This window comes from Cherax quadricarinatus, unplaced genomic scaffold, assembly GCF_038502225.1.
Source record: "Cherax quadricarinatus isolate ZL_2023a unplaced genomic scaffold, ASM3850222v1 Contig775, whole genome shotgun sequence".
Lineage (NCBI taxonomy): Eukaryota > Metazoa > Arthropoda > Malacostraca > Decapoda > Parastacidae > Cherax > Cherax quadricarinatus.
Genome location: NW_027195801.1, coordinates 7226 through 79314, shown reverse-complemented (window position 1 = coordinate 79314; position 72089 = coordinate 7226). Strand labels below are relative to the sequence as shown.

General features: G+C 43.4%; 1 protein-coding gene across 1 annotated transcript; it reads left to right on the top strand.

The window, feature by feature from the left end:
* Positions 1 to 32615: 32615 nt before the first annotated feature.
* Positions 32616 to 49411, top strand: LOC138851491 (probable basic-leucine zipper transcription factor Q). The gene is made up of 4 exons (XM_070080685.1): positions 32616 to 32816; positions 34769 to 34898; positions 35137 to 35304; positions 42905 to 49411. Exons 1-4 carry the CDS (start codon positions 32736 to 32738, stop codon positions 43870 to 43872), a joined length of 1347 nt encoding a protein of 448 aa, XP_069936786.1. The 5' UTR covers positions 32616 to 32735; the 3' UTR covers positions 43873 to 49411.
* Positions 49412 to 72089: the final 22678 nt, after the last annotated feature.

The following is a 72089-nucleotide window of genomic DNA, read 5'->3' as shown; positions in this document are numbered from 1 at the left end:
TGGCAAAATTTGGGAGACCTTTTTTTTCCTCCACTCCTCTTCTCTCGCGGGTGGCTGGGGGGGGGGGCTGGGGAGGGCGGCGAGGAAGGAAGGGGGCAGCGCTCCCTCTGGTAATTTGCCCTCCGCCATATTTTGACAGATAAAATTAAATTACAAGGCAGAGCGAATGGTGCGCATTAACTGGGCTCTGAGTTGTGGGTGTTGCTGTTGTGTTGTGGTGGTGTTGCTGTTGTGTTGTGGTGGTGTTGTGGTTTTTCTGGCGTTTTGTGGTGGTGTTGCTGGTGTGTTGTGTTGCTGGTGGTGTGTTGTGGTGTTGTGGTGCTGCTGGTGTGTTATGGTGTGGTATGGTGTTGTGGTGTTGCTGGTGTGTTGTGGTGATGCTGGTGTGTTGTGGTGGTGGTGTGGTGGTGTGGTGATGTGGTGCTGCTGGTGTGTTGTAGTGTTATGGGTGCTGCCAGTGTTGTGAGTGCTGCCAGTATTGTGGATGTTACCAGTGTTGTGGGTGCTGCCAGTGTTGTGAGTGCTGCCAGTGTTGTGGGTGTTACCAGTGTTGTGGGTGTTATCAGTATTGTGTGTGTTACCAGTGTTGTAGATGTTACCAGTGTTGTGGGTGCTGCCAGTGTTGTGAGTGCTGCCAGTGTTGTGGGTGTTACCAGTGTTGTGGGCGTTATCAGTATTGTGTGTGTTACCAGTGTTGTAGATGTTACCAGTGTTGTGGGTGCTGCCAATGTTGTGGGTGTTACCAGTGTTGTGGGTGTTGCCAATGTTTTGGGTGTTACCAGTGTTGTGGGTGTTACCAGTGTTGTGAGTGTTACCAGTGTTGTGGGTGCTAGCAGTGTTGTGGGTGTTACCAGTGTTCAGGGTGCTAGCAGTGTTGTGGGTGTTACCAGTGTTGTGGGTGTTACCAGTGTTGTGAGTGTTATCAGTGTTGTGGGTGTTACCAGTGTTGTGGGTGTTACCAGTGTTGTGGGTGTTACCAGTGTTGTGGGTGTTACCAGTGTTGTGAGCGTTACCAGTGTTATGGGTGTTACCAGTGTTGTGGGTGTTGCCAGTGTTGAGGGTGTTACCAGTGTTGTGGGTGTTACCAGTGTTGTGAGTGTTACCAGTGTTGTGGGTGTTACCAGTGTTGTGGGTGTTACCAGTGTTGTGGGTGTTACCAGTGTTGTGAGCGTTACCAGTGTTGTGGGTGTTACCAGTGTTGTGAGTGTTACCAGTGTTGTGGGTGTTACCAGTGTTGTGGGTGTTACCAGTGTTGTGAGCGTTACCAGTGTTGTGAGTGTTACCAGTGTTGTGGGTGTTACCAGTGTTGTGGGTGTTACCAGTGTTGTGAGTGTTAGTGTTACCAGTGTTGTGGGTGTTACCAGTGTTGTGGGTGTTACCAGTGTTGTGAGCGTTACCAGTGTTGTGAGTGTTACCAGTGTTGTGGGTGTTACCAGTGTTGTGGGTGTTACCAGTGTTGTGAGTGTTACCAGTGTTGTGGGTGTTACCAGTGTTGTGAGTGTTACCAGTGTTGTGGGTGTTACCAGTGTTGTGAGTGTTACCAGTGTTGTGGGTGTTACCAGTGTTGTGGGTGTTACCAGTGTTGTGAGCGTTACCAGTGTTGTGAGTGTTACCAGTGTTGTGGGTGTTACCAGTGTTGTGGGTGTTACCAGTGTTGTGGGTGTTACCAGTGTTGTGGGTGTTACCAGTGTTGTGAGTGTTACCAGTGTTGTGAGTGTTACCAGTGTTGTGGGTGTTACCAGTGTTGTGAGTGTTACCAGTGTTGTGGGTGTTACCAGTGTTGTGGGCGTTACCAGTGTTGTGGGTGTTACCAGTGTTGTGGGTGTTACCAGTGTTGTGAGTGTTACCAGTGTTGTGAGTGTTACCAGTGTTGTGGGTGTTACCAGTGTTGTGAGTGTTACCAGTGTTGTGGGTGTTACCAGTGTTGTGGGTGTTACCAGTGTTGTGGGTGTTACCAGTGTTGTGGGTGTTACCAGTGTTGTGAGTGTTACCAGTGTTGTGAGTGTTACCAGTGTTGTGGGTGTTACCAGTGTTGTGGGTGTTACCAGTGTTGTGGGTGTTACCAGTGTTGTGGGTGTTACCAGTGTTGTGAGTGTTACCAGTGTTGTGGGTGTTACCAGTGTTGTGGGTGTTACCAGTGTTGTGGGTGTTACCAGTGTTGTGGGTGTTACCAGTGTTGTGAGTGTTACCAGTGTTGTGAGTGTTACCAGTGTTGTGGGTGTTACCAGTGTTGTGAGTGTTACCAGTGTTGTGGGTGTTACCAGTGTTGTGGGTGTTACCAGTGTTGTGGGTGTTACCAGTGTTGTGGGTGTTACCAGTGTTGTGAGTGTTACCAGTGTTGTGAGTGTTACCAGTGTTGTGGGTGTTACCAGTGTTGTGGGTGTTACCAGTGTTGTGGGTGTTACCAGTGTTGTGGGTGTTACCAGTGTTGTGGGTGTTACCAGTGTTGTGGGTGTTACCAGTGTTGTGGGTGTTACCAGTGTTGTGGGTGCTAACATTGTGGTAGTTATATCATGAGTAACACAGGTGTTGAAGACAGCTTCTCCGTCTCAATTCTCCGAGGTGTGGATCACGAAATCAATATAGACAATAACTATAAACAATCAATATAAATGATCAACATAAATATAAGCAATCTAACACTATGACTACATAAATATAAACAATCTAACACTATAACTACATGAATATAAACAGTCTAACAATATAAATACACGAGTATAAACAGTCTAACACTATAAGTAAATTAATATAAACACTCTCAAACTATAAGTACATGAATATAAACAATCTAACTCTATAAGTACACGAACCGAGGAACGAAGGCAAAACAAAAGCTACAACAAAGTAGCAGTATTCACCTGGTCAGTACGTAGCATCTGGATCCTTCTGAAAGAGGGTTGGATGAGATGTTAAATGTGCCAGATTCCTCTACTAATACTCTCCGGTGCACTTTTCCCGCCCTTGATACCCTTCCCGGGGAAAATAAAGTTTGTGAGAGAGATTTGACATTTATCTTAAGTAATGTTGCAGACTCTGGTCGTCCATTTCCAGAGAGATGCTTTTTCTTCCATTTTCTGATATTCTTTTTTTTCTTTTCACTTCGGTTCGATTCTGGATGATTCTAGCTTTCCCATCAACAGAAATCATCTGACAAAATCATCTGACTAGTCAAAATCATCTGACTAGTCAAAATCATCTGACCAGTCAAAATCATCTGACCAGTCAAAATCATCTGACCAGTCAAAATCATCCGACTAGTCAAAATCATCCGACCAGTCAAAATCATCCGACCAGTCAAAATCATCTGACCAGTCAAAATCATCCGACCAGTCAAAATCATCTGACCAGTCAAAATCATCCGACCAGTCAAAATCATCTGACCAGTCAAAATCATCTGACCAGTCAAAATCATCCGACCAGTCAAAATCATCTGACCAGTCAAAATCATCCGACCAGTCAAAATCATCCGACCAGTCAATATCATCTGACCAGTCAAAATCATCCGACCAGTCAAAATCATCTGACCAGTCAAAATCATCCGACCAGTCAAAATCATCCGACCAGTCAATATCATCTGACCAGTGAAAATCATCCGACCAGTCAAAATCATCTGACCAATCAAAATCATCCGACCAGTCAAAATCATCCGACCAGTCAAAATCATCCGACCAGTCAAAATCATCCGACCAGTCAAAATCATCCGACCAGTCAAAATCATCCGACCAGTCAAAATCATCTGACCAGTCAAAATCATCTGGCCAGTCAAAATCATTTGGCCAGTCAAAATCATCCAACCAGTCAAAATCATCCAACCAGTCAAAATCATCCAACCAGTCAAAATCATCTGACCATTCAAAATCATCTGACCAGTCAAAATCATCTGACCAGTCAAAATCATCTGACCAGTCAAAATCAACTACATACAGAGGGAGGGAAGTAATGTTTTCTAAACGGAATGCCTATTTCCCAAAATATTTCGAAGGAAGTGGAGTTTAATCATTTTTTTTATAACGCTTGGAAGTGTCAGGTAGTGAACTTTTAAGGACCTTTCCGCAGAGCTTTACTCAGCTTCACCCGCCCATGGCCAGCTTAAGAAAATGTTATATTTTGGTGGTGGAGATTGCTGGCGTGGCAGGGAAGGGGGGTTGAAGGGGGTGGGGGAGAGGGAGGTGAGAGGGGAAGGGGGTTGAAGGGGGTGGGGGAGAGGGAGGTGAGAGGGGAAGGGGGTTGAAGGGGGTGGGGGAGGGGGAGGTGAGAGGGGAAGGGGGTTGAAGGGGGTGGGGGAGAGGGAGGTGAGAGGGGAAGGGGTTTGAGGGGTGGGGAAGAGGGAGGTGAGAGGAGAAAGGGGTTGAGGGGTGGGGAAGAGGGAAGTGAGAGGGGAAGGGGGGTTGAAGGGGGTGGGGGAGAGGGAGGTGAGAGGGGAAGGGGGTTGAAGGGGGTGGGGGAGAGGGAGGTGAGAGGGGAAGGGGGTTAAAGGGTGGGGGAAAAGGGAGGTAAGAGGGGTAAGGAAACAGAGGATGGATAGGGGAGAGAGATAGGAGAGAGGAAAGAGATAAGAGGGAGATAGAAGACAAGAAAGAGAGAGAGAGAAGGGAAAGAAACAGTGGAAGGAGAAGGAAGGGGATAAGATAGAGCAAAGAGAGTAGGTAAGGAAATAGATAAAATAAAGAGAATGGAATGTTACATTTCTCACAATTCCTCCAACAATTCTTCCAACAATTCCTCCAACAATTCCTCCAACAATTCCTCCAACAATTTTGGTGAAGAAATATTTATTGTTACTTTGCTTCAGTAAGTTACCTCGACTCGCTCATTCTCTCTGAAATGTGATGTTTGTAAATTTCTGGCAAATTAGCTACTGAATGAATGATGGTGAGAGTGCTTCCTTATCTGTCACTTTACCATAAACTGGACCCAGCTTAGGTGCTGTGTGTGTGTGTGTGTGTGTGTGTGTGTGTGTGTGTGTGTGTGTGTGTGTGTGTGTGTGTGTGTGTGTGTGTGTGTGTGTGTCAATAGGGCTCTTTAAGAACATTCATAATCAGGTTGATGAGGCTGTCACCAGGAGAATCAGGCCTTAGGCCGGCTACACAGACCAAAATCTTTGGAAAAGGACGGAACGATGGGTGGTGGGCGGTGGGGGGGTGGGCGGTGGGTGGGGTTGACTGGTGGGCGGGGGTGGTGACTAACCTACTCTGACATTCAAGTGATTTTTTTTTTCTCCTCCCAAAAAATTATGCCTGATGCTATTATTCCTATTACGGAAATCTTATAAATACTGATGGTCTTATTAATGCTAGTGGTCTTAACGCAAGTTTCCTCGTTGCAGGTGTTATAAGAGGTGGTCTTAACTAGTGCTATAAAGTGTGGTCTTAATATAACTAATATTATGACTATAAATTAAACATACTAGTCTGTCCTACGTTTTTTTTTCAACACTAACAACCCAGGAAACATCTAAAATCTTCCACACACACAAAAAAAAACTTAAATGGGACCACTGGACCTATATAATTTTCTGAAAAGCAAACCATAAATCTGTAAAAACATTTCGATCTGGTCGTTGTCTGAAGATATTAGAAACGCGAAAAAACTAAGAGGGCGTTTATTCAGGTCTGTATTATCTAATTTACATAAGAGGCCTTGTCAAGAGAGAGGGAAATTAAGTATTAATGTGTGTTTGAAGATGATTTACGGATCTTCTTTTTTCTAGAGAGAGAGAGAGAGAGAGACGGAGAGGGAATAAAAGAAGATAACTCTTTAGTTACATTCTCCTGGATTCATAAAAAAAGCACGAGTAGCGGAGAAAGCAACGTGGTGCGTTATCACGACTCAATAAATCTCTACAGAGAGCGAAACGTTGCCCCAGTAAAAGTTTTTTCTGCAACCTGTCTTTTCTTCTTTATTATCGACAATAAAACCATTCGGAGCCTGTTTATAAGGGCTGCTTACCATTCTCTGCATTAACATTCCTTATCCAGGCCTGGTCTCAGACCGAGCCGCGAGGGCGTTGGCCCCCGAAACCCTCTCCAGGTATCTCCAGGTATCCAGTGCACAGGAAGAACACTCCAGACGCAACACTAACCTTTTTAACCCGCAAGAATCCTCACGGAGACGATGAGGTAGGAGAGTAATAGCTCGTATTTCGTCCTCATACTGAGGCCATCTTCTGTAAAATCATTTTGAGGTCGAAATGTACAGCACTTCTCCTCGCTGTGTTGTCCGTTGATGAGATCGTGTGTAGCACTGAGCAGTGTTTCCTGACGCGGGTCTTAGTCATATGATGACCCACAGCTGCAGCTTTTGGTCATCTGACCAAGGCCTTCTGCTGGCTTACCCCTTCCCCCTCCTTTAAAAATTAAGGTTATAATTATAACCATTGAAGATTGCATAATTTACGACAACACCTGGTTATCTTTGAGAGGTTTCGCCCACACAACAGTTTGATGAAGTCCTGATCTGCAGACGAAACGTCTTTCAAATGAAGATACACAGTTGTTGCACTATGTATCGCACGTTAACAAAGGTCGCAATACCGTGGCTGCAGAAATTCATAAAGTGCCCACAATTTCCAGAGGAAATTTTAGGAGATGGACGGACCGAAACGTCGTATGAACGTTTTATCTCTTAACTTGCGTCAGCTTCCTTAGCATCCCAGATGATCGTTCGAATTTCACAACGCTGCGTTAGATATAAGTTATTTTAATCTCAGTTTTAAGACCTCGACTTCCTTTTATTTCGGTAAATCAAGTCCCCCTGGATAATAAAATCTTCTAGAGAGGGTGTAATTTCCTCGGTTCATCTGTAATAAAAGAACGATCTAAGGAGAAATGTAAGTAAGAACGAGAGCGTCCTCGCCACCACCACTGTTCATATATTTACATAAACTGCACATACAACATGGCTGTGTAACGCTATGATAGGGGAAAAAAATCACCGAAGAAATATAGGTGGCGGCGTGGACAGAGTCGAGGTGGAGCCACTTTTATCACTCCAAATGGCTAAAGTTGGAAAAAGTCGCGTCATAATTCAGGCCAAAGTCCAGAGTTTGGCCCCCTCCAATGCTGCCACCCTGAGACTCGCTTAAGTTGCCTGCCTGGCTCTCTCTCTCTCTCTCTCTCTCTCTCTCTCTCTCTCTCTCTCTCTCTCTCTCTCTCTCTCTCTCTCTCTCTCTCTCTCTCTCTCTCTCTCTCTCTCGCTATATATATATATATATATATATGTAATTCTTCAAGGCTAAGGGACTGATTACCTTATGCAGTCTTTACCAGTGAAGTGTAAAAAACGATACTAGTTACTGGAATCTTCAGTATAAAGATACCCGGATATTGCACATATGTCTAAATCATTCTCTCTCTCTCTCTCTCTCTCTCTCTCTCTCTCTCTCTCTCTCTCTCTCTCTCTCTCTCTCTCTCTCTCTCTCTCTCTCTCTCTCTCTCTCTCTCTCTCTCTCGTAGAGTTCAGCAGTAGTAGTATCAGATATTAAGTGCAATTTTGACCAGGTAACCATGTGAATGACTCTCACAAATTGCCGTTAATCACCCCAGGAAATGACTGACACGATGGACTGTGTCTGTCGGGGGTAAAAATGCTTTACTGCTAATCTCTGTGACATTCCTGACTCAGCATCAATTATTACCGTCTTGTGCCGCCCTCCTGTGAGATGGGGAGCCAAGGAGAGGGGAGAGGAGGGTAGGTAGGAAGGAAGGAATGAAAGAAGGAAGGAAGAGGGGAAGCGGGATGGCAGTGATGAATGAAGGAAGAATCATGCTATTACAAAAATTACTTGTAGTTGTTGTTGTTGATGATGTTGTTGTTGTTATTATTGTTGTTGTTACCGTTGTTGTTGTTGTTGTTACTTTTGTTGTTGTTGTTGTTTTTACCTTCGTTGTTATTTTCGTTTTGTTGGTTTTCTTTTATTTTTTTATGTTCTCATTTCTCTTTGTTTAATTTGGTTGATATTTTTTTATTAAAAGTATTATTGTTGTTGCCTATATTTATCTTCTTTATCTGGTTGTTTTCTTGTGTACATCTGTTTCTCGTATTTAGTCTCGTCTGTTATAATTACCGTACATCTGTTCTAACTACATCTGTTCTAGCTGCACCTGTCCTAACTACATCTGTTCTAACTACATCTGTTCTAGCTGCACCTGTCCTAACTACATCTGTTCTAACTACATCTGTTCTAGCTGCACCTGTCCTAACTACATCTGTTCTAACTACATCTATTCTGCTTACACCTGTCCTAACTACACCTGTTCTGCTTACACCTGTTTTGATTACACCTGTTCTAACTGCATCTGTTCTTCTTACACCTGTCCTAACTACACCTGTTCTAGCTACATCTGTTCTGCTTACACCTGTCCTAACTACACCTGTTCTAACTACACCTGTTCTGCTTACACCTGTTCTAACTACACCTGTTCTAGCTACATCTGTTTTGCTTACACCTGTCCTAACTACACCTGTCCTAACTACACCTGTCCTAACTACACCTGGCCTAACTACACCTGACCAAACTACGCCTGTCCTAACTACACTTGCTCTGACTACACCTGTTCTTACTACACCTGTCCTAACTACATCAGTCCTAACTACACCTGTCCTGACTACACCTATTCTGACTACACTTGTCCTAACTACACCTGTCCTAACTACACCTGTCCTAACTACACCTCTTCTGACTACACCTGCCCTTACTACCCGTCCTAACTACACCTGTTCTGACTACTCCTGTCCTAACTACACCTGTCTTAACTACACCTTCGACGATAAACTCCCTGTGTTATTGATAAGAAAGGTAGACAAGAGAACAGGAAGAGAGGGTGAAGGAATCACAAGGATAACAATTGGAGGCAGGAGAGAGGCGAGGAAAGGAGGGGAGAGCAAAGAGGTAAAGGGAAAGAGGGAGGAGGAAGGAAAGAGGTAGACGGAAGGGTAAATTACTATTATTATCATTATTATTATTATTATGATTATTGTTAGTAGTATTATATAATTATTATTATAATTATTATTATGTTATATAATTATTAAAATTAATATAATAATAATAATAATAATAATAATAATTATTATTATTATTATTATTATTATTATTATTATTATTATTATTATATAAAAAGAAGGGGTAAACCTGTGTAAACAGTGATAACTAATTTAATTTAGGGGGAGTAAGCTGAAGCTCTTGGGCCCGACTCTAGACCGAAGGTTGTCTGGTATGGTTTTGCTCTATGGTATCTACCTCTTAATTCCTGCACGGAGTCAGTCAAAATGAATGAAAGGAAGAGGAGGAGGAGAAGGAGGAGGAGGAGGAAGAAGAGGAGATAGAGGGGTGAGGGAAGGAGTGACGTCACCAGTCACAGCTACACACCTGCATATTTCAGCAGGTGTATATTGACTGTGAATGTCACTCTCGTTTATCCGACCCGGCCTTTTTGCCACACACACCTGTTTTTTAAAGAATAATTAAAAAGATCACGATATAACCCCCCCCACCACCACCACCACCACCACCACCCCTTCCTAAATCGAACATCTCCATCCCCTCCACCCCCTCCATCCCCCGCCACCCCCTCCACCCCCTCCATCCCCCGCCACCCCCTCCACCCCCTCCATCCCCCGCCACCCCCTCCACCCCCCTCCACCTCCATCTTTCAATCCTCTCCTCCTCCTCCTCCAAATTCATTGCTGTCTTATAGATCAATACAATATTTACATTATTCACCTCCATTTTTTTTCTTACCATCAATATACGGTGATTTTTTTTTTTTTCATCGTCCGGATATTGTGTTATTTTATCCACCTAATTATATATATCACGAAAAAAAAAACTTTGTTTTTCTAATCATTTTTTTTCCAATTTTTTTTTCTGTGTTGGTTTTCTCTTATTTTGTGTTTTTTTTCCGCTGTTTTTTTGCTGTTTTTTGCCAATTTGTTAGTTTTTTTTGGCTCTGGTAAATTGTTAAAAAATTTCTCCAGGCTGTGATTATTGTCTTCAAAATGCACGATTATTTTCGTAATTCGTGTGTGTGTGTGTGTGTGTGTGTGTGTGTGTGTGTGTGTGTGTGTGTGTGTGTGTGTGTGTATGTGTGTGTGTGTGTGTGTGTGTTTTCATATTTCGTGTGTTCGTATGCATGTGTTTTCGTACTTCGTGTGTGCTTGTATTTCGTGTGTGTTCGTACTTCGTGTGTGTTCGTATGCCTGTGTATTCGTATTTCGTGTATGTTCGTACTTCGTGTGTGTTTGTACTTCGTATGTATTCGTATTTCGTGTGTGTTCGTACTTCGTGTATGCTCCTGCTTCATGTATGTTCGTACTTCATGTATGTTCGTACTTCATGTATGTTCGTACTTCGTGTATGTTCGTACTTCATGTATGTTCGTACTTCATGTATGTTCGTACTTCGTGTATGTTCGTACTTCGTGTATGTTCGTACTTCATGTATGTTCGTACTTCGTGTATGTTCGTACTTCGTGTATGTTCGTACTTCATGTATGTTCGTACTTCGTGTATGTTCGTACTTCATGTATGTTCGTACTTTGTGTATGCTCCTACTTCATGTATGTTCGTACTTCGTGTATGTTCGTACTTCATGTATGTTCGTACTTCGTGTATGTTCGTACTTCGTGTATGTTCGTACTTCGTGTATGTTCGTACTTCGTGTATGTTCGTACTTTCTTTGAGTTCGTATTTCGTGCTGGAAGAACCAGAATTTGACTGCTTTCTCGCCTCCTCTTTTCTTGTGACAACATTTCGCTCATCATCAAATCATGCTGACTAGATAAAGCTCTACAGGGAGCGAAACGTTGTCCTAATAAAAATGTGTGCTCCAACTTGTGTCTTCGTTTCGCTCATGCCACCTTTGGCCCATCTTGCTAAAGAGATAGAAAAAGCAGTTATATATGGAATTTTTTATTGATGTTTCGCCTTCGCAGTGGGCGAAACGTCAATAAAATATTCCATGTGATTTTTATTTGTTACTTTACTATGGTCTGTGCTATCTCATACACTGTCATAACCCGTTTACCTGGAGTTTACCTAGAGAGGGTTTCGTGGGTCACCGCCCCCGCGGTTCGGTCTGAGACCAGGCCTCGTGGTGGATCAGGGTCTGATCAACCAGGCTGTTACTGCTGGCCGCACGCAAATTGACGTACGAACCACAGCCCGGCTGGTCAGGTACTGACTTTAGGTGCCTGTTCAGTGCCTTCTTGAAGACAACCAGGGGTCTATCGGTAATCCCCCTTATGTATGCTGGGAGGCAGTTGAACAGTCTTGGGGCCCTGACACTTATTGTGTTGTCTCTCGTGTGCTCGTGCCGCCCCTGCTTTTCATTGGGGGAATGTTGCATCTCCTGCCGAGTCTTTTGCTTTCATAGGGAGTGATTTTCATGTGCAAGTTTGGTACTAATCTTTTTAGGATTTTTCAAGTGTAAGTTATCATGTATCTCTCTCGCCTGCGTTCCAGGGAATACAAATAAATGACCTTCAACCGTTCCAAGTAATTTAGGTGCCTTATCGTACTTATGTGTGCCGTGAAAGTTCTTTGTACACTCTCCAGGTCAGCAATTTCGCCTGCCTTGAAGGGGGCAGTTAGTGAACAGCAGTATTTCAGCCTAGAGAGAACAAGCGATTTGAAGAGACTCATCATAGGCTTGGCGTCCCTAGTTTTGAAGGTTCTCATTATCCATCCTGCCATTTTCCTAGCAGATGCGGTAGAATCGTTGTTGTGGTCTTTCAAGGCGATATCCTCTGACATTATCACTCCCGGGTCCTTCACATTACTTTTTTGATCTATTGTATGTTAAAATTTGTCGTATACCCTGCCATAGTTTAAATTTCTCCAAGGTTTACATATCTGAGTAGTTTAAATTTATTTTCATTGAACTTCATATTGTTTTATGTGGCCCATTTGAAGATTTGATTCATGTCCGTTTGGAGTCTTGCGGTGTCTTCGATGGACGACACTAACTTGGCAATTCGAGTGTCATCCGCAAAGAAAGACACGGAGCTATGGCATACATCTCTGTCAGATATGAGGATGAGGAATAGAATGGGAATGAGTACTGTGCCTTGTGGAACAGAGCTTTTCGCCGTAGCTGCCTCAGACTTTATTCTATTTACTATTACTTTTTGTCAGGAAGCTATAGATCCATCTACGAACTTTTCCTGTTATTCCTTTATAACGCATTTTGTGTGCTATTACTCTATGGTCACACTTGTCGAAAGCTTTTGCAAAGTCTGTGTATACATCTGTATTTTGTTTATCCTCTACAGCATCCAGGACCTTGTCATAGTGGTCCAGTAGCTGGGACAGGCAGGAGTGACTGCTCTAAACCCGTGTTGTCCTGGGTTGTGTAAATGATGGGTATCTAGGTGGCTGGCGATTTTTATGATTTGGAATGTTAGTGCTATAGGTCTGTAGTTCTTTGCAATTGCTTTACTGCCACCTTTGTTGAGTTGGGGTATGTCTGTTGCTTCTAGTGAGCGTAGTATAACCCATGTGTCCATGCTCACTCTCCATAGAATGCTGAAGGCTCGCTACTGGGACTTCTTGCAGGTCTTGATGAACACGGAGTTCCATGAGTCTGGGCCTGTTTTTTCAAAGTCTTGTGGTGTTAGGATAATATCCGAAATTTTTGAGATGACCAAATTTTGAGTCTCGTTCATAAAGAATTCATTTGGATTGTCAACCCTTAGTCTGGGTAACGACTCGCTGAACACTGAGTCGTATTGGGACTTTAGTATCTCACTCATTTCTTGGCTGTCATCTGTGTATGTCCCATCCCGCCTAAGGAGGGGCCCAATACTGGATGTTTTTCCTTTAGATTTTGCCATAAGAGAAGTATTTTTTTTTTAATTTCCTTTATACCTTTTAGTTCTTCCTGCTATTCTTGTCTCCTGTAAGATTCATTTAGCTTAAGTTCGATATTTGCAATTACATTGACCAGTGCCTCCTTTCGTATTTCAGATATATTGGCCCCTCTCAGCAGCTCTGTGATTTTTCGCCTTCGTCTGTATAGGGAGCATCTCTCTCTTTCTAGTTTACATATTCTCTTTCTTAATGGAATGTGCCTTGAGCAGACCTCAAGAACCACAGAGTTTATTTTTTCTAGGCAAAGGTTCGGATCCATGTTGTTAAGGATATATTTCCAGCTTGTTTCATTTAGGACATGGTTGACTTATTCCCATTGTATATTTTTGTTATTGAAATTGAATTTTGTGAAAACACCTTCATGACTTATCACATTTTGCTGGTCAGGAGCCCTGTACATGCATGTCTGTACCTCTGTTATGTTGTGATCTGAGTGTATGGTCTTTGATACGGTTATATTACGTATCAGATCGTCGTTGTTGGTGAAGATCAGGTCCAGCGTATTTTCTAGTCTTGTAGGCTCTACTATTTTCTGGTTTATAAATGTTTCCCACATTTACAAATTATTTAGGTTAGGTTAGATAATGTTTGTCAGGAAACAGGACATGAGTTTCCTGACGCGGGTCTTAATCATGTGATGACCCACAGCTGGAGCTTTTTGGTCATCTGACCGAGGCCTTCCGCTGGTTTATCCCTCCACCCTTCTAAAAATTATGGTTATGATTATAGGATTATATAAATTAACTAAATTCTGACAGTGCTTTTTGTCTTAGTTCTCATTATTACAAGAAAATAGAACACAAACTGGTTGAACTGCTATTATAAATAGGGAAAAAATAGCTCTGCTCTCCCTGTCATAATTCAGCGAAGTTAAATGTGAAAGTCTGAGTATAATTCATATGTTTTAATAAAAGACTTGCTTAAGTAAGACTTTCCGCCAGCTTGTACGTTCTCCAACAGCTAACATCATTACGGATTCCAGAATTATTTACCGAAGACAAAGCGAAAATTGGAGCCCCATCTGTTTACCATAACTGAGTTACCTCATTTTCTCATTTGTCTTTCAAATTACTTCTGTTTCTGCTCTTTTCTTTTTTTTTCACGGTTCTTGGTTGAGACGACTCGTCTTTAACGCTGACAGCTCGTCGTGGTGGCCTTCACCGCCTCCCTCTTCCCGCCCCACTCTTTTGTATCTCTTGCTGGTCCACTTTACGCCTCCCAGGTCCACTTTACGCCTCTCAGATTCACTTTAACATCTTCACCATCTATTTTGCGCCTCTCATGTCCACTTTAATGCGTTCAGTATCTATTTCACGCCTCCCAGGTCCACTTTACCGCCTTCAGTATCTATTTCACGCCGCCGAGGTCCACTTTACCGCCTTCGGTATCTATTTTATACCTCCCAGGTCCACTTTACCGCCTTCAATATCTGTTTCACACCTCCCAGGTCCACTTTACCGCCTACTGCTTAACAGCTCCCAGGTCCGCTATATTTCCCTTGCTCAAGCTTGTGGCCTCTACGTTCCTCCCACTACCATGTTTAAGCTAGTGGTCGATTTCGTTATATTCTAAGCTGGGCGCAAGACACGTCATAGAGAATAAAGTACCGAACCTGTGTTACCAGGGCACATACTAGCAAAAAAAAAAAATCTCAAAAACACTAATAAATTTAATAAATCGAGACATATTTCTCGATGTATTCTATGGGTAAAGTTGTTATTTTTTTTTACTAAAAGCGTAAAGAAGATAGTAACATCAATCGAGAGCTTAGATCTCTCTCTCTCTCTCACTCTCTCTCTCTCTCTCTCTCTCTCTCTCTCTCTCTCTCTCACACACACACAAGGTTTGACAAGGTTAGGTTAAGGATCCCTCTGTCTCTCTCTCTCTCTCTCTCTCTCTCTCTCTCTCATACAAGGTTTGACAAGGTTAGGCTAAGAATCTCTTTCTCTCTCTCTCTGTCTCTCTCTCTCTAGGTAATTTACACTATGTATAATAATTGTATCTATGTGTACCTCCCCCTACATTACGTCTCTCCACCTCCCCTCCTTCCCCTCCGTCAGTGCCACGCCGCCGTGGCACCAACCAGCCAGTGATCAGGGGGCTTGTCCTGACCGTGCCTGATCGATCACGTGTAATTAGTAACATTAATTAGGAGCGGCGCATTTGCATATTGTTACTGCTGAGATGGGCCCGCCTCCTGGCCCTCCCGAAATTTATGTGGGTTCTCTGCACTGAGATTATTATTATTTTATTATTAGAATTATTATTAATGTAATTATTATTATTATTATCTTTTCCAACTCCGTTATAATAATTAAATTTTTATTATTAGCAGCAATGTTATATTTTTTCTTAATTTTTCATTTCAATTATTTACATTTTATTATTAATTTTATTATTAAAATTAATATTATCATTATGCTGATGATAATACTAGTATTATTATTATTTTTTTAATCTAAAATTATCCCATTATAAAACCAAAATAAAAATCCGCGACTATTTTGCTCTCAAAGATTTTTTTTTTTTTCGTCCAAACTTCAAAACAGAAAAAAAAAATGTAATTCAAGGTAATGAAAATTTAAAAATTTTTACTGATAAAAGGCACTTGGGGGTCAAAAGTGAAAAAATCAAACCCGCTCTATATGCAAGTCCAAATTTTGAAAAAAAAAAAAAATGATAGACACATATGCAGCATAATGCGATTCTTTATTGACAACGTTTCGCCCACATTTTGGGCGAAACGTCACGAATAGATCTACACGTGTATTTTATAGCATTTGTCTCAAAGTCTAAATTTCAAAACATTGCGATGCTGAGTATTTATCATACATAAATTCAGAATTATACATAAAATACATATGAAAGAAATATAAATACATGAAAGAAAATATTTGATGAACGAGCTTAGAAGAAAATGTGAAATTAAAATGTGATAAGAATATTAGTCGTGATATGGAAAAGGAAATTTGCATGTGTGATTCTCTCTCTCTCTCTCTCTCTCTCTCTCTCTCTCTCTCTCTCTCTCTCTCTCTCTCTCTCTCTCTCTCTTCTAACTTACATCATAATGACAAGTAACAGAGGACATTGAAAAATAATCTAAAGTAATTAAATTATATACCATAAAAAATAAAAAAAAAGTATTTTTTGATCAATAATTGCAAATGTTTTATTTAATAATAATAATAATAATAATAATAATAATAATAATATATAATAATAATAATAATAATAATAATAATATATAATAATAATAATAATAATAATAATATATAATAATAATAATAATAATAATAATAATAATAATAATAATATATAATAATAATAATAATAATAATAATAATAATAATATATAATAATAATAATAATAATAATAATATATAATAATAATAATAATAATAATAATAATAATAATAATAATATATAATAATAATTATAATAATAATATACATACAGTTTAGAGGAAAACTAAAACATGTTGTATCTTGTATTTTCTTTATCTTGTCAGTATTGTACATCATTCGTGTACATTTAACTCTCTTTCTCGTATCTAATTCTACCTTCGTATCCAACTCTTATTTTTTGTCTCCCAGGCCTCGTAGGTCTACAACGAGACCTTGTAGTAAGCCTGTGATCTGTGTCAAGCTTCGTTTTGTGCTCTGAGGTGAGGGTTCCAAGCTGGTGCTGCGTACTCTAGGGCTGGTTGTAAGTACGTCATGTACGTATAACCAGACTCTTAGTTCAGCCTTCCTGTTCCATCTTCTAGCAGCCCTTTCTTCATTTCCCTCGCCCCTCTACCCTTCCCCTCCTCTCCCTTGCCCCCTACCCTTCCTTCATTTCCCTCACCCTCTACCTTTCCCCTATTCCCTACTCTTCTCTTCCTCTCCCATACCCTTCCCCTTCTCTCCCTCGCCCCCTGTCCAGCCTTCATTTCCCCCACCCCCAACTCTTCCCCTCCTCTCCCCCACCCCGTACCCTTCCCCTCCTCTCCCTTGCCCCCTGCCCATCCTTCATTTTCCTCGCCACCTACCCTTAATTTCCCTCACCCCTACCCTTCCCCTCCCCTACCCTTCCCCTTCTCTCCCTCGCCCCCTGCCCATCCTTCATTTCCCTCGCAACCAACCCTTTCTTCATCTCCCCCACCCTTCCCCTCCCTACCCTTCCCCTCCTCTCCCTCGCCCCTACCCTTCCTTCATCTCCCCCACCCCTTCCCCCTCCCTCCCATACTAACGATACTCTTATTGTAATTAATTATTCTAATTAGTTATTGTAATTATTTATTGTAATAACTTATTCAATTATGAGATTATGGAAATAAAATTTACAGGTCAGAACAATCTGGCTCTCGGAGATTTTTCTTACAAACTTAAAAATAAAAAAAAAAATCCTGTCCAGAGTGTTCAAAGATCCATCGCTGGATCCGCGTCTCTCTCCTTGTAATATGTATCCAAATGCCACCATTTTCCTCCTCTTCTGGGCGAGATAGTCTCTCCTGCATTCGTATGATAATCTCTTTCCTCGTCACCGTAGCTGAAATTGCTGTCTCTCCAGTACAGCTGTTAAAATAGCCCTTAAGACGCTACGCCTTAAGGGTCATTCTCAAGGGTACTTGGGTGGAGCTCACCTAGCTGGTGGAGCAAGCGACTCTAACCATACCGTCCCGGGGATATAAGGGGCAAATTGTGCCCCTCTCACACGTGCATAATATTAAGTGTTTCCCTAAATTGACGATTGGACATTAAGACATTAATTATCCAATTTAAGGAGAATCTCTTTTGATGCTCCCTGATGCTCACTGACTTGTGTTGTGTATGCAAATCAGGAAACGCCCAAGTAAACTATGAATTCTTAAGGCGGGGAGGATAGTGGGAAGGAAAGAATAGGGAGGGTAAGGTGGTAGGGAAAAATGGAAGAAAGGGATGGAAGGGTGAGGCAGGGAGGGAAGGGTGAAGCAGGGAGGTAAGAGTTTTCAGGGGAAGGGAAGGTGGGTAGGAATTACTACTACCACCCACCACTAAATATATATATATATATATATATATATATATATATATATATATATATATATATATATATATATATATATATATATATATATATACCTTGGAGTCCAGCTTGCGCTAGACTTTGATCCAAGGCAGCTAGCTTTCAGGGAGAAGGCTTACAGCTTTTCATCTCATCCCCTGCATGCATCAGCCTTACTAGAGATTTTAACAATGCAAGGAATTCGCAAGAGCAAGCGATATATACACAAACACTGATCTCTGGCCGGGGATGAGATGAAAAGCTGTAAGCCTTCTCCCTGAAAGCTGGCTGCCTTGGATCAAAGTCTAGCGCAAGCTGGACTCCAAGGTATTGGTCCAGTGTGGTGAGTTTGGTATAGCACTGCGTACCTTGTTCCAAGATTCGTAGGTTCGAGTCTCCTTCAGCCAGAGATCAGTGTTTGTGTATATTTCGCCTGCTCTTGCGAATTCATTCCTTGCATATATATATATATATATATATATATATATATATATATATATATATATATATATATATATATGTCGTGCCAAATAGGTAAAACTGGTCAATTAACAAGAACTCATTTAAAATTAAGTAGTTTCTAAAATTTCCTCTTATACATTTAAAAATATTTTTTTTCATCTATTTTAATATAAATATTAATAATTTTGTACCAAAAGAACCTTAGAAAACTTACCTAACCTTATTATAAGAAGCGCAATTTAATTTAGCCTAATACAACTAAATATATTTTAGATAAGTTTACAATAATTTAATAAACAAACACAATAAAATATATTTTTTTCGTTAGGTTCAGAAATTTTATATATATATATAGACATCTACAGTTTTCTTCCACTCTCTCCTCTGTGTCGAATTAGTTATATTATGACATTCACATCCCTCTTCTTCCTCCTCTCTTTCCTCTGTCTATGTTTAATTTCTCTTGTCTCCGCTCTGAGATGATGGAGATATCTCTATGACACTTCCATTTCTCCTGTTTATGTTATAGACTATCCCTGACAGATGTATTTGGCCGAACAAACAACAGAGCAATTAAGAGAATGAGGAATAATATATAGCCCGGATTTCAGTTTTTGTATAACCACACATTCTCACTGCCACACTTATTTAAGAGTACATTACAGCAGGCGCAACACATACCATAGATACGATCGGTTTTTTGATCTGATAGTGTAAATATGATAGCTCTCATGAGCTCATACTTTTAGATACCCATACAGAAGACAGATTCTTGTGTTGACCATTCTGAGGCTCGTGAGGAACAGAAGTTCCTGGGCGGCCCCTAGATGTGACGCAGCCTACCCTGGGGCTCCCCTCCTCACCCTGACTGGCGGACCTCCAGCCACAACTGGTAGTTGCTTCGTATGGGGGTGGTGCACTCATCAGCGCAGGCGGTAAATTACCGTGCTAAAGCTGGTTATTGATGGTATACACCACATCCACCATCACACACCATCAACCACCACCACACATCACCACACAACACAATTACTCCGCACAACACCACACACCACCATCCACTCACCACCACGACTACTACCACCACCACCACGACTACTACCACCATCACCACGACTACTACCACCACCACCACGACTACCACCACCACCACGACTACTACCACCACCATCACCACCACCATCACGACTACTATCACCACCACCACCATGACTACTACCACCATCACGACTACTACCACCACCACCATTACTACCACCACCACCATTACTACTACCACCACCACCACCACCATTACTACCACCACCATCACAACAACCACCACTACTACGACCACTCGTTCAGGAAGTCTGTATACAAGCTCTTCCCCCACGTACCGTTGTCTTATATTCATCAAGGCGTTGGTGGGGCAGGTGTAACACCTGTATCTTGCTACACACCTGCTGTTGGTGGGACAGGTATAAAACCTGTATCTTGCTACACACCTGGTGTTTGTGGGACAGGCATATTACCTGTATCTTGCTGCTGATTACAGGTATTTTCTCAGGTGTTGTCTTACTGGCACATTGATATCTGCCCCTCCTCACCTGCTCCTCTATCTCTCTTCTCTCCCGTCCCCTCCCTACTTTTCCACTCTTTTCTTTCTCCTTTTCCTCTCATTTTCCCTCTCCTTCTCTCTCTTCTTCCTCACTTCTACCTTCCTCCTCCTCCTTTCTCATCTTCCCATTTACTTACCCTTCTCTCGTCTCTTTTCTCTCCCTCCTCTCCCTCCTATCTCATCTCTTCTTTCTCCCCTCCTCCTGGGTCTTCTCACAATGGCCTGTTTCACCTTGAGCCATCTCACAACGGGCTGTTTCACCCTGGGCCATCTCACAATGGGCCATATCACAACGGGCTGTTTCACCCTGGGCTGTTTCCCTCATGGCCGTCTCACGAAAAATCTAAGTTGAGAATATCCATTCCATTATCAGGAAAACTCTTAACTAAACAGATAACGTAATTTCACCTTTGGAGGTCAGCAGTAAAAATAATCATTTGTATAACTTCGCTTAGACACGTTAAATATGTAAAATATATACTGTGTACGGGACGCTCGGTATATGCAGGTACGTGGGGCGTCCTTGTTTACATGGAGTGTTATGGGGCTCTATACTGGTTCTACGTACATCAAGACGATTCTGACGTGTAAAATAAGCCCTGGATGACTGTTTGTTGGGATTCCTGAAGGCTGCTCTTCGATTTGTGTGTGTGTGTGTGTGTGTGTGTGTACGTATTTTCACCTAGCATAGCTGGGTGGGCTCCACCAGGGTTACACAAAACCCTAGCATGGCTAGGTGTTCCCCCAGCAAAGCTGGGTGGGACTCCTAGATAGGCTGGATAGGGCCTTTCCCCTGTCAGGCCTTGTGTGGGGACCCTTCCCTAGCAAGGCTGGATAGGGCCTTTTTTTCCCATTTCCCCCCATTAGGCTAGGTGTGGACCTCCCCTCCCCTCTCCTAGCAAGGCTGGGTGGGGTAGGTGGCCGTTACAACGGGTGTAGCTAGGTGAGTTATGACCCGTGACACTCCCTAAGTCTACCCACCCCCTGCAACAATGACACATTTGCAACATAAAAGACGACCCATCTTGCAACAGTAGCCGCCGCTTGATTGTGTTAATACCCCCAACCCTTGAGTGTTGTTCCCAGTCACCGCTTAAGGAAGAGTTTAATATATATATATATATATATATATATATATATATATATATATATATATATATATATATATATATATATATATATATATAAGAGGGAATAGTTCTTAGAAAAACTTTTGGTCGAAGTCCATTGAGAAATGGAAAGTTTTAATTTTTTTTTATTTTGCCCCAAGAGGTTTATTGGACTTTGGAAAACAAAAATTTGATAAAGCGAGGCAATTATAATATTTGGTAAATATTGCTTTATAAGAAATTATTCTTATGCAAATTATAGCGAGATATTTTACAGTGTTGTGGAGGACACTATTGGTATTGTCACTAGTGATACTGAGGGCAGGTTTACCACCAGTATCAACAACAACAGTGTAGGTCAGCCACTTGTAAGGTTGAGAGAGTTTACTTCAGCGGGATAATTCGAGTATTACCCCAATGGAAACAAGTCACTGACTTTTTTTTTTGCGTAATCCTAGGACTAGGTTCTCTACACGTATGCTACTATGTATGATAATCTATGTAATTGTATTTTTGTATATTTGGATAAACTTACTAGGAGGAAAGGGCGTTGGGATTGGGGGGAGTGAACTTCGCTGGGATGGGTGTAGAAGACGCTGGGAGAAAGGAATAGATGGCGCTGGGAGGGGGTGGACGGCGCTGGGATGGGGTGGAAGGCAAAGATTAGTGTTGTAAAAGGAGGGGGAGGCGAGAAACGGAAGGGGGTGGGGGTTAGGGAGGAAGCTGAAAGCTGTGGGAACGTATGGGATGCTGCAATGAGGGTGATGGGAACGCATGGGATGTTGCAATGAGGGTGGTGAGAACGCATGGGATGTTGCAATGAGGGTGGTGAGAACGCATGGATGAGGGCGGTGGGAACGCATGGATGTTATAATGAGGGTGGTGATAACATGGATGTTGCAGTGAGGGTGGTGGGAGCGTATGGATATTCCAGCGAGGGTGGTGGGAACGTATGGATGTTCCAGCGAAAAAAATCGAACGCTACACTACAGAACTATATATGAAATATAAAAATATGCATTTATGATATGAAGGTTCGAATTTCGGAGACACGGAAGAGACAGAGACAGGAACTGGAGCCTCAGGACTGAAGAATCATCCGAGAGATGATACTGAAGTTGTGCTCGCACATTCGAGTGCTACTCGAGCCAGGAAGAAGCTAGAGACTAGTCGATGTGGCAAAAGTGAGCCCAGGATCGCACACCCTGCAAAATAAATGAGAATCGGGGCTGAAATGCTCTCCAAGAGACCGTCAGGAAAGAGGGACGTTCTGTTTCATTCATCTTATAAGAACATAAGACAGGAGCACTGCAGAAGGCCTACTGACCCTTTAGAGTTTAGACGAATGCGGAAGGCTACATGTGGTTCGTAACGGGTATCGAGCGAGGGCGTCAGCTCTAGGTTGTTGCGTAACTGGGAAGATGACCGTAGATTATGCGTTGAGGACGATCGACCTTGTGGAGAGAATGAGTGGGACAGGTAGGTGGGTGAGGGATTCATCGAGGTGTTTGTGACGGTGTGGGGTAGGTGGGGAGGTGGGATTGGGAAAGCATGAAGCAACGTGAGACGAGGAAGTACAAGAGGATAAAAAGTACACGAGGATCATGAGGACGGATGAAGGGGGAGGTAAAAGAGGAGAGAAAGGGGAGAGGGAGAACATTCTTAGCATACCCTACAGAGGGGACTGTGAAGGATGAGGGGAAGCCTCGCTTTCCCCTCCTCGCAACATTCACACACAAGCCACATACAGAAATGTTGATAACGTCTTGCCAAGAACATCCACGCAAGCGCGCACATCTCCCACTAACCTGGCACACATCTCCCACTAACCTCTCTCAGTACATGCAATTATCCCAACCTGTCAACACAGGAAGGCCATTGTGGCACACATTATAGTACGTTAATTTCTACACGGCTAAGCCAGTACACACACCTTCGTTATTACTGGATTTTGTTCGCTTAATTTTATTCATGAAGATGTTAACGAACAGTAACGAAATAACGTAAACTGGCGGTGGGTCACATCCGGCAACGCGGGACATATCACAGACTCTTAGAACGTTGGTATATCAACGCACTCTTTAAGTGAGAGTATAAGGACAAAATACCAATTTGAAGTCAGTACCTGATCAACCAGACTGTGGTTCGTATATTGATCTTCAGAGCAACCTCCAGGTAGACTCCAGATAGACTCCAGTAAGACTCAAGGTAGACTCCAGTAAGAATCCAGGTAGACTCCAGGTAGACTCCAGGTAGACTTCAGTAAGACTCCAGTAAGACTCCAGGTAGACTCCAGGTAGACTTCAGTAAGACTCCAGGTAGACTTCAGTAAGACTCCAGTAAGACTCCAGGTAGACTCCAGGTAGACTTCAGTAAGACTCCAGGTAGACTTCAGTAAGACTCCAGGTAGACTTCAGTAAGACTCCAGGTAGACTCCAGGTAGACTTCAGTTAGACTTCAGTAAGACTCCAGATAGACTTCAGTAAGACTCCAGTAAGACTCCAGGTAGACTCCAGGTAGACTTCAGTAAGACTCCAGGTAGACTCCAGGTAGACTTCAGTAAGACTCCAGGTAGACTCCAGGTAGACTTCAGTAAGACTCCAGGTAGACTCCAGGTAGACTCCAGTAAGACTCCAGGTAGGCTCCAGGTATGTAGGTGGATTTATAAGATAGAGGCAGTATGGAACCTTTAATAATTAGCGATGTTTCGCTCATGCTGGTTCTTTATCAGGTTAGTTTATATCCGTGATGTTTCAGCCAGAAGATGGTGGTGGTGTGGTAGTGTTGTTGTTGGTGGTAGTGATGGTGGTGATGTGGTAGTGTTGTTGTTGGTGGTGGTGATGGTGGTGGTGGGGTAGTGTTGTTGTTGTTGGTGGTGGTGGTGGGGTAGTGTTGTTGTTGTTAGTAGTAGTAGTAGTTGTTGTGTTGTTGGTGGTGATGGTGGTGGTGTGGTGTTGTTGTTGTTAGTAGTTGTGATGTTGGTGGTGGTGGTGTGGTAGTGTTGTTGTTGTTAGTTGTGGTGTTGCTGGCGGTGGTGGTAGTGTTGTTGTTGTTGGTAATTGTGGTATCGCTGGTGGCGGTGGTGGTAGTGTTGGTGTTGTTGGTGGTGATGGTGGTGGTGTGGTAGTGTTGTTGTTAGTAGTTGTGGTGTTGCTGGCGGTGGTGGCAATGTTGTTGTTGGTAGTTGTGGTATTGTTGGTTGTGGTGGTAGTGTTGTTGTTGGTGGTTGTGGAATTGGTGGTGGTAATGTTGGTGTTGTTGGTTGTTGTGGTGTTGGGAGTGTTCTTGTTGTTGAGGGTTGTGGTGTTTCTGGTGGTGTTGGTAGTGTAGTGTTGGTGATTGTTGTGTTGTTGCTGGTGTTGGTAGTGCAGTTGCTGTTGGAGGTAGTGTTGTTGCTGGTGGTGTCGGTAGTGCTGTTGCTGTTGGAGGTAGTGTTGTTGCTGGTGGTGTTGGTAGTGTTGTTGCTGGTGGTGGTTTAACCGCGAGGAAGTAAGAGCGTCTCCTCACACGGGTCTTAAGTAGATGATGACTTGTACAGTGGGTAAACATCCACTGAGCAAGGCGCTTACTTAGTTCTTGCAAATACCTCTGTGCGACGCCCGGCCACAGCTACGATCCTGGTGTCCAGGATATTCTGTAAATATTGATACGCTCAACCATCGTAGCACGCACACACACACACACTCTCTCTCTCTCTCTCTCTCTCTCTCTCTCTCTCTCTCTCTCTCTCTCTCTCTCTCTCTCTCTCTCTCTCTCTCTCTCTCTCTCTCTCTCTCTCTCCACTCGACACAACGATATTACAAGAAAGAAAAATAAGCTCCTCCAGTCTATTATAGGCAGTTTCATGCGAAATTTAAAATGGTTTCTTGTAGTCCTGGTTGACAGCTACAGCATCCCATGTCTCTCCTTATTATGCTGTTTATTTGTGGTTATCATGTGTCCTTTCATCAGCTTGTAATTGGTTATCATGTGACGTGTCATGATCTCTCATGAACTCATGTGGATTCTTTTGGCTGCCGATCACTGGAGGTGTTCAGTGTCTCCTCATAATTCATATTTTCTGTCAAGAATCTGTGTAAACTTTAATCTTTTTATGTTGTTGTGTAATTGTAGGCACTGTGTGTGTGTGTGTGTGTGTGTGTGTGTTGATACAATGCTGGGTAAGGTAGACGGACCGGTGGGAACACACACACACACACACACACACACACACACACACACACACACACACACACACACAAAACGCGGTTCCTTCTGTGATGATTATTCCTGTGAGCGATAAAACTCCAGGCGGCGCTGGGCAAAAACACGGTGCTAGGTGCGTCATTGTGTATTCCAGGCGGAGAGGGTAAAACATTGCGAGTTTCAATACATGCAGTGTATAGAACTTGTGTAAATTGAAAATGAGTTAGGAAATTGTTTAATAACTAGTGTACCGCTCTCCACCGTGCATGCCAAATTAAGTCTCCTTTTCCGATCATTTGGACTCTGAAATATGCCACGGAGGAAAGTTCAGTTCGCAGCTCCGCATACATCTACTCTCTCTCTCTCTCTCTTTCTCTCTCTCTCTCTCTCTCTCTCTCTTTCAGAAGACTGTCTACTAAAGCTGTTAGGGAGTAAAACAATACACTCATTTAAGACCCAGAAAGACAATCACTATGTAAATAAGTCACTTTGACTTTTTGGGTTTATCCTGGACAACATACGCATGTCACTATGTAGGATAATTGTACTTATGTGTACCTGTGCCAAAATAAAATTACTGAAATATAAGATCCAGGTGGCTATAGTTGAGAGGGTTGTTGTTCACTGAATCCTCATGAACGAGGGTGCCTGGGCGTCCCTGAAGGCTTCTTTTAGGCGTGGAGTCATCTTTACTCTCATTGAAGCTGGGGGTTAGTGCTTTCCCTTAAAACTCAAGGTATTAGTTCAGGAACTACCTCGCAACGATCAGCTGGCAATGAGCCATCAAAACTGTGTTAGTGGTAGATGGAATTGTGGTTGTGTTGACTAGTAGTAGTAGTAGTTGTAGCAGTAGTAATTGTTGTTGTAGTAGTAGTAGTTGTTGTTGTAGTAGTAATTGTTGAAGCAGACTCAAGATTTCCTTCCACTTTTCCTAGTGAATATCTGTGCGGGTGGGAAGAGAACCTTCTGTTATACTATCGTAATATCAACTAACTAGACAAAATCAGGGGTATCTAGAATGTAGCTTAGACCTCCTCGACGCGCAAGGTCTTTATGGACAGTGGGGTCCCCCGCGGTCTGCCCTTCCCATGTACTCAACCCTCTCTTCCACGCCTGGATCCTCCCTCCCTCCCTCTGTCTCCGATTCTTTCCCTCTCTACCCATGCCTTTCCTCCTCTCTCTCTCTCTCTCTCTCTCTCTCTCTCTCTCTCTCTCTCTCTCTCTCTCTCTTACAATCATCTCAGGCCGGCCCATTATCTGAAGACTCTTAATGTTCCTGGTTTAGCTGGCTGTGCCTCTCCCCCACCTCATTTGCATATTGCAATGTTGCAGATATGCTGCTCCCCCTTCGTTAGTTTTTATGGCCCGTGACCCTTTATTTCATCCTGACTGATTATGTCATTTATGTGCAACATTTTTTTGTGTTGATATATCTTCTGTTATTGATCGTAAAATAGAAGAACGAAGGCGTTGGTATCCTCCTCCTCCTCCTCTCCTCCTCCTCTTCCGTGTGTCTGTTTTTTTTTCTCTATCGTTGACTTATTTACCTAGATTATACACGGAATTCCTTAATCTAGATACATGTAGATAGTCTGTCTTAACAGATATCCTTTTTGTAGACTTATAAGTCCTCTACTATCTGTCTTTCCCATGTACTCCTATGTCCTCTTCCTCTTCCTCCTCTTCCTCCTCCTCGTCACTGCTGACCACTGGTGGTACATATACTCCCCTGTGTACAAGTTTTCTGCCTCGTAAGTCACTCGCGATGCTCCATGTTATGGTCATCCTCCCAGATTTTGTGAATGACATTCCCGGCCTGCTGTCTGGGCCGTCGATGGGTCATGTCCCACTACCGGTCGACGGTAGTTCACTACCCATGTACCGTACCTTTTCAAGGGTCGTACTTCTCTTCTCATTGACAGTGCTTCTGTACAGGATCGTACTTTGCCTTGATATCATTGAAGGGCTCTTGATCCAAGAAATTAATGTTTCCCTTCCTTTCCTCGGATCAAACTTGATTTCCTTCCATTATAAAGACTCAATTTGACTCTTTTTAAGTTAAAGGATTCTCATAATAATAACAATTAATAATAATAATAGAACAGTGCTTCACTGGGAGTAGAGCTCAAGTTCCCGGACCCATATTTTAACCCCTAATAGACTAGCATAATCGTTTCTGATCCTCTTGACTGTTGCCACTGTGTGGGCGAAACGTCTTCGTTAAAAAGGATCCCCACTAATAAGTCTCGTTTACTCCACCTCGTTGGTTTTCCCTTCCTTCTCCAATAGTTCCTTAACAGGTCCTTCAAAAAGCTACACCTTTCCCAGATCCTTCAAAAAAACCACACCATTTCCAGATCCTTTAAAGAACCACACCATTTCCAGTTCCCTCAAAGAACCACACCATTTCCGGTTCCCTCAAAGAACCACACCATTTCCGGTTCCTTTAAAGAACCACACCATTTCTAGTTCCCTCTATGAACCACACCATTTCTAGTTCCTTCAAAGAACCACACCATTTCCAGTTCCCTCAAAGAACCACACCTTTTCCAGTTCCCTCAAAGAACCACAACATTTCCAGTTCCCTCAAAGAACCACAACATTTCCAGTTCCCTCAAAGAACCACAACATCTCCAGATCCCTCAAAGAACCACAACATTTCCAGTTCCCTCAAAGAACCATAACATTTCCAGTTCCCTCAAAGAACCACAACATTTCCAGTTCCCTCAAAGAACCACAACATCTCCAGATCCCTCAAAGAACCACAACATTTCCAGTTCCCTCAAAGAACCACAACATCTCCAGATCCCTCAAAGAACCACAACATTTCCAGTTCCCTCAAAGAACCATAACATTTCCAGTTCCCTCAAAGAACCATAACATTTCCAGTTCCCTCAAAGAACCACAACATTTCCAGTTCCCTCAAAGAACCACAACATTTCCAGTTCCCTCAAAGAACCATAACATTTCCAGTTCCCTCAAAGAACCACAACATTTCCAGTTCCCTCAAAGAACCATAACATTTCCAGTTCCCTCAAAGAACCACAACATTTCCAGTTCCCTCAAAGAACCATAACATTTCCAGTTCCCTCAAAGAACCATAACATTTCCAGTTCCCTCAAAGAACCACAACATTTCCAGTTCCCTCAAAGAACCATAACATTTCCAGTTCCCTCAAAGAACCATAACATTTCCAGTTCCCTCAAAGAACCACAACATTTCCAGTTCCCTCAAAGAACCACAACATTTCCAGTTCCCTCAAAGAACCACAACATTTCCAGTTCCCTCAAAGAACCATAACATTTCCAGTTCCCTCAAAGAACCACAACATTTCCAGTTCCCTCAAAGAACCACAACATTTCCTTCAAGAACGTAAATCAATCAACATTTCGAGTTTTTTTATCCATCTAACCAAAAAGTTATTAACATTAAAAAAAAAGTAAGTTTTGGAGGTGTCGACATAGTGCCAGCAAGTAGAGGTATGGGGGGGAGGGCAACGTTTCACTGAGCGAAATGTTCTCCGGATAAAAACGTGTTCTGAATACTCTACACCCGCAGCATTCACTTCAGCATGAATTCGTGAGAATGATATCAAGAATCTGTTATCTCTGTGTAAAAAGCTGAAATAGTTGAAGCAAGCAAGCAAGCAAGCAAGCAAGCAAGCAAGCAAGCAATTAGATGGTAGATAAGCAACTTTGTTTTGATGCCGTCTTTTTACGCTGAAGACCAAGAAAATTAATATACTGCAAGCAGTGGACTCTTTTTTTTTAAAAAAGGATATGCATTTGCATACTATACATGTATACAGTGGTAACGTTGGTAATGCTTATTACCTGGAGAGGGTTTCGGGGGTCGACGCCCCCGCGGCTCGGTAGTAATAATAATCTTTTTTTTTTTACAAGTACATTTATATGGTATACAGACCATAATTAACATCAGTGACATACTCCTATATAGAAAGTCCCTTGTTATGTGGAGCATGTCTGGCAAATTAGGTCAGTTTTGTCCCAGGATGCGACCCACACCAGTCTACCAACACCCAGGTACCTATTTTACTGATGGGTGAACAACGGACAGTAGGGTCTAATTTTTCCACCCGTACTGGGGATCGACCCCCGGACCTCAGTGTGTGTGAGCTGAGTGCGCTACGGGACATAAGGCAATTAATAACGTTAACAATGTTAATAGTGAAAGTATAAGGTGAGTAACGACGTTGATCGCATAAGGAAAGTGGCAACGTTAGTAATGTTTATGACGGACGTATAAGGTAAGTAATCAGGAGGGTAAGCGTCGCTAGTAGCGCCGCTGGTCACCGCTAGATGGCAGGACGGGTCTGAAAGTTCACTCGCCTTCTTCCACTGCCTCTACTATTGGCTCCTGGCGCAATCCACTCCGCCAATCAGCGCCGCCCTCGACCATCGCACGCTGCGGGAAAGTTGCTTTCTTCAACACTTCAAGCATGGGGGGAAAAATATTATCCGACGTTTCGCCCCCTGTGTGGATGAAACGTATCTGGTACAGCCCCACTGTGGAAGAAACGTACTTGATAAAGCCCTGACTGTGCTTTTATCAAGAACAATAGAACAACGAGTTTTCCTCCTTAAAATACTCTCAAATCATCATTTTCTGCCGTAAGCCACCTTTTGCCTTTTAAGAAAACACGCTACGGCCTGTTCATAAGAAATATCTAATTGGAGGCCTGTGGAACAGGCCTCCTAGTAGCTCATAGCCCTATGGCAAGCTGGACAGAGTTAATCAGGTCACGTCATAGGCTCTCAAGCCTCAGACGGAAGAGTTTAAAAGAAAAAAGGAATATCTGAGGTCTGTGTTACTCAGGACAACAGAGGGGAAAAAAGTCTGGGCCGGTGACTGTGCTATTGATTCAGCCATTACCTTAGCTGACGATCATATTGTATAGGTGGCCCCTTTCTTCATGCCTGGCCCGTGAGTGGACCTTTGTGGCCCTTGTTTAGTGGCCACAATGGTCACTTTCACGTTAATGTTTTGTAATGTACTGTCTTGTTTGTTTGTATGTTTCACTGTCTTAATCTCTCCATAACTTCCGTTCTCCCCTACTCCCTTCCACTGTTCCCCCCCTTCCTTCATTCCTTCCCCTTTCTCCCTTCCCCTCATTCCCTCGCTCTCCCTCCCTTCCTCTTCCACCCTCCCCCCCCCCTTACATTGAAACTATTAATATTTAAACTATGTAATGAGTTTTTGGATTTCGTGTTTGCAGAAATCCTTAGTCGCTGTGTTGGTCAACCTACGTCACTGTTCCTGTTAGGTTTTCCTATCTTTCTACTCTTCCTCCTCTTCGTTTCCCCCTTCCCCCCTTCTTCCTTCTCCTCCTTTCCTTCCTCTTCTCATTTCTCCCCTCTCTTCACCCATTTCCTCTTCCACCTCCTTGTTTTTTTCCTTCTTTAACATCATATTTGTCTCTACTACCCCCTACTCTCTCTCTCTCTCTCTCTCTCTCTCTCTCTCTCTCTCTCTCTCTCTCCCTCTCTCTCAACGAGTCGAGATTCAAGCGTATAAATAAGAAAAATACGCACTTTAAAAGTTCGTCATCTTGCTACACCGTAAACATAGGCTTTCGTAGCCCAATACTAGATGTCGTTGCTGTTCTGTCTGATCTTCTCAGTTATCCATTTCTGCTGGCGTTGTTTCTAGGTTACATTGCGCGTTATTCGTATTGCTACGCATTTCCTAAGTCGTATTATGCGTTAATTGGATTATTTTTTTCGCGCACGTTACCTGGGGTCTTTTTTTTTAAGAGTAACTATGTTCCCTTTCGTTGAGGAATGTGAGTGAACAGACGTGATAACAGCATTCTGCAGCGCTGTTCATCCTGAGTGAAATATTGCTGTGAAGGTAATGTTGGGCAGTGCCACTCACCCTGCGAGCGATTATGACACCATTAACACAGTGCTGGGCAGTGCCACTCACCCTGCAATTGAATATGGCACTATTAACACAGAATTGGGCAGTGCCACTTGGCCTTTGAGTGAATATGCCACCATTAAGGCACATGGGCAACATTTGGGTGTCTTTCTTACTGAAACGTTTCGCCCATACTTGATTCTTCAGTTGAGTTCAAGAGATTAACTCACCGGAGGCAGTACAAGCACTTTTCAAGTGATAAGTCCGGCAGCAGATGTTTATATGTCCCATTCTCATGTGTCTTATTCTCCTGTGTCTTATTCTCCTGTGTCTTATTCTCATGTGTCTTATTCTCTTGTGTCTTATTCTCATGAATAAATAACAAAAAGACACAATACCGTGACTGGAACAATACACAAATAACCCGCACATAAAAGAGAGAAGCTTACGACGAAGTTTCGGTCCGACTTGGACCATTGACAAAGTCAATGTGTGTTGTGTGTCTTATTCTCATGTGTCTTATTCTCATGTGTGTTATTCTCATGTGTCTTATTCTCCTGTATCTTATTCTCATGTGTCTTATTCTCATGTGCCCCATTCTTATGTCTCTTATTTTCATGTGTCTTATTCTCATGTGTCAGATTTTCATGTGTCTTATTCTCATGTGTCAGATTTTCATGTGTCTTATTCTCATGTGTCAGATTTTCATGTGTCTTATTCTCATGTGTCTTATTCTTCAACTTGTCCCCCATTCTATGTCATAAACAATATTCCATCATTAAAAAATATTACTTAGTACTACTAATCCTGGTAATGCTATGTTGATAGTATTATCTCTCTCTCTCTCTCTCTCTCTCTCTCTCTCTCTCTCTCTCTCTCTCTCTCTCTCTCTCTCTCTCTCTCTCTCTCTCTCTCTCTCTCTCTCTCTCTCTGTTGAGCTAATTCTGCATCTCCGTAACGCCATCTCGTAACGATGTCCAGTAGATCAATATTTAATTCAGAAACAAAAGAAGGAATGTTTGATGCGGAAGGCATCTTAGTGTTGAAGTTAATTGTTTGTGTTTACCTTTAAAAAAAAAAAAGTCTGTTACCACTGATACAGAAAAAAATATAAAGAATTAGGAAGCGAAAAAATTAATTATTTGAAATTCGTGGAGGCAGCTTATTTACATGAGTTGGTCGAGGGACTGATTACTCCGTCTGACCGGTCCCAGGTCAGGCTTCCTGACTGATGGCCTCATCAGTCAGGCTCTTGGTCAAGAAACTGCTGATAATAAATAAATGCTCGTTTCTTTATTATTATTTTTATCACTGTTATTATTATAGCAGGTTACTACTTTTGTTTATAGGCGTACATGAAATTGTACAGCTCAGAGTGTGTCGGGTGGCGATTAATTTTATTCAACATAATATCTTCATTGATGATTTTATTGCTCTCCCACGTAGGCGAATATAGTATGTGTCTAGCAGTGGGTTAACTTTACTGTTTTTCCTACACAGGTGAACGACCCTACAAATGCCACATTCCGGACTGCGGGCGAGCCTTCATTCAGCTGTCTAACCTGCAGCAGCATCTGAGAAATCATGATGCGCAGCTCGAGCGCATGAAGAACCGGCCGTTCCACTGCAACATCTGCGGCAAAGGCTTCGCCACCGAGAGTTCCCTTAGGACTCACACATCTAAGGTATGACAAAGCTGAGACATCTTTCACATCCTTCTCTTATTATCCTCATTCCTCTCATTCCCCACGAGCGTTATTCAAGTGCTTCCCTTTCTCAGTAGTCAGCCTTAGTAAGTAGGTAAGTTTATTTAGGTACAGGTACACTTAAGTACAATTATCATAGTGTAAATTAGATAGGATAACCCAAAAAAAAAGTCAAAGTGACTTATTACCATTGGGTTCCTTAGGTTAGGTTAAGTTAGGTTAAGTTAGGTTAAGTTAGGTAAGGTAAAGTTTGTCAGGAAACAGGACAAATGTTTCTTGACGCGGGTGTTAGTCATATGATGACCCACAGCGGGAGTTTTAGGGGATCTAACCGAGGCTTACCCGTCCACCCCGTTAAAAATTATGGATATGATTATAACCCTTAGGAACTGGTGTGAACTGTAATACACCTCAGCCTTATCCTTACTCTTATACACCCGGAAAAACCTCGATAGTATTACCACCTCAAACTATGCAGTCTTGGAAAGGCTAAGATCAGCAGGCATACTGTAGAGTGATTAAGGTTTAAATTGCAACAGATGTTACCGCACCTGCTGAAGCGGCCATTGCCTACGTCATTATTTCGAGGATGGCTGTTTAATGTGACCTTCCCTCATGTCACCTGTCTTTAAGGCAGCCATAAAGAACCTAACTAAGGTCTTTATAGTCGCCCGATAAACTTTCATGTTCCTAATAATTAGGCCGGGACGACCACTCTGATATTATTGTCACGAGAGAGTTTAGTTTCTGGATCACATGTATCATATCGTAGAAGTTTATAAATAAGATAACGCTAGAAACTCCTATATTTAATAAGAAAACTCTAGGAATTCTATATTTAACCGGGAATCAGTCGTATAGACAGATGTTTAAGTAGTTTAATGTGAGCAAAATTTTTTTTTTTTTTTTTTTAATATAGTTGAAAGATATTTTATTTATAGTTTCAGTATTAAATGGACCTGCTACCATTCAAGACCACAGTTCGAATCCCCGTTCATTCCTCTATTCATAAGATGTTTTATTTACAGTAGCAGCTAGTTTATTTTTGAAAGTTGACGTATGACCCTGTATTCGCCCTTCCCAGCCTACCTCACTACCTATCAGTAAGGTGACTTGCTTTTGGCTTTCCACTATGTGGAGGTCAGATTTTTTACTGAGGCTAGCAACTACAGAAGACCCATTTGCACCACCAACTGGTGGTGCTGCAGCTTGGTGCTCTGATCGAGAGCCATTTGCACCACCGGCTGGTGGCGCTGCAGCTGGTGCTCAAGGTAAAGACTATTTGCTTCACCGGCTGGTGGTGGTGCTGCTGCTGGTGATGCTCGGGACGAGAACCATCCGCACCAGTAACTGTTGCTCGTCAATAGGAGGGTGGTAGCTCCGTCTGTGTTAGGTTTGAATGATTCCTGGATTACTTATACTGGCTTCTATGATTAGTATGATAATGTCATTGAATGTGTTAATGTGGTAGGACGTGAGTGTGATATCCTGCCTCTGAGTGATGGAATCTGGCCACTTGAGGAATACTTATTGTAGTGAGAGAGTTTTGGATTTATGATAAACAGCTTGATCTATTAAGTGTTTTGGTAAGTAGTTGGTGTGAGGCATTTTGGTCCTAGATGTCTGTGTGGTAGGTGTGAGAGGTGTGCTGTGAGGGGTGGTGTGTTGTGAGGGGGTGGTGTGTTGTGTGGGGTGGTGTGTTGTGAGGTACGAGGCAGGACAGTGGGCTTCACCCGTGTGGTCTCTCTCCCACAGCACGCGGCCCTGGTCGGCGGCCCCAACGCTGTCAATTGTCCTCAGTGCCAGAAATTGTTCATGAATGGCGAGCAGCTGATGGAACACATGAAGTATACGCATAGGGACCCTAACGCCTCGGGAGTGGCAGGTTAGTTGACGTCCTCATACTATTGTTTATTGTTGTCTTCACACAGCACGCCATCCACATCGGTGGCCCAAGCGCCGTCCACTGCCCCCACTGCGACAAGTACTTCATGAGTGGAGAGCAGCTTATGGAACATATGAAGGTGGTACACAGGGACCCCAATGCCTCAGGCGTCGGAGGTAAAGTGGGCCTCCGTGGACAGACGGCCTCCAACCCTTAAACTAATCCCCTTGATGGTCATATATCTGATATACCTATTTATATGTATATGTAAATGAAATTTAATATATTACTGTAAATGTAATCGTCTTATGGTTAATATTTTGTATTGTAATCCTGTGCCAGATATTTTAAAGTATTGATATTTAGTGTTTAGCCTAGAAGTGAGGTATTGTTGACGCGGTATTGTTGTTGCAGCTAAGCGTCGTACGGCGTCGCACTCGTGTCCTGTATGCGGAAAACACTACGTTAACGAGGGCAGCTTGCGGAAACACCTGGCCTGCCACCCGGAGACCTCCCAGTTCACCTCCTCCCTCAGGATGTGGCCTTGCTCCGTCTGCCACGCCGTCTTTACCCACGAGTCAGGTTAGTGATGCACAGATAACCGTCACAAAATCTTTATCACAGTGTTTCGCTCTGGATAAAGCTTTATCAGGTTACACGGAGAGTTCGACTTCAGTTTCCAGCGATCACTCTACCTGGCATAGGGTCAACAGCTGCTAGAAGACAACACTGTAGCAGTTGTTTCTTGCCACGGCCCTACCAGAGGGCCAACAACTCTCCCTTCTCTTTCAGACGATTTTCTCTGGTGAATGCCATAACAACAGTCCCCTTTCTCTGACGGGTATAGTTCTCAATCCCGTCTTGAAGTGAGTGTAGTCACTCTTGGATGGAAGGAATGGATGGGTGGGAGGGGAGTGGGATGTCAATACACCTTCATACCGTGACCTGATTCTTAATGGTGGGTGTCACAACTGTTGACAGGAACTTGACTTCTGTAATCAAACTTATTTTGATTCACTCCAGGTATATACAGTAACTTGTATCTTTTTGATGGGTCACATTAGATTAACAGAACCTGTCTCGTGCTTGTGAGTTGTTAATCCTATTAACTGCCACCTATCTTCTACCTATTTTCCTTTTAAGAGGCCTGTCTATGGTCACTATATTTGTTAACAGAGAGCTATATCAAGTTTGTGGTCGCTATATTTATTAGCAGAGACCTGTATCCTGTTTGTGGTCACTATATTTATTAAGAGACCTGTATCCTGTTTGTGGTCACTATATTTGTTAACAGAGACCTGTATCCTGTTTGTGGTCACTATATTTGTTAACAGAGACCTGTATCCTGTTTGTGGTCACTATATTTGTTAACAGAGACCTGTATCCTGTTTGTGGTCACTATATTTGTTAACAGAGACCTGTATCCTGTTTGTGGTAACTATATTTATTAACAGAGGCCTCCTAAATCCGGCCTTTGATGAATAATAATATATGTTGACGTTACGTGATCCTGTCCCTGACAAATCTTTATCTCTCTCATGTCCTCTGAAATCAACATTTGCTGATGTCAACTTCACTAGATTCTTATTTTGTAATTCTGTCTCCTTTTCTTCTCTTCTTGTGTCTTCTAATGGCTGTGAATGTCCGAAAATACAAGTGTTTTTGTTTTCCTACAAACATACGGGCTAAATTAGGGCCTTTTTATTCTGAGTTAACGATATTTAATTCTGAACTTGAATTTCTCGAGGCGTGTGGTAAAAATTTTGATTTCTGAACACGATAAGCACTGATCCAGCTGCGGTAACAGCTGATCCAACTGCGATTATCTCTGCTCCAACTACAGTAACCACAGATCCAAATACAACCAGCGCTGATCCAACTACAGTCGTCGCTGATCCGACATCACCACTTTTAAGATTAGTGATCCTTCGGTGAATCTCTGCTCTGAATCATCACGAGACTGTGACGACTGTGACGACTGTTAATCACTTTACTATTGATAATATATCTGATTTTCTAAAACGCTGTATGACCCTTGTAGGTTCAGCGCTTCTTTTTGATAATAATAATAATAATAATATAATAATAATAATAATAATAATAACTTTGTCCTTGGAGGCAAAGAGGGGAATGTATGAGAGTATAGTTTTACCAACGCTCTTATATGGGTGTGAAGCGTGGGTGATGAATGTTGCAGCGAGGAGAAGGCTGGAGGCAGTGGAGATGTCATGTCTGAGGGCAATGTGTGGTGTGAATATAATGCAGAGAATTCGTAGTTTGGAAGTTAGGAGGAGGTGCGGGATTACCAAAACTGTTGTCCAGAGGGCTGAGAAAGGGTTGTTGAGGTGGTTCGGACATGTAGAGAGAATGGAGCGAAACAGAGTGACTTCAAGAGTGTATCAGTCTGTAGTGGAAGGAAGGCGGGGTAGGGGTTGGCCTAGGAAAGGTTGGAGGGAGGAGGTAAAGGAGGTTTTGTGTGCGAGGGGCTTGGACTTCCAGCAGGCATGCATGAGCGTGTTTGATAGGAGTGAATGGAGACAAATGGTTTTTAATACTTGACGTGCTGTTGGAGTGTGAGCAAAGTAACATTTATGAAGGGGTTCAGGGAAACCGGCAGGCCGGACTTGAGTCCTGGAGATGGGAAGTACAGTGCCTGCACTCTGAAGGAGGGGTGTTAATGTTGCAGTTTAAAAACTGTAGTGTAAAGCACCCTTCTGGCAAGACAGTGATGGAGTGAATGATGGTGAAAGTTTTTCTTTTTCGGGCCACACTGCCTTGGTGGGAATCGGCCAGTGTGATAATAAAAAATAATAATAATAATAATAATAATAATAATAATAATAATAATAATACCTTAAGCTACGATAAACTTTGTGAAATTTTTTTTACATAATTTCCTAAATGTAGAACATATTAATGAATAATACAATAATTGTATAATAAAATATGATGTTGCTTAAACCCTTCAGAAATTTTAAATGAAGGGGGGTGTGGAACAGCCAGTAGGGACGGGGGGGGGTGGAACAGCCAGTAGGGACAGGGGGTGGAACAGCCAGTAGGGACGGGGGGTGGAACAGCCAGTAGGGACGGGGGGGTGGAACAGCCAGTAGGGACGGAGGGTGGAACAGCCAGTAGGGACGCGGGGGGTGTGGAACAGCCAGTAGGGACGAGGGAGTGGAACAGCCAGTAGGGACGGGGGGGTGGAACAGCCAGTAGGGACGGGGGGGTGGAACAGCCAGTAGGGACGCGGGGACGCTCCATTCTATTGACAATATACTATTGACTACTGACGATATACCTGGCTTTCTAAAACGACATTTTTTTTTCTATGACCTCCCAGCTATGAGGGAATTCCTTAAGCTACGATAAACTTTATCCAGGTTCGCCACATACAGTTTTTCAACATTTTCAAAATACATATTACCTGGGACAGTGATGAAATAAGACATTTATTTGGAAAATTAATGTTTGAAAATTTACACGGCAATGATTTGAGAGATAATTGATTTAATATGAGAAATGACTACCCTTTGCTTTTATAATTATTGGTACACAGTTTGGTATAGAAGCGAGCAATGTTGAGCACATTTTCTCTAGTTCTCCATCGTGGTACCTGGTCCTAATAACAGAAGCGAGCAATGTTGAGCACATTTTCTCTAGTTCTCCATCGTGGTACCTGGTCCTAATAACAGAAGCGAGCAATGTTGAGCACATTTTCTCTAGTTCTCCATCGTGGTACCTGGTCCTAATAACAGAAGCGACCAATGTTGAGCACATTTTCTCTAGTTCTCCGTCGTGGTACCTGGTCCTGAGCACATTTTCTCTAGTTCTCCATCGTGGTACCTGGTCCTGAGCACATTTTCTCTAGTTCTCCATCGTGGTACCTGGTCCTAATAACAGAAGCGAGCAATGTTGAGCACATTTTCTCTAGTTCTCCATCGTGGTACCTGGTCCTAATAACAGAAGCGAGCAATGTTGAGCACATTTTCTCTAGTTCTCCATCGTGGTACCTGGTCCTAATAACAGCAGCGAGCAATGTTGAGCACATTTTCTCTAGTTCTCCATCGTGGTACCTGGTCCTGAGCACATTTTCTCTAGTTCTCCATCGTGGTACCTGGTCCTAATAACAGCAGCATATAGCGTCTTCACAGTTGAACAGTTCTATTAAACGATCCTGGGTTTGGTTATTGCTCGTAGATTCTCAAATGGGTTGAGGTCAGAAGAGTTTCCAGGTTAATTTAGAACGCTTAGCCCACTCTCTTCTCGAAGAATGTCAGCATTTTTCTGGAAGTGTTGCATGGAGCAAGATCCTGCTGGAAAATGATTCTCCATCAGGAAATGAGTTGCCAGAATTACCTTGTATTTGTCACCGTTCATGGTTCCCTCAACAATAACAAGCCGTCCAGGGCCTTTAGCAGTAAAACTCCCCCCAAAATCTTAGGTAGGTGTTTTGGCGCTTGTTGAATGTGTCCATGAAGAAGAGGTTCGCCTTTGTTCCGTCTCACTACCACTGATCTGTACCCATGTACTTCAAAATACGCCTCATTTGAAAATATAAATTTTCTCCATTTATCTGTCGTCCATCCCTTATGATCGAGTGCCCACCGCAGCCATTTTTTCTTCATAGCAGCAGTCAATAATTTTTTTTACCGGCTATCTGGCAGTTTTGCTAACTTCAAGGAGCCAGATCTCTCTGTAGATCTTTGATGATTTTCTTGGAATTCTCATTATTTCTTATAACAGTTTTGTCATTGTGAGGTGTTTTCTTTGCATTTTCTTCATCACCAGTGTCATTAGCTCTCTTCAGAATCCGACCAACAGTTGACTTTGCTAGGCTTAAATTTTCTACGATCTGTCTGATACTCAAATTAGCATGTTTTCTGAAAGCTACAATACTTGCACGCTTCCTAGATGTAACATCCATCATGAATTTCAACAGTAATCATGAACTGAAGGGGAGAATTTGGAAAAACCACATTCACTCATGGAGCACGCTTGCAGGAACAGCCTTACAGAACAACAGCAGTTGAAGCACTGACGAGAGTCGCAGGCTAACACCACAGTTAGATGGTTGCCAAAAGTCGGTAGTAAACTCTTTTGAAGTGAAAAGAACCCAAACTACATTAATTAAACCAGAGACTAAGACAAATGAGATAAATCACAAAATTTACTCCTGTTCCAACTACTCTAGACACTACTGTGCTGTAGTAATTGTTAACGATTTACTGTGGCATCGAATTGTGAATACTGGATTAAAGATAATCCAAAAAAATAATATGGCATGTTTTATTTTGAGTGGTCAGTGCCTAATATTTTAAACCAGCGTTGTTTTTCAATAATAATAACAACAGCAAAATTTCAATTATATATTTTAACCAAACTGATGATATTCTGTTTAAGAAGATTGTTATAATTATTACAATTGTTATTACAATCACTGTTATTGTTACAGTTACTAATAACATTGGAATTACTGTTACAGTGGTCCCTCGTTTTTCGTAATTAATCCGTTCCTGGAGAAGCTACTAGAAACGAAATTTACAATTTACGAATCAATTTTCCCCATAAGAAATAATGTAAATACAATTAATCCGTTCCTGACACCCAGAAGTATTAAAACAAAAATTTTTTTTTACATGAAGTATACATGTAGTACATAAACAATACAATGGAAAATGATGAAACATTAACAGCATAACACTTACCTTTATTGGAGATTCTTCTTAGTGAATGGGAGACTGGAGGAGGAGAGTGGATTGTTTATAGTTTGGAAGGGGAATCCCCTTCCAGCAACACCTCAGGAACCAATTGCTTTTCTGGGGTTGCTTGTCTTCTCTGTTTATTAATGCCACTAGGACCACCTTGAGAGTCACTGGAGTCCTGTCTCGCAAATTAACTGTGGAGAGAGCTCTGTTTCTGGCATCTCTTTAACACTTCCCTAGAATGGCCCAAGACTTTGTCACTGTACATGTTGCCAACATGGCTTGCAACAACCTTGTTAGGGTGATGTTTCTCCATAAAGCTTTCTATCTTACCCCACATAGTAAAAATCTCTTTAATTTCTGAAGAAGGCACCTTCTTCCATCTCTCTTCCTCCTCCTCTGCAGCAAGATTCTGAGCTGCGATCTGTTGCTCTTCCTGCTGAAGCTCTTGCAGCTCCTCAGTGGTGAACTCTTCGTTGTGGTCTTCCACCAATTCTTCCACATCCTCCAAACTCACATCCAAGCCCATGGAACTCCCCAGTGCCACAATTGATTTTACAACAGACATAGGCTCATCAGGGTCAGTCCCAAACTCTTCAAAATCCCTCTTGTCGACACAATCTGGCCACAATTTTCAATCGCATTTCTCACCTTCTTTACCACAGGCTTGACACTAGGAGCTTTCTTTGGAGCCATGGTAGTTATTTAGTACTTGCAAGCACTAAAATAAATGGAATATTATGAAATATTTCGCTGGAGCACGTGAGGGGACTTTCGCTCACTGGTAAACAATGCCAGACTGGCTGCCACCACGGCTCACGTCGTGGGTACGTGTCCCAGACGAACTACGATTCACGAGTCAACCTATGAAAAGCGAGTCCATGTTTAAACGAAAATACCCCTATGATTGGCGAAATTTACGTTTGCCGAGAACTACGAAAAGCGAGGGACCATTGTATTCGCATTACAGTCAATATTTAAAGCCTCGAAAATATTTCATGTTTTCAACAGTCAAATGACTGAATAATGTGGTGGAACAGGAATTGTGTTCAACTCGAACTGGTGACCTCCACAGTGATGAGGCAAACAGGTTAGGTTAGGTTAGGTTAGGTTTGTCAAGAAACAGAACAAGTGTTTCCTGACGCAGGTCTTAGTCATATGATGACCCTCCACTGGAACTTTTGGTCATCTGACCGAGGCCTTCCTCTGGCTTACCCCTCCACCCCCTTTAAAAGTTAAAGTTATAATTATAACCATTTCTGTATTTACTAAAGAGAGCTTCCTTAGTCCTGGAGAGCGATAAACCCCAAAGAGCGCATCAACTTAGCCTTTTTACAAGACTCCTCAAACCCATGAACAAGCACTTAGGACGTTTTAATGGAAACATTTCCGTCTTAAGACTGAAACGTTTTTGAGAATAAGATCCCAGAACCGAGGTGTTTCCTTTGTAAATTTCCTAAGTATCTGGTATTGTGCTGATAACCACAGGTTGTCTGCATTATATACCAGGTTTTTACCCATGACTACTATTGTCAATTTGTTTACAAAGTAGCAAGTGTCCTCCTGCTTACAAAGTAGTAAGTGTCCTCTTGGTTACAAAGTAGTAAGTGTTTTCTTGGTTACAAAGTAGTAAGTGTCCTCTTGGTTACAAAGTAGCAAGTGTCCTCTTGGTTACAAAGTAACAAGTGTCCTCTTGGTTACAAAGTAACAAGTGTCCTCTTGGTTACAAAGTAGTAAGCGTCCTCTTAGTTACAAAGTAGCAAGCGTCCTCCTGGTTACAAAATAACAAGCGTTTTCTTGGTTACAAGGTAATAAGCGTCCTCTTAGGTACTATGTAATATTTCTTTAAGTAACCTTACATTACCGTGAATATCATTGGATTCTGGGTAATAGTGACTCTTGTCTCATTCTCAGGCGTCCAGATTGTCTTTCCGATTATTATTGTCCTGAGGTTCAAAGACAGCAAGCATTACAGGATCCTTTTGGGGCCACACCCCAGCGTTCGGGCCGAGTCCCAAACGCTGGGAAAGCTCAGGGAGTCTTCCTTCTGTGTCTTCTCTGCTTCTTCTCCAGTGCATTCTGCTCATTACCTTAAACTCCTCATCTTCCACCGTTCTTCTATGTATTGGACAGAAGAAGACAATGACTGGCGAAACGTTTCCAGAATAAAGAGTCCTAAATGTTGCCCAGACGTCTCAATTATCATTTTGTTTCTTATTAACATACTTGTCGGTACAATACCAGTAATATCATAGATGCATGATCTTGTAAGGATACCAGACAGGAGCATATACACCGAGAGGTGCATGCCTCCAGGTGTATATATAACTTGAATTTGCTTTAATCCCTTTTACTGAATGATTAAATTATTATATACTGGTGGCGAATAAGCTATGTGCAACCTTATTGACTCTTGTGTAGTCGATAGGTTTTAAACCCCATTAACTAACCAAGGATACTAATGTTTGGTTGTATTGCAGGTCTATTGAACCACATGGAGCACATGCGCATGGATCCTAAGCACCAGTTCGCGGCGCAGTACGTTCTCTCCCGGGCCGCTGCGGAGCGACGCGAGCGAGAGAGCATCCTTGGCCTTGCTCAAGTTGGTCTTCAGGGTGGCGGCAACCATATGGGTATGGGCATGGGCATGGGCATGGGAATGGGCATGGGAATGGGTATGGGAATGCCACACCAGATGCAGCACCATGCCCAACACCAAGCAGCGCCCATGTCCATGGCTGCCTCGCCGTCCACTCAGAGTGACGCCTCTTCGCGCATGTCGACTCCAGCGGAAAAGCTGGAGAGCGGATTGGGTCGCATGCCGTCGCCCTCCGACGCGCTGCGTTCCATCACCAGCCACCACGACGTTATGAACCAGATGCGCCCGCAGCCCACCGACAACATGCGCGCCATGATCAGCCAGAGTCAGGCGGAACTGGTCAAATCAACACTCACCTCGCAGGCTGAGACGATCCGTTCCGTAATGGCTTCGCAAGCCGAAGCCATCCGTTCACTCTCCAATCCTCACGGCCAACCAGTGCAACCCCCACCCACACAGCAGCAGCAACAACAACAGCAGCAACAGCAGCAGCAACAGCAGCAGCAACAACAACAGCAGCAGCAGCAGCAATCTCACCAGGCTCCAGAGCCCATGGGATCTCCTCAGCCCGACATGCGTGATATGCGTGACCCACGAATGGGTGGGATGGAGTCTGCCCTCCGGAGTGCCCAGGCCGAGGCGGCCCTCCGGCTGGTGAACCACGAAGGGCGCCCCTCCCCGCAGCATCAGGGAGGGGACCTCTCAGACTCCATCCGTCTACAGGAGATGCGAATGGAACAAGCCTTGCGACTCCACGGTGACCCTCGAGCCCTGGCTACCTCCCTGCCCGGCCCCCTGGGGTTCCCTCTGGCGCCCCCCCAACACCAACCTCAGCAGCAGAGCGCCTGAACTTACACCAGCCTGCCCCCAGCCTGGGAGCAACACCCCCCGCCGCCACTCACCCGTACTAGTCCTCCGGTGAACGTGTCATGACTGTGTGTCTGTCTGTCACATCGCCTCGGTTCCACCTTTGTTCTGTTGTGTCGTATTTTTAGCTGTGATAAAATGAAATGGTTCCTTGCAGGAGCTATGTATTAATTTAATGATCACTTCTCTGTGTTAGTTCCTTGAGTTGTTGTTGTTACACGGGGTGACTGAGCGTAGAGGACCTGGGTTGGGCAGGGGGCAATCCTAAGCCTCCAGCCCTGCCAGCCACCGAGGCCCTTAACTCCCACAAGCTCCAAAAGTCACCCTCCCGACAGTTCCTCACAGTTTCTTTAAGTGCAATTTTAGGGACCAGCGGTGTGTGACACTCGATACCTACAGAAAAGGTGAGGTGTTGGGGTGTTTTAACAGGGCAGGCGCTGCTGTATACAATACCTTCATATTGCTTCCATGGCTTGACTTGATTGCAGTCATTGTGTACCTGTAATAAATATTATCTTTATACATTTTAATGCATAATACGGCGCCATTTTCGGTGCATGTTAAGCTTTGCACAGCCGAGTGTAGAAAAATGTTAAAAGGTCCTAATGCAAGCATACAATCAAACAAGATCTTTGTGAAAATAACGAACCTCTCGAATTGTGAGCGGGGTATGACTGCCTCCCGTGACCAGTGAGCCGCCGGCTTCAGTACTGCGTCCCGGATATCTAACAAGAGACCCATTACATGGCCATTTTCCTGAGGCCAGATGTGGCCTTCCCCGGCGCTCACAGTGACTCGAGCTCACTACTTGCGGCTGGGGCAGCAGAACAAGCTCTGATTACCTTATTAACTTATTATAAAAAAATGTGAGAATGACGTCCACTTTCCCTCCACCACATGACGCCTGCATAATTTTGCTGGAATCCTTCATCCCACTCATGTCTGAAGACACGTTCATCTCCTGCTCATACGATAACAAGGTCTTCGAAGAGTGATAGTGTGTGGACCATTACATAGTTTCAAGTTTTCAGATGTTAATTGCTCACTTTCGGAAAATAAAAAATCAGAGTCTGTTAAAGTTTCAGAGCCGAGCAGGTGTGGTACTGCTTTACTGACATTACAAGACTCCAAAGGTACCGTCATTGTTAAATATGTATATTGACCTTAGATCATACGGATCGTACCTACGCGTGTGTAATTATTAAAAGAAATATGTTTATACAGTTCCACATTTTAAGTGTCTAATTTTCTGATTATGATTCATCTGCGCAATATGGTAGTAAGTGTACATGTCCCCTCAAGTAGCTTTGAAGGCAAGAGATGGGTCGCTCTCCAAGCGCCACCTTAGATTTAGACAATATAGCATAGAAATAATGATTCTGGTACTCTTAGCCATAAACTTCAGTGATGTACAGATTGAATAGTAGGATTTTTTATAGCCTCGTGGAGATTTTTGTAATTTTAGCCTTCAAAGCTTCCTGATCACACCGATTGACTGTTGACTGTTCCTGCAATCAGAGTTTACCGTTAAATGCTGCTACTGTTCCCACCACCATTAGTCCTAGAATCAATTAATGTTTGTACACTACCACTACTACTACTACTACGACTGTTACCACTACTACTATTACTACTACTTCTACTACATAGACCGTAGCAATAGATCCGGAACCATAACTTTTCTAGATCCTTTACTAAGATTAGTGTAAATCTAGTTCTAACTACCAACAGTCCCATTCCTCATCCTCATCCTAACCCTTAACTCGACCCTTCCCCAAGTGAACCTCTGAAATCCACCCTCGCCTATCCCTTTTCCTAAGTCCTCGCCTTTTTCCTAAGTCCTCGCCTTTTTCCCCAAGTGCTCGCCTTTTTCCTAAGTCCTAGCCTTTTTCTTAGCTTGAACCCCAGCCTTTTCTTTTACCTGGAATTTACTTCCCCACTGTGTCTATTTTTTGTAATTGGTTAATCATACTTGAGTCGTATCCTTTTCTGGTGGTTTGATTTTACCCCTGACGTCAAATATTAAAATTTTATATTCCTTTGCCATACCTAATGTCAGGTCTATAGTTCTGCGGTTTTATTTCATGTCTTTTGGTCTTTTATGCAAATTAAACACAGATCCGTGTCGCCTAAGGTACTAAATAAGGCCATAGATTCTACGAAAAATTGCAATTTAGAGGACAAAAACAATTTTTATTTGTCTGCGAGTTTATGTAAGAGTTAAGATTGTTTTTGTCCCGTATGAGCTGTTATGTTGTTATTTCCTTTTTTTCTTTTAATTGTTATGACAGAATAAGCATTTTTTGAATTTGTATTTTACATAAAAAAGATAAAAATATCGTGCATGTTTTCTTCCTCTGAGAAAAACATTGCCATTTGATCCGTTTTTATTATCTTTTGCGATTATTTCATCATCACTACCCATCATCATCATTATTATCATTATCATCATTTGTTGCTGTCACTACTGGTGCAAAATTTGAAAAATATATATATGTTTGAGTTGTTGATTATTGTCCAGAACTGTTTTTTTTTTTTATTTTCCCGAGAATTCAAGAAGTCTTTGGACCACCATTTTCAGTTTTCCCACCACCATTATCACCACCACAACCACCACCACTACCACCACCACCACTACCACCACCACCACTGCCGCCACCACTGCCGCCACCGCTACCACCACTACCCCCACCACCAAAATTACCACCATTCTCACCATTACTACCTTTCTCCCCTCCCTGCCACTGCAAACCTACCCACCACCACCACCAATAACATACTGCCTTGCCACTTTTCCCTACTGCCACCACCACCACTACCATTATCACTACTACTACTACTACCACCACCACCACCACCACCACTACTACCACCACTACCACCACTACCACCACTACCAACGCTACCAGCACCATTTCTGCCACCACCGCTTCCATTCTCCCCGCCTCCGCTACCACCCTCCCCGCAACCACTGCCACCCCCCCCCCGCCACCACTTCCTTCCTCCCCCGCCACCACTTTCATCCTCCCCAACACGCCCATCCTCCCCAACACGCCCATCCTCCCCTTCACTACCACAACAGTCCCTTACAACCCCCTACCACAACCAACCCTCCTTCAAGCCAAACTACCTCCCTCCACCACCGCTCACCGCTACCACCCCCACCTCAGCAACCCCCACCACTACCACAACCCCTCCCCACCACCACAACCCCTCCCCACCACCACCGCTACGCCTCGTTCGAAGTTCCATAGTCTGCCGACAGATCCACCGGTATCAGGAATATTAAACACAAAGGATAATACAAGTTCCTAGTGAATTTTCCTAATCATAAACTTGTCGTTTGAAGCATTTAGAACGCATTATTCTTTGGTTTCTTGGTTGTATCAACTAAATAGCATTGAGGTAAAACTTCGACTATTTGTGTTCGTGCTTATCCAAAACGACTTCTATCCACTGAGTTCATCTTACAAAGCAATTATACAGATATTTATATAAATATATATACATTCTCGGGTCATTCATGTGGACTGGGTAGCCGAGTTCCCAAAGGTTTAATTTTTGTATTGAGGGGTTCTAAGACCCCGGGTAAGGTTGGACGCGGCTACCTGGGGAAAGTAGTATCGGGTCTTACGTGGAAAAAAAAAAGCAAAAGATTATGTTAGAGTACGTAGATCCTTACTCCGTGACGTGGACCAGAGACCTGCTTACCCACAGTACCCTCCCCGTTATCAGGGGATCCACATGGATATCTGCCTCTCCCTTTTTTCCTCGGGGCATACCGAGGAGCTCTCCGCCACACTGTTTACAAAGTTACTGACGTTTCCAGTTTATTTGGCTCACCAATGTCCCTGGAAGTTTGATTTTCGTTAATTTCCGGTTACATCAGCGTTTTTTATCCCCCCTTCCCCAAGTTCCTCCATGTGCCACTCAGCATGCGTTAACACCAACATATCCGATATTAGATGACCCGGCTCACCCAGCTGCCTCAGTAGCGGGGAGCCCCGCCACCCAACAGGTGAAGTCCCGCCCTCTGCCCCGCCGCCACGTACGGGGGCCCTCCTTGCTTCTCCGTGCCCCGCCACTACACTCGGGGGCACACCGACCTCCCCTATGTGCCCCGTTACCTCCCCCTGGCTCCCTCCCCAAGTCGCTTGTGCCCCGAATGTGATCTTCAGAGAAGACGTCAGCAGCGCGGCTGGCCACGTAAGCATAATAGTGACGGCCAGGGTGGCGACTGTGGTGGTGTGGCCACTAAGAGCTGCTCCTCGCCGACTCCCTCACCAGGAACAGGTATCAAAACTGCAGGTAGCAGGACAGACGGGGCGGCCTCAGGGGACCGTAAGTTGTCGCGCCTCCTCTTGGGCGGAGCGCACCGAAGTTGCCTTGCCCATATACCTCACGTAGCCACTGCCGCAGCCGCAGCCTGGCCCACCCCTGAGGCCGCACCCACCCGTTGCACACCCGCAGTCTTCCACACGGACACGCCGTTAGTCTGCAGCGCGCCTGAGCGCAAGCGGACTGTTGGGCTCGACTTACGACCTCGCCAGGTCGTTAAACGAATCAGTGTCCATCAAAATGGCCAAATACGAGTTAAATGTACATTTTAAAATAGTCTAAAAGACATAATAATGCAGACGTCCCAGCCATCTTCTTTGTACTATCGTATGAATTATCAATAAGTAGCGTTCAATAGACTGTTGTTGTCATGTTGTCTTTATAAATTATTAAAGGTCGGGTACATTGTGGGTAGTGCTGCAGTCAGCTGATGTACAATACTTTCGGGCCTGCTCACCCCCGCAGCCCCAACCTTGTTTTTTAAGGTCCTGCTGCACACCCATTGACTCGGTGCCTATCATCAATGTCAGGATGATGCACTGTTATCAACGAGTGAACTGAGCCATGCCAGATGTGTGTGTGTGTGTGTGTGTTGTGTGTGTCTGTGAGTGTGTGTGTAGGAGTGAGGCCAGGAGATGTAGAGCTGAGATCATGGAACAATCCTCCCAGTGCATGTTTCACCTTGCTGATGCTTCAATGGTTTTGTTCCGTTTCTTGTCCTACTGTGTAGTTACAAATGTTCATGTGTTAGATGTAGTGTGGGGAAAAAAATTTGTCAAACTCTGAACCAAGCCCATGTTCGTTCATGGGAATAAACTTGTGATGCTGGTTTGAGGTAACTTGGTTCAAGGGTAAAGCTAGGCCGTGTGAGTTTAGGCAAGCAGGACCACCAGGTGTCGAACACAGAGTCGGGGACCATACTGTACACTCCGGCTCCTAGTTCAACATACCTGCTTAAAAAATTACTATTAATATTAAATTATTATTATTATTATTATTATTATTATTATTATTATTATTATTATTATTATTTGTGTTATTGTTACTATTTTTTAGGAAAAATTATTATAATTGTGATTATTATGTACCTTACCAAGCTTCCCTAAACGGCGCTATCTTAACCTTGGCCCGTGGTACTGAATGTGTAGATAAATACAGTAAATAAAACACTTGTCCAACCGGATGACAGCTGTGTCTCCTTACCCTCTACTCTCTCTCTCTCTCTCTCTCTCTCTCTCTCTCTCTCTCTCTCTCTCTCTCTCTCTCTCTCTCTCTCTCACTCTCACTCTCACTCTCTCATCCATGCGAATTTACCGCTTCTTTAATAAGTGGCAAGTCCACATGGAAGTTTTCTCTTGAACCTTCTGCATAATTTCTCACATCTCTCATAAATGAACTTCTCAGAACTGTGAGTACTTTTCTACGAGTACATGTACAAGGTATTTTGCAATATATATATATATATATATATATATATATATATATATATATATATATATATATATATATATATATATATGTATGAGAGTCCCTAGGACAGTTCTAGAGGTGGTACCTCCCTATATATATATATATATATATATATATATATATATATATATATATATATATATATATATATATATATATATTATATATATAAAATATATATATATTTATATATATAATATATATATATATATATATATATATATATATATATATATATATATATATATATATATATATATATATTGAAAAGGGGTGAGGGTCAACCTGCTTTTTCAGATAAGGTTATATATGAAAGGATTACAAATGCAAGTTGACTTAGACCATGGCTCGGTACAGCTGGTTTGTGCATTTATCACAGCTGGTGAGACAGTATTTAGGGTTACTTTCTGATCTCGATATTGTCTCGTAAAGCCTCAGTGGATGCGCAAACCGCATGCGGCTGTTGAGCTGCGGCTTGGCCATACCCGTGTATATAATTAAGTTTGTATGTCGTTTACAATAACGACAGGATATGTACACTGAGAGGTGTATACCTCTCAGTGTACATATCCTGTGTATATACACAGTGTATACTCAGTGTATATACACTGAGAGCTTTCTTAAAACCCCGTTTAAGGGGTTACAGTATTACTGTGGTAAACAGGTGACGTGTAAACAAACGACGTTGTAATGGCTGTCTCTCCCCACAAACCGTTATTTTTTTTAGACTCCCAACAATTTTAATCCAAAAATGTATAATATTCAGGTACAGGAAAAAAAAATATTGAGGGGTTTTTTATCCACAATAGCACTTTGTCAAAATAATAACAAAATGTTCTGGAAACCATTGACCTGAGCTAATTCTAATGAGACTACACTTATATTATGACTATCAGTTAGTTAGCATTAAATCTGGGAGCCAGGTCTATGGAGCTAATTTCCTTAAAATGTATTAACTTTTGAGGAAGTGTCTAAAATGCCATTTGCTGAAGTATTTAACTTCCCTACTTTAATGATAGTCAGATTCCAATAATATTCACTGTCATTTGAGCCGTAGACCTTGTGGGGTGAGGACGTTCCTGACCCACAGATTATACACACCAGAATGCAAATTTCTCTGGATATTTACGCCAGTGTATGTGTGTCCAAACACACCGAGAGTTTTTACTTTTATCTCTAGTGATTAAAATATTCTTGACTGGTGGTGAGCAGGTTAACCACTACGTAAACGACCCTCACATCGTCAATAAGTTTACCAACTTCTACCTGACGGTGTTGTTCAGTGATGTCAACGTCTAGATTCCGACGTGTCCTGTGTGTCCAGGAAGCTTACTCAGGTATCTATATAATCTCTCAAAGTTCTTTAAACCCTGTTATAGAAATTATACTTGTCAGGGGAGAGGTGAGTTGCTACCTGAGTGACTCGTCGACGAGTCACAGTGTGACTTTGTCAATGGTCCAAGTCGGACCGAAACGTCGTCGTAAGCTTCTCTCTTTTATGTGCGGGTTATTTGTGTATCGTTCCAGTCACGGTATTGTGCCTTTATGTTATTTATAACAACCTGGTTGTTGATTACAAGGTCCAGGTGCTGGTGATGGGCTCTTGATCCAGGAATTGGAGTTCCCCCCTTTCATTATCCAGTCGATGTATGGTAACTGTGGGTTCAGCTTTCCGTGAATATAATAAACATCTTGTTTTCGGGCAGTGCGATAGCTAAGTGTGTTATCCCGGTATCCACTAAGCCCAGCCCTCTCTACTTCGATGCAATCCCCCACCCCCCATCAAAAGTAGTTTCTTGATGTGATGCCGGTGAAGGGCTCTTGATCTAGGAAATTGGATCTGTGCTCCAAATCCCTAAATTAAGTCTGAATGCCTTCCATCCCCCTCCCCACAGACGCTGTATAATCCCTACTGGTTTAGCGCTCCTCGTAGTAATAATAATAATAATAATAATAATAATAATCTGTGCAAACAAAATGAACCAGTACAGTGTATGGCGTATGTTTCTAATGCAATTAAATATCAGCGTTGAAGGTTTGAAGCCACTCGGAAGAGGCATTAACAAGTTATTATATGGGAATTAATATTCTGATTTATTCAGTCAAAATGGAAAATTGGCACCTATACACCCAAAGCCAATTTGAATGTTCCTCAAAGCAACGCAGCTTTGTAAGTTTCAAGCCAATCGGGGGGGGCATTCTCTAGTTATCGTTCATAAACCAGCACTTTAAATTTTTTTAAGCTTAACAGAAGTTGCGTTATCAGTTTATTGGCGCTCAGGGTATGTAATCGATCGGATGAGGCATTCACAAATATCCGCATGACGACCAGTATTCGAAATTTCCAGTTTTCGTGAATAAAATGGGCAAATCGGCGCCTCCCCGGCCTAAAATTAAAATCTGTTAGGTACACTTGTATTCAGTGTGTCAAGCACAGGACGAACATCGTCCAGTTGTCGAACAGAAATAAATTTGCTTCCAAAAACTGCCAAAAGTCGCACAACCCCAAATCAGTGCCAAGTTTCTGTCGAGAAACAACCCGTGAGCGCTAAAAGTTTGAAGCCGGTCAGAAAATGCATTCTCCAGTTTTCGCTCAGAATTGAACAATTCATTAAGTATCCCTGAAGGAAGACATCTAAATGACTAGCTGATTTTTTTTTTCCTTTCTTATTCTTTTTTTTTTTATTCCGTTCACAACACCACGCCTCATCTGAGTGAGGACGCGAGTGAGGACGCGAGATGAACCATGTTCTAGTGCACCACTAGTCAGGACTCGCGTTAGGGGACCTTTAGAAGTTCTTCAAGTTCTCTGAGGTTAAATATCAAAGTTTTCAAGTTCTCTGGGGGTGAATATCAAAGTTTTTTATTACCTTACAAAATCATATCACGTCTGAGTACATTATCGAATATTTAAAAGTTTGCAACTATTTTTAAGGGGAAATATAATTGTTTGGGAGTTGTTTATATCAAAAAATTTGCCGTATCCACTACATTATTTTTTTTATACACATTGGCCGTCTCCCACCAAGGTCGGGTAACCCGAAAAAAAAAGAAACACTTTCTCCATCGTTCACTCCATCACTGTCTTGCCAGAGGCGCGCCGATACCACAGCTCAGATGCTCCTTCAAATTACAAATATCCCTTTTTCTCCTTCAGAGTGCAGGTACTGTACATCCCACCTGCAGGACTCAAGTCCGGCTAACCGATTTCCCAGAATCCCTTCATAAATGTTACTTTGCTCACACTCCAATAGTACGTCAAGTTATAAAAACCATTTGCCTCCATTCCAATCTAAAACGCTCACATTCACCTGTTGAATGTCCATGCCCCTCGCATACAAAACCTCCTGGATGTCCAAGCCCCTCGCATACAAAACCTCCTTTACCTCCTCCCTCCAGCTTTTCCTAGGGCGACCCCTACCCCACCTTCCCTCCATTACAAATTTACACACCCTCCAAGTCACCCTGTTTTGGGCCATCTTCTCTAAATGCCCAAGCCACCTCAACCCCTCCCCAACCCTCTGGATAATACTTTTAGTAACCCCCTAAGATACGATTTCTTTGCATTATATTCACACCAGATATTGCCCTCAGACACATCACTGCCTCCTGCCTCCTCTTCGCTGCAACATTCACCACCAATGCTTCACACCCACATTAAGAATGTTAGTACCACTACACTCTTATACATTCTCATTTGTTGTCATCACAGATGCCTCAGTATACATTTTCCCTAGTTCTTTACATCAGAATATCAACTTTTGGTTTTTTTATGGCCAAGACAATCGTCGCTGTAATTGTCAGGGGTTATGTTGGGGTGTGTGACTTTAACTCGTACTCAGCATCATAGTCATAAACATAACCTTGTCATTGCCATAGGTTGAAAGTTTGAAGCTTGTCGAAAGAAGCGTACTCAAGTTACCGCTCATAACCCTGCAGGAAAATGGGAAAAAATCTGCCAGCAACTACAGCCAAACATAACACAGTACTAACGTATTGTGAGTCTGTCTACACAGCAGTGTTTTAGTGCTGTGCAATGTTAGTCTGCGTCTGCCTACACAACAGTGTTATAATGCTGTGCAATGTTAGTCTGCGTCTGCCTACACAACAGTGTTATAATGCTGTGCAATGTTAGTCTGCGTCTGCCTACACAACAGTGTTATAATGCTGTGCAATGTTAGTCTGCGTCTGCCTACACAGCAGTGTTATAATGCTGTGCAATGTTAGTCTGCGTCTGCCTACACAGCAGTGTTATAATGCTGTGCAATGTTAGTCTGCGTCTGCCTACACAACAGTGTTATAATGCTGTGCAATGTTAGTCTGCGTCTGCCTACACAACAGTGTTATAATGCTGTGCAATGTTAGTCTGCGTCTGCCTACACAGCAGTGTTATAATGCTGTGCAATGTTAGTCTGCGTCTGCCTACACAGCAGTGTTATAATGCTGTGCAATGTTAGTCTGCGTCTGTCTACACAGCAGTGTTATAATGCTGTGCAATGTTAGTCTGCGTCTGCCGACACAACAGTGTTATAATGTTGTGCAATGTTAGTCTGCGTCTGCCGACACAACAGTGTTATAATGCTGTGCAATGTTAGTCTGCGTCTGCCTACACAGCAGTGTTTTAGTGCTGTGCAATGTTAGTCTGCGTCTGCCTACACAACAGTGTTATAATGCTGTGCAATGTTAGTCTGCGTCTGCCTACACAGCAGTGTTATAATGTTGTGCAATGTTAGTCTGCGTCTGCCGACACAACAGTGTTATAATGCTGTGCAATGTTAGTCTGCGTCTGTCTACACAGCAGTGTTATAATGTTGTGCAATGTTAGTCTGCGTCTGTCTACACAGCAGTGTTATAATGTTGTGCAATGTTAGTCTGCGTCTGCCTACACAGCAGTGTTATAATGTTGTGCAATGTTAGTCTGCGTCTGCCGACACAACAGTGTTATAATGCTGTGCAATGTTAGTCTGCGTCTGTCTACACAGCAGTGTTATAATGCTGTGCAATGTTAGTCTGCGTCTGTCTACACAGCAGTGTTTTAGTGATGTGCAATGTTAGTCTGCGTCTGCCTACACAACAGTGTTATAATGCTGTGCAATGTTAGTCTGCGTCTGTCTACACAGCAGTGTTATAATGTTGAGCAATGTTAGTCTGCGTCTGCCTACACAGCAGTGTTATAATGTTGTGCAATGTTAGTCTGCGTCTGCCGACACAACAGTGTTATAATGCTGTGCAATGTTAGTCTGCGTCTGTCTACACAGCAGTGTTATAATGCTGTGCAATGTTAGTCTGCGTCTGCCTACACAGCAGTGTTATAATGTTGTGCAATGTTAGTCTGCGTCTGCCTACACAGCAGTCATGCACATTCGTTAAACGGCTTTTTTTTGAGAAAGCTTTGATGATTTTTGTTCCTACTAATAGAGCATTTTGTCATTGAAAGCCTCTCCAAAAGACCCCAACAAAATTTACTTCCCTCTCCCCCTTAAAAGTGAAAAAATGGACTAGCAGTTACGGATAATCAATACTGGCTGGTTTAGCGAGGTTTTCTCTATAATAAATCCTCGGGCTTGGTAGGACCTAGGCAGGGCTAGTGACCATGAAAAACAAATCATTTACATGCAGCGTATTGGTACACCTTGAAATATAGCCGCAAAACCTCCCAGTTTGTGGCTTTGTTCATACTGAGATTTTTGTTCAGTGTTGCAAGGCTACTCTGTGTTGACATTGGCGTGCTCTCAAATATTTCATGTACTTCGTATTTTTCTCTGGAAAAAAAGGCTCTGATTTTACTTACTCTTACTTTTTTCCAGTTTGGGTTAGGATTTTTTTGCATGTTCCCACCCGGCAAATGCCGATGGGCACGGTGTTAGGCGTTCGTGTGTGTGTGTGCGTGTGTGTGCATTCATACATATGCATGCATGCACTCGCCTAGCTGGAGTGCAGTTATAAGAGTAATAGTTCCTGGTCCGGCCTCTTAACCAGTGACGACTGACTGTACTGGTTCCTAACCTCCATGGTTCCTTTTTGGGGTTGAGATTAAGTTTTTGATCCTCACCCTTGTTCCATGATATTATCATGCTTTTTGAAACAATATACTGAGTTGATCTCCACTACTCCCATCCCTAATGCATTCAATTTGTTCATTACCCTCACTGAAGGTATTCGCATGTTACTCTTAGTTGTTCCTGTGTTTTCTTTCAGTTCTTAACTAGACTTCCCTTTTCTGTTTCATCGCTGGGCATTTTCTAAATTATATCTCTTCAGGTTCTTTGCTTTTCTAGTAATGTACTATCTGTCTTGACCAACTGTCGTCTCCCAGCACTCGTAGTTCTGATCCCAGAACACCTCATTTTTCTCGCCTTTATTAATTACCTGGAGTTTACCTGGAGAGAGTTCCGGGGGTCAACGCCCCCGCGGCCCGGTCTGTGACCAGGCTGTAAATATATTCCTGTATAGTATTTCATATATGTGCCAGCCATGTTTGTCTGCCTTCCCTCAGGTGAAACCCGTTCTGTGACCACCTTTCTCCTGATCAACTCCAAATCAACCAAAGGGTTGCTTAAGTTGAATTCCATTCTCTTCTTCACGGTGCCCTTGTCATAGAGCTGGAAACAGTATATCACCTGTACCAACTCTTGACATTTTTTCGGGAGCCACTGACGGGTCACCACATGGAGAAGACGCGGGTCAGGACATGAGTCATCTCTTGAACATTCTCATAGCTCGGTCATGTCTTCTTGTAACCCCTATGGGATTACTGCTTTCCATGATTATGATGTTCACCATAACACTGACTACTACCTTGGTTTTTCCCTGATTAACTGTTTATTCCGTTTCCGCTTTATCTACGTTCCTTTTCTGTGGTACAAGGTTAGGTTCCTTGTTCTTCCAGAGAACATAAAATCCTGAATTATCCCATGGTTGAAACAGCTAGCGATACTGATTTTAATGCAGCCGATATTTTCGTACAACAGTAACGTAGGATGTCTTTCTGGTGTATGGTAATTTGCCAGTTTCCATTAACATATTACGCTTGCAACAGTAGTGGTTTGCTTTCTGATCCTCTTTCCCTGAGCTCTGTTTAGAACTCAGTACTTCTGTGAGAGTATTTCCCTTCCCTAAACCTTTCCGGGCTGTCATTTATGCCGCTGTAATGTTTCCTATCAATTTTCTTATTTAAAATCAGAACATTTGACGTTTTCCTACCTCATAGACCGTACTTAGCCTCTGTTGAAAAGTAATAGACATTCACTATACGTTTACACTACGTCAGCTCGTTTCATACGGAGACGGAGTCTTTCATCCCATTGTTTTTTGTGTGTGCAGTTCGTCCAAAAAATAATGCGTAAATTCGAGACTTTTGGGAACTGAGGAACCGCTGGATAGACTATGGAAGCCTGTTAATAAAATCCGACGTTCTGAGTATAGCGTCACTGTTTACCGGTTATCCTGAGTGACTAAAATACACACGTCTACTTTCGACGTGAGGCTGACATAACTCCTGCTTACTGTCGCCTCACATCTCATCTGGAGCATTTCAACAGGAAATCGTAGCAGTGTTCATTTTTTTTCATATCTGTGAACGTGAACATGATACCTTTTTTTTTATATTTGACACCAGAATTAGTCAATCTCTCGCTGTTAAAATGCAAATGCTGGCGACCCATTGTCGAAATTAAAAAGGTCCGGTTGTTCGCGGTTAATTACTGGGGATGTTGGTGAATACTGCCTGGCACACTGTTATGTAGTATATACCGCCTGGTTCAGGCTTTGTTATACTAAATACATTTTCTAGGCCAGGCTGTATTATACGTTATATAGCTTCTAACCTAGGCTCTTTTTATATAAGGTATATATGCCTGTTCAGGAGTTATTCGGTATATAAAGGCCAGGCTGATTTGCGTTGTTCGAACTAGACTTAGCTTTACAGAAAACAACGAATAGCTCATAATTATGCAGAGTCCCTTAAAGCGTTGATATTCCCACGCAAGGACAGTATATACTTACATTGGCCGTGTACTTGGCAGTGGGACAGAGGGTAGGCAAAGAAAGACGCTTCCTGGATCTGTGTCAGAGTAAACAGCACAGGCAAAGTTCAGTCTTTACGTTTAATCACGACCGATTTTAGGGGCCATGGCTGCTCTGTCCCCTCTTTGGACCTATTTTTATATAAAAAACGTAAAATAAAAATAGTTTCAAACAGTATTGAGTTTCGGTGTTCAGCTGAACACAGGCACTCACTTATTTGTGTGAATATCCAAGCAATGTGTCCACACTCAGCCAAAACTTGTTTCAGTGTGAATCAATGAATCTCTTTTGCCAGTAATTTAGTCACCGACTTATTTACTTCAAAAACAAAGGACGACCAATGAATTTCATCTTTGTTTAGACTCGGCGAAAATTTCGTTGTTTAAACTGAAATTCGTGTGGCAAAACAATTGCACGAAGTCTCCCATTTTATCAGTCTTCTTGACATTATAATACCATCAGAAATAATTAAAATGAAATCCGATAACAGTGAGACAGATAAGAGGATTACTCCCATTATCTCTCGTGATGTCCAGACGGCTAACATGAAGAATGTATGAAGAATGAGACGTGCAACATTAATTAAGGAATCTTCATGAGGAAACGTTTCGCCACACAGTGGCTTCATCAGTCCAGTACAAATAAGAATGGTAGAAAAATAGTAGTATTTTGAGGTAATCAGTCCCTCGGCCTGGAATCTGTATGTTCAGTTCATCAATATTGAAGAAAGTCCGACATATGCTCGGAGAAGTGACTTACAGACTGTAGTTAGGCGAGTTACAGCAGGAGGCGGCGGCATCACAGTGGAACCATCCACTAGTGTAAGTAGGTCTTGTCCATAGGTTAGACAAGCGTTGAAAAAATCGCTAAAGAACAAAAACGCACAATCAAGTGACTGGAACAATACATAAATAACCCGCACAAAGGAGAGGAGGAGGAGCACACGACGACGTTTCGATCGTATGATGTTTCAGTGCCTGACAGATGCGATAAATGGCTCAGAAAACCGACAGCTTGAACAATGTGACACTTGCGTAACGTTTGGCACAAGTGGTTCATTCTTCAACCTGTCGGTTTTCTAAGCCTTTTATCGTATGTAGATGAATGGTTCAGAGAACCGACAAATTGATATATCAGACACGTGTGCAACATTTGGGTAACTTTAATGAGGAAACGTTTCACCACACAGTGGCTTAATCAGTCCATACAAAGGAGAATGGTGAAGAACAGGACAAGTTTGAGGTACTCAATCCCTCAGCCTTGAGTCGATGTAATCAGTCAAACAATCTTGAAAAAATACAGCAAATGTGCAAAGCAGTGGTTATATACTGTAAGCAGGAGAGGTACAGCAGTCGTAGATGGAATCACAATATCCTGCACCCCGGTCCCAGACAGAGAGAGAGAGACAGACACAGACAGACACACAGACAGACACACAGACAGACACACACACGGAGGGCTAAGATGATGGAGGTGGTACTGGAAAACTTCATGTACCAACACGTAAGGGACACTACAAGAGAGAAAGGAGAGGATGAACCAGCAAGGCTGGACTTGGTATTCACCTTGAGTACTGCAGATATCGAGGACATCACATATGAAAGACCCCTTGGGGCCAGTGACCATGTGGTTTTAAGCTTCGAATACACAGTAGAGCAACAAGTGGAGGGAGAAGCAGGAAGGCCAGGACGAATGAAGCCAAACTACAAGAAAGGGGACTACACAGGAATGAAAAACTTCATGAACGGGGTTCAGTGGGGCAGAGAACTGGCAGGGAAGCCAGTTAATGAGATGATGGAATATGTAGCAACAAAATGCAAGGAGGCTGAGGAGAGGTTTGTACCCAAGGGTAACAGGAATAATGAAAAAGCCAGGATAAGCCAATGGTTCACCCAAAGGTGCAGGGAGGCAAAAACCAAGTGTGCTAGGGAATGGAAGAAATATAGGAGGCAAAGGACCCAGGAGAATAAGGAGAGCAGTCGTAGAGCCAGAAACGAATATGCACAGATAAGAAGGGAGGCCCAAAGACAATATGAAAATGACATAGCAGCGAAAGCCAAATCTGACCCGAAACTGTTGTACAGCCACATCAGGAGGAAAACAACAGTCAAGGACCAGGTAATCAGGCTAAGGAAGGAAGGAGAGACAAGAAATGACCGTGAAGTATGTGAGGAACTCAACAAGAGATTCAAAGAAGTGTTCACAGAGGAGACAGAAGGGGCTCCAGAAAGACGGAGAGGTGGGGCACTCCACCATGTGCTGGACACAGTGCACACAACCGAGGAAGAAGTGAAGAGGCTTCTGAGTGAGCTAGATACCTCAAAGGCAATGAGGCCGGATAACATCTCACCATGGATCCTGAGAGAGGGAGCAGAGGCGCTATGTGTACCCCTAACAACAATATTCAATACATCTATCGAAACAGGGAGATTGTCTGAGGCATGGAAGACAGCAAATGTAGTCCCAATCTTTAAAAAAGGAGATAGACATGAAGCACTAAACTACAGACCAGTGTCACTGACATGAATAGTATGCAAAATCATGGAGAAGATTATCAGGAGAAGAGTGGTGGAACATCTAGAAAGGAATGATCTCATCAACAGCAGCCAACATGGTTTCAGGGACGGGAAATCCTGTGTCACAAACCTACTGGAGTTCTATGACATGGTGACAGCAATAAGACAAGAGAGAGAGGGGTGGGTGGATTGCATATTCTTGGACTGCAAGAAGGCGTTTGACACAGTTCCACACAAGAGATTGGTGCAAAAACTGAAGGACCAAGCAGCGATAACAGGGAAGGCACTACAATGGATCAGGGAATACTTGTCAGGAAGACAGCAGCGAGTCATGGTACGTGGCGAGGTGTCAGAGTGGGCACCTGTGACCAGCGGGGTCCCACAGGGGTCAGTCCTAGGACCAGTGCTGTTTCTGGTATTTGTGAACGACATGACGGAAGGAATAGACTCTGAGGTGTCCCTGTTTGCAGATGACGTGAAGTTGATGAGAAGAATTCATTCGATAGAAGACCAGGCAGAACTACAAAGGGATCTGGACAGGCTGCAGACCTGGTCCAGCAATTGGCTCCTGGAGTTCAATCCCACCAAGTGCAAAGTCATGAAGATTGGGGAAGGGCAAAGAAGACCGCAGACGGAGTACAGTCTAGGGGGCCAGAGACTACAAACCTCACTAAAGGAAAAAGATCTTGGGGTGAGTATAACACCAGGCACATCTCCTGAAGCGCACATCAACCAAATAACTGCTGCAGCATATGGGCGCCTAGCAAACCTCAGAACAGCATTCCGACATCTTAATAAGGAATCGTTCAGGACCCTGTACACCGTGTACGTTAGGCCCATATTAGAGTATGCGGCACCAGTTTGGAACCCACACCTAGCCAAGCATGTAAAGAAACTAGAGAAAGTGCAAAGGTTTGCAGTAAGACTAGTCCCAGAGCTAAGAGGTATGTCCTACGAGGAGAGGTTAAGGGAAATCAACCTGACGACACTGGAGGACAGGAGAGATAGGGGGGACATGATAACGACATACAAAATACTGAGAGGAATTGACAAGGTGGACAAAGACAGGATGTTCCAGTGAATGGACACAGTAACAAGGGGACACAGTTGGAAGTTGAAGACACAGATGAATCACAGGGATGTTAGAAAGTATTTCTTCAGCCACAGAGTAGTCAGTAAGTGGAATAGTTTGGAAAGCGATGTAGTGGAGGCAGGATCCATACATAGCTTTAAGCAGAGGTATGATAAAGCTCACGGCTCAGGGAGAGTGACCTAGTAGCGATCAGTGAAGAGGCGGGGCCAGGAGCTCGGACTCGACCCCCGCAACCTCAACTAGGTGAGTACACACACACACACACACACACACACACACACACACACACACACACACACACACACACACACACACACACACACACACACACAAACACACACAGTGCTGGATGACATACATACAACTGAGGAGAAGGTCAAGAAGCTGCTAAGTGACCTTGATACCTCAAAGGCAATGGGACCGGATATCTCCCCGTGGGTCCTTAGAGAAGAAGCAGAAATGCTGTATGTGCCACTAACCACACTCTTCAACACATCCCTCGAAACTGGGCAACTACCTGAGGTATGGAAGACGGCAAATGTAGTTCCCATTTTTAAAAAGAGACAGAAAAGAGGCACTAAACTACAGACCAGTGTCACTGACGTGTATAGTATGCAAAGTCATGGAGAAGATTATCAGGAGGTGAGTGGTGGAGCACCTGGAACGGAACAAGAGTATAAATGACAATCAGCACAGTTTTATGGAAGGCAAATCCTGTGTCACAAACCTTCTGGAGTTTTATGATAAAGTAACAGAAGTAAGACACGAGAGAGAGGGGTGGGTTGATTGCATTTTCTTGGACTGCAAGAAGGTCCCCGACACAGTTCCTCACAAGAGATTAGTGCAGAAACTAGAGGATCAGGAGCGTATAACAGGAAGGGTATTTCAATGGATCAGAGAATACCTGACAGGGGGGCAACAACGAGTCACGGTACGTTACCTGGAGGTTACCTGGAGGTTATTCCGGGGATCAACGCCCCCGCGGCCCGGTCCATGACCAGGCCTCCCGATGGATCAGGGCCTGATCAACTAGGCTGTTACTGCTCGCGTGATGAGGTATCACAGTGGGTACCTGTGACGAGCGGGGTCCGACAGGGGTCGGTCCTAGGACCAGTGCTATTTTTGGTATATGTGAATAACATGATGGAAGGGATAGACTCAGAGGTGTCCTTGTTCGCAGATGATGTGAAGTTAATGCGGAGAATTAAATCAGATGAGGATCAGGCCGGCCTTTAAAGAGACGTGGACAAGCTGGACACGTGGTCCAGCAACTGGCTTCTGGAATTCAACCCTGCCAAATGCAAAGTCATGAAGATCGGAGAAGGGCAAAGAAGACCGCAGACAGAGTATAGGCTAGGTGGCCAACGACTGCAAACCTCGCTCAAGGAGAAAGATCTTGGCGTGAGTATAACACCGAGCACGTCTCCGGAAGCACACAACCAGATAACTGCTGCAGCATATGAGCGCCTGGCAAACCTGAGATTAGCGTTCCGATACCTAAGTAAGGAATCTTTCAAGACACTGTACACCGTGTACGTCAGGCCCATACTGGAGTATGCAGCACCTGTTTGGAACCCGCACCGGGTCAAGCACGTTAGAAATTAAAGAAAGTGAAAAGGTTTGCGACAAGGTTAGTTCCAGAGTTAAGGGGAATGTCCTACAAAGAAAGATTAAGGGAAATCGGCCTGACGACACTGGAGGACAGGAGGGTTATGGGAGACATGATAACAACATACGAAATGCTGCGTGGAATAGACAAGGTGGACAGAGACAAGATGTTCCAGAGAGGGGACACAGAAACAAGGGGTCACTCTTGGAAGTAGAAGACTCAGATGAGTCACAGGGATGTTAGGAAGTATTTCTTCAGTCATAGAGTGGTCAGGAAGTGGAACAGTCTGGCGAGTGATGTAGTGGAGGCAGGAACCATACATAGCTTTAAGACGAGGTATGATAAAGCTCATGGAGCAGGGAGAGAGAGGACCTAGTAGCATTCAGTGAAGAGGTGGGGCCAGGAGCTGAGTCTCGACCCCTGCAACTACAATTAGGCGAGTACATACACATGCAGGCACGCATACACACACACACACACACACACACACACACACACACACACACACACACACACACACACACACACACACACACACACACACAACACCAGGCACATCTCCTGAAGCGCACATCAACCAAATAACTGCTGCAGCATATGGGCGCCTAGCAAACCTCAGAACAGCATTCCGACATCTTAATAAGGAATCGTTCAGGACCCTGTACACCGTGTACGTTAGGCCCATATTGGAGTATGCGGCACCAGTTTGGAACCCACACCTAGCCAAGCACGTAAAGAAACTAGAGAAAGTGCAAAGGTTTGCAACAAGACTAGTCCCAGAGCTAAGAGGTATGTCCTACGAGGAGAGGTTAAGGGAAATCAACCTGACGACACTGGAGGACAGGAGAGATAGGGGGGACATGATAACGACATACAAAATACTGAGAGGAATTGACAAGGTGGACAAAGACAGGATGTTCCAGAGATTGGACACAGTAACAAGGGGACACAGTTGGAAGCTGAAGACACAGATGAATCACAGGGATGTTAGGAAGTATTTCTTCAGCCACAGAGTAGTCAGTAAGTGGAATAGTTTGGGAAGCGATGTAGTGGAGGCAGGATCCATACATAGCTTTAAGCAGAGGTATGATAAAGCTCCGGCTCAGGGAGAGTGACCTAGTAGCGATCAGTGAAGAGGCGGGGCCAGGAGCTCGGACTCGACCCCCGCAACCTCAACTAGGTGAGTACAACTAGGTGAGTACACACACACACACACACACACACACACACACACACACACACACACACACACACACACACACACACACACACACACGCTGCCTCCTCCTCCTCCTGTCTCTAAAGACAGAAAGGCGTATCAGTTACCTTGATAATATATACCTCTGGTAAAATTGAAAATAATGTTGCTAATCGTAATAGAGATTAATTTCAAGTTGGTGTCGATCGCTGGACAGCGGAATAGATTGGTAAAATAAATAAAACTCTACAAAACTGTTTATTAGGGGCATTAAACGAGCATAATAAAAAAAACGTTATTCACTGTGTACAGACTTCTGCCAGGAAATTTATATTGTTGCCGGGGCTCTGGTGGAGGCCAGAGGGAGGGGCTCTTCATCCAAGGAGCGGCGGGACTTACTCAGAATCCCCCCCATCCCGTTCCTTAGGTCGAAACTGATTGCCTCCTGATCCCTCTTCCCCCTACAGGGGAGCTTAATGATCGCTACGGGTTTACCGCTCCTTCCTGATTTTTTTTAAATGTGCGATATACACGGAGTGTGGCGTCTCAGATTCGGGACTCTAGCCCGAAACATCGCTGAGTTGAAACGTGTCGCTGAGTTGAAACGTGTCGTTTGATCGAAACGTGCCGTTGGGTTGAAACATGTCGCTGGGTTGAGGTGTGTTGCTGGGTTGAAGTGTGTCGCTGGGTTGAAGCGTGTCACTGGGTTGAAACGTGTCGTTGGGTTGAAACGTGTCGCTGAGTTGAAACGTGTCGCTGAGTTGAAACGTGTCGCTGAGTTGAAACGTGTCGCTGAGTTGAAACGTGTCGCTGAGTTGAAACGTGTCGCTGAGTTGAAACGTGTCGCTGAGTTGAAACGTGTCGTTGAGTTGAAACGTGTCGTTGAGTTGAAACGTGTCGTTGAGTTGAAACGTGTCGCTGAGTTGAAACGTGTCGCTGAGTTGAAACGTGTCGCTGAGTTGAAACGTGTCGTTGAGTTGAAACGTGTCGCTGAGTTGAAACGTGTCGTTGGGTTGAAACGTGATGTTCCCTCGTATATCAACATCAAGGTATACCCTTCTCCACAAACAAAAGTTAAAAAGAAAATGCACCTAAACTTGACTTACTAAGTAGAAGTACCGTCTTATGGACAATTTCAATTCTCACTTCTTCGGCATTAAGAACCTCATGGACAGGACAAGAGCCTCATGGCCAGGACAAGAGCCTCATGGCCAGAACAAGAGCCTCATGGCCAGAACAAGAGCCTCATGGACAGAACAAGAGCCTCATGGCCAGAACAAGAGCCTCATGGCCAGGACAAGAGCCTCAGGACAGCCTATAACCAACCTATCACCAACCATCATTGCGGTAAAGCATACAATCGGTGCGAGAGTCTGATGGATTACCCACACTAGCGCTTTATAACTGCAGTGCATAACAATGGACTTTCCTTAGAATACGTAATCCACTGCTTTCTTAAAACTATAACTAACCTGTTGCCATAGAAACTGTAAAATTATCCATTGTTACCTTAACGGAATCAAGGAAAATAACCCTCTTTATCAAGATGCCAGAGTGGCCAGGAAGTCTGGTCAGAGCTGTGGATTCTGGACGTGAGGCCAAGTCATTGTTTATTTATGTTCACAAGAGCAGAGCAACATTTGTGGTGTCCGGTCTTCAGCGGTATTATTTAGAGCTTTAGGTTCCTTTAAGATGCGAGCCACGAGAATATGAACACACACACACACACACACACACACACACACACACACACACACACACACGGGGCCAGGAGCTCGGACTCGACCCCCGCAACCTCAACTAGGTGAGTACACACACACACACACACACACACACACACACACACACACGGGGCCAGGAGCTCGGACTCGACCCCCGCAACCTCAACTAGGTGAGTACAACTAGGTGAGTACACACACACACACACACACATACACACACACACACACACACACATACACACATACTGGAGTTCTATGACATGGTGACAGCAGTAAGACAAGAGAGAGAGGGGTGGGTGGATTGCATTTTCTTGGACTGCAAGAAGGCGTTTGACACAGTTCCACACAAGAGATTGGTGCAAAAACTGGAGGACCAAGCAGGGATAACAGGGAAGGCACTACAATGGATCAGGGAATACTTGTCAGGAAGACAGCAGCGAGTCATGGTACGTGGCGAGGTGTCAGAGTGGGCACCTGTGACCAGCGGGGTCCCACAGGGGTCAGTCCTAGGACCAGTGTTGTTTCTGGTATTTGTGAACGACATGACGGAAGGAATAGACTCTGAGGTGTCCCTGTTTGCAGATGACGTGAAGTTGATGAGAAGAATTCACTTGATCGAAGACCAGGCAGAACTACAAAGGGATCTGGACAGGCTGCAGACCTGGTCCAGCAATTGGCTCCTGGAGTTCAATCCCACCAAGTGCAAAGTCATGAAGATTGGGGAAGGGCAAAGAAGGCCGCAGACGGAGTACAGTCTTGGGGGTCAGAGACTACAAACCTCACTCAAGGAAAAAGATCTTGGGGTGAGTATAACACCAGGCACATCTCCTGAAGCGCACATCAACCAAATAACTGCTGCAGCATATGGGCGCCTAGCAAACCTCAGAACAGCATTCCGACATCTTAATAAGGAATCATTCAGGACCCTGTACACCGTGTACGTTAGGCCCATATTGGAGTATGCGGCACCAGTTTGGAACCCACACCTAGCCAAGCACGTGAAGAAACTAGAGAAAGTGCAAAGGTTTGCAACAAGACTAGTCCCAGAGCTAAGAGGTATGTCCTACGAGGAGAGGTTAAGGGAAATCAACGTGACGACACTGGAGGACAGGAGAGATAGGGGGGACATGATAACGACATACAAAATTCTGAGAGGAATTGACAAGGTGGACAAAGACAGGATGTTCCAGAGATTGGACACAGTAACAAGGGGACACAGTTGGAAGCTGAAGACACAGATGAATCACAGGGATGTTAGGAAGTATTTCTTCAGCCACAGAGTAGTCAGTAAGTGGAATAGTTTGGGAAGCGATGTAGTGGAGGCAGGATCCACACATAGCTTTAAGCAGAGGTATGATAAAGCTCACGGCTCAGGGAGAGTGCCCTAGTAGCGATCAGTGAAGAGGCGGGGCCAGGAGCTCGGACTCGACCCCCCGCAACCTCAACTAGGTGAGTACAACTAGGTGAGTACATGTATATGCAAACAATCACAGACAGGCGATCTTAACTATGCAAGACAAACCACAGGGAAGTTGGAAACCGTTAGCTCAAGTACTTTCACACTTCTCAGTGTCATCAGGAGCTGTGCAAGGTTGCAACTGAAGGAGTGAGGGAAGTTTTTTTTCTCAGAATAGCTCAGAGTGGGACTTTCGCCAGGAGTTAGGTCCGGTGACCTCGCAAGTTGTTTTGATCCGAGATCGAGACAAAGATACAACCAACGTGAGGTTTATTCTACATAACATCATTGTAACGTTTAAATCACAACTTCAGATTGTCATACAAGTCTGTTCATGGGTTTCAAGTCCTGCCTTTCCAGCACATACGCCATCCCATTGTTTCTGTTAGAATATTGTTTTCCAGAAATATTCATACATGAACTAGCATTCTTTGTGACTAACAATATTTTACTACATGTAAAATACACAGAATACTTAGCGAAGAAATAAAATTTGGATTGAACTTAAAACAGTCATCTGTTTTTTTTTTTTTTTTAAGATTACAGTATCCTTAGTTTTAAATACTGGGATCTTAATTTATTAGGTTTCATAAAAGTGATATAAGACCAATGTGTATGAAATGAAGGTCTTGATAGTCAGAATTCATTTCAAGGTTGTGCAAGGTATGGGTTTTTCAGACACCTTTGAACACAGTGCACGCCGGATTAAGGTTTATTTTTTAACACTCAAAATGAAGTGGTTTTATTAAATAGAACTGTACTCTGTTGATCTCTTCAAGTGGGGGGGGGGTTACCTTGATGCCTGTCAAGCGCTTTTACTCTAAGGTATGTGAGCTACTCTCTCCTTTGATCAACCTTGATCGCACTCCATTCCCCAGGCACTCATTTACGTACAACTTTTTTTAATGTAGTGTTGCCAAGCGTTAATTTGCATCAACCACATTTCAGAAAATCACTCGTAAAGCCTACCTTGGCAGTCACTGAGAGCTTGTCTTAATGAATAAACAAAAGAAAAGGGGCTTTTGCTGTGGGCACCAACTTTTCGAGGAGGGACAGAGCGGAAGAAATATTTGTGGCGTGGCTTGGGGATGTAACATCAGGTGTGACGTGTCCTGCAGTGCTACCTTCGTTGCAATCTGAATTATCCAGCAGCGCCGCCCGCCACCGGCCCCACATCTTTATTTTCTGGATGTAAAAGCCCTTCGCGAATTCGAGTGTAAAGCTGTTTTTAAGATAGAAAGTAGAATTGCATAGGAAGAAAGAGGATTTAGGAAGGGTTGGGGATGTGTAGACCAAGTGTTTACATTGAAAAATATACGTGGACAATACTCAGATAATGGTATTGAACTGTTTGTCGAAACTATAAATCTAGAGAAGGCGTGTAGTAAGGTGAATAAGGCATCTATATGGCAGGTGTTTCAAATAAATGCAATTGGCAATGATAGAATAAAAAATGCCGGATCTCTTTTTTTTTCTCCTAAGTGAAATGGATAAGAAGGAAATTGAATCTAAGAAACCTCTCAGTCAGTGGCCCAAAATGTTGGACAGTTTAGGTTACCTGGTGGAAAGGAGAGATAAAACTCAGAAGAAAAACTAGGCTATAGTTAAAGGCATAAGACGGGTATGAGAGAGTTCTTGAATGAAGTTTAGTGGAAAAAACGGAAAACACAACGGTAAGAGTTACACTGGAAGCTACACATTTGTAGCAGCAAGGAAGAGAACACAGCCGAGTGAGCTCATGACTACCAGTAACACAACGAGGTAAGAAACGTATAAATTAAATTGGAAACCAGAGAACTGAGCAGAAGAGCTGGAAATTGCTGCGCAAGAATAAGGTTGGAAACAGACAATTCGAAAATGACATTGCAAAAAAAAAAAAAAAAAAGGAGCACACCTGATTGGTTACATTAAGAGGATACAAGGAAAAAAATTTCTTTAAAAAAATTCTAATTGTAATTTTCTGTAAAAAAACAATAAAATGTCATTTTTAGAGATTTATTTTTAATTAAAAATAATAAAAAAACTAGTACAGTTTTTAAAATTTTGCCGTTATTTTATAGTGTGTGTGTGCTCACCTAGTTGAGGTTGCAGGGGTCGAGTCCCAGTTCCTGGCCCCGCCTCTTCACTGGTCGCTACTAGATCACTCTCCTTGAACCGTGAGCTTTATCATACCTCTGCTTAAAGCTATGTATGGATCCTGCCTCCACTACATCGCTTCCCAAACTATTCCACTTCCCGACTACTCTGTGGCTGAAGAAATACTTCCTAACATCCCTGTGATTCATCTGTATCTTCAACTTCCAACTGTGTCCCCTTGTTGCTGTGTCCCATCTCTGGAACATCCTGTCTTTGTCCACCTTGTCAATTCCTCTCAGTATTTTGTATGTCGTTATCATGTGTTTCCTATCTCTCCTGTCCTCCAGTGTCGTCAGGTTGATTTCCCTTAACCTCTCCTCGTAGGACATACCTCTTAGCTCTGGAACTAGTCTTGTTGCAAACCTTTGCACTTTCTCTAGTTTCTTTACGTACTTGGATAGGTGTGGGTTCCAAACTGGTGCCGCATACTCCAATATGGGCCTAACGTACACGGTGTACAGGGTCCTGAATGATTCCTTATTAAGATGTCGGAATGCTGTTCTGAGGTTTGCCAGGCGCCCATATGCTGCATCAATTATTTGGTTGATGTGCGCTTTCAGATGTGCCTGGTGTCATACTCACCCCAAGATCTTTTTCCTTCGGCGAGGTTTGTAGTCTCTAGCCCCCTAGACTGTACTCCGTCTGCGGTCTTCTTTGCCCTTCCCCAATCTTCATGACTTTGCACTTGGTGGGGTTGAACTCCAGGAGCCAATTGCTGGACCAGGTCTGCAGCCTGTCCAGAACCCTTTGTAGTTCTGCCTGGTCTTCGATCGAATGAATTCTTCTCATCAACTTCACGTCATCTGCAAACAGGGACACTTCGGAATCTATTCCTTCCGTCATGTCGTTCACAAATACCAGAAACAGCACTGGTCCTAGGACTGACCCCTGTGGGACCCCGCTGGTCACAGGTGCCCACTCTGACACCTCGCCACGTACAATGACTCGCTGCTGTCTTCCTGACAAGTATTCCCTGATCCATTGTAGTGCCTTCCCTGTTAACCCTGCTTGGTCCTCCAGTTTTTGCACTAATTTCTTGTGTGGAACTGTGTCAAACGCCTTCTTGCAGTCCAAGAAAATGCAATCCACCCACCCCTCTCTCTCTTGTCTTACTGCTGTCACCATGTCATAGAACTCCAGCAGGTTTGTGACACAGGATTTCCCGTCCCTGAAACCATGTTGGCTGTTGTTGATGAGATCATTCCTTTCTAGATGTTCTACCACTCTTCTCCTGATAATCTTCTCCATGATTTTGCATACTATACATGTCAGTGACACTGGTCTGTAGTTTAATGCTTCATGTCTGTCTCTTTTTTTAAAGATTGGGACTACATTTGCTGTTTTCCGTGCCTCAGGCAATCTCCCTGCTTCGACAGATTTATTGAATATTGTTGTTAGGGGTACACATAGCACCTCTGCTCCCTCTCTCAGGACCCATGGAGAGATGTTATCCGGCCCCATTGCCTTTGAGGTATCTAGCTCACTCAGAAGCCTCTTCACTTCTTCCTCGGTTGTGTGCACTGTGTCCAGCACATGGTTGTGTGCCCCACCTCTCCGTCTTTCTGGAGCCCCTTCTGTCTCCTCTGTGAACACTTCTTTGAATCTCTTGTTGAGTTCCTCACATACTTCACGGTCATTTCTTGTTGTCTCTCCTCCTTCCTTCCTTAGCCTGATTACCTGGTCCTTGACTGTTGTTTTCCTCCTGATGTGGCTGTACAACAGTTTCGGGTCAGATTTGGCTTTCGCTGCTATCTCGTTTTCATATTGTCGTTGGGCCTCCCTTCTTATCTGTGCATATTCATTTCTGGCTCTACGACTGCTCTCCTTATTCTCCTGGATCCTTTGCCTTCTGTATTTCTTCCATTCCCTAGCACACTTGGTTTTTGCCTCCCTGCACCTTTGGGTGAACCATTGGCTCATCCTGGCTTTTTCATTATTCCTGTTACCCTTGGGTACAAACCTCTCCTCAGCCTCCTTGCACATTGTTGCTACATATTCCATCATCTCATTAACTGGCTTCCCTGCCAGTTCTCTGTCCCATTGAACACCGTTCAGGAATTTCCTCATTCCCGTGTAGTCCCCTTTCTTGTAGTTTGGCATCATTCGTCCTGGCCTTCCTGTTTCCCCCTCCACTTGTAGCTCTACTGTGTATTCGAAACTTAAAACCACATGATCGCTGGCCCCAAGGGGTCTTTCATATGTGATGTCCTCAATATCTGCACTACTCATGGTGATTACTAGGTCCAGTCTTGCTGGTTCATCCACTCCTCTCTCTCTCTCTCTCTCTCTTGTAGTGTCCCTTACGTGTTGGTACATGAAGTTTTCCAGTGCCACCTCCATCATCTTAGCCCTCCATGTATCTTGGCCCCCATATGGCTCCAAGTTCTCCCAATCTATCTCCTTGTGGTTAAAGTCACCCATGATCAGGAGCTTTGCCCTGCATGCATGAGCTCTTCTGGCCACTACAGCCAGTGTGTCAACCATCGCTCTATTGCTCTCGTCATACTCTTGCCTTGGCCTCCTGCTGTTCTGTGGTGGGTTATACATCACTGCAATTACCACCTTGGGACCTCCAGAGTGAAGCGTTCCCGCTATGTAGTCGCTTGTTTCTCCGCTGTCTCCTTTCTCCAGCTCATC

Excerpts from the sequence above, each read along its gene's own strand:
- LOC138851491 (XM_070080685.1), top strand. The coding sequence starts at position 32,736 with ATGAAGAACCGGCCGTTCCACTGCAACATCTGCGGCAAAGGCTTCGCC. Across the intron at positions 32,817-34,768 it reads TTAGGACTCACACATCTAAG|CACGCCATCCACATCGGTGG; the intron begins GTATGACAAAGC and ends GTCTTCACACAG. Across the intron at positions 35,305-42,904 it reads CGTCTTTACCCACGAGTCAG|GTCTATTGAACCACATGGAG; the intron begins GTTAGTGATGCA and ends GTTGTATTGCAG.